Here is a 72,089-nt window from a genome sequence, read left to right as displayed (position 1 = left end):
CTGTGGACAGACTGAATGACAACACTCAACAGATTTGAATAGCCTGGTTTTGACTGAGGAAGTCAATAACTGACTTGTTCCTTTAATACCGGCAAATACGTCCAATCTAGGACACAATCTCTTGCATGAAATGATGTCGGACAACATAAAGGGTAAATCATATGCAATGGCCTACAACACAGATGAAGCACTTACACTTTCTGATGATTACAAAGGGATGAACAGAGACAATCTGTTCTTAGCAACCCTGACATGTTACAATCTGAGACTGAGTGTATAATGAAAACTACAGTATGTAATTAATCCGAGGGATCTTACCTGGATTACAAAGTAATATGTCCTACCATGGTGTCCCACTTCCTGTTTGATGTACTTTCGTTTTCATTGTCACCTGCGTTCACCTGCCCAAGTAACCTCGTCCTATTTATTGCTCGGTGCCGCCCCCGTACAGAGAGCTGGTGGGAATCCAAGAAAGGGAGGTATGTTTTTCGACGTTATTTAAAACAATAACAGGTATACAACAGTTTTCTTCAGGGCGTGGAACTCGGAGAATCGATTTTACATGGCACATATGATGAGTTGAAACCAGTTTTTCTGTGTTAAGCACCCAACTGCTTCTTCTTAGTACGCCGAGGGGCGGTGGGGTAGCCCTAGTGGTTAAAGCGTTGGCTCGTCACGCCGAAGACCCGGGTTCGAATCCCCACATAGGCACAATGTGTGAAGCCCATTTCTGGTGTCCCCGCCGTGATGTTGCTGGAATATTATTAAAGGCGGCGTAAAACCAAACTCAGTCAGTCAGTCTTAGTACGCCGAAGAAAAGAAGACATACAGTCAAATCCCGATGAATCGAATGCCGGTGTCTCGAATATTATGCATAACTCGAAGTACCTGTCGGTCCTGCCCATTCCCTGTTATAGTTGTCATCATTTGAATACCGGTTATACGAATTCGTCTCATAAATACACACGATGACTCGAGAAGAACATTTGGTCCCATGAGATTCAAACAACAGCAATCTTGTATACATATAAGCAGAGCCATAGATAACCTTTTGAGTCATTGAGTTATGTACTCGCTTGTGTTCATCTCAATTGGGTATCTTAATTTTTCCTTTGAGTTACCAAATATATTGTACCCACCTCATTCCAACTCAATTTGGTACTTTGTCATTTTCCATTAATTGTGAAAATATAATAAAGTTTAAATGTTGGTATACGTGTTTATTATTCATATTTGATCTGTAATATGAGAAACGATAAGAAAGATTGCAAGTTGCCAAGTTGAAATAGAACCTCACAATATACCTTAGTTATTTTATCTAACCACCGGTACGCAAGCTGAAATGTGACATTTATGTGTGTACGCATGTAAGATCAAACTTATTGAGTATTTACAAAACTTCAAGCGTACCAGTACGCAATAGACTTAAAAGGAATAGAGTTTTCATATAAATATTTGCGTAATTTACGCAGAAACGTAGCTTATCTGTACCTCTTCATAAGCCGAAGTCAGTCAATGAGAAGTTGATTAGTGTAGCAAACTGATCCAATTAACAAACCAGCGCGGCTTACACCTTTCCGCCTCTGACGGGTGAGTTCAAAGGCAGATTAGTGATTTTACGGAAATCACTGTCTGTGCTAATCAGACTGGAACTGATAAGGTGCCCCTATTAGTGATAGGGAAATCATTAGATAAACACATGCTTAGGTGGAGGAATTAGGACTGGATCATCTTTTTTCTGTATATATTGTAATTCCGATCGAGCCGAGCCATATTACAGATGAAGCAATCATAACTATCAACCAGATGCAGGCACCAGTCACATCCTGCAATATGATGCGATTTAGTATTTATTCCTGAATCGAACCCAGGGGACGCAACTCTGTACAGCGAAAGAGCACCTCGGTATTTTTGTATTTAAATTTCAAATCAGTTATGTCCTTATATATCATAAACCGATATAAATACATGGTTTGGAATTTTATCTTGCACCGTTACACATCACAAATAAAATGTTATATCATGGACTTGATCAGTTCGATGCATATACAAATATTTTAGGTATCATAAATTGCTACATGTTTATGAAAATATACATGATAGTAGGAGTAGTGTGCAACGTCTCCCTGGGGGATTTTCAAGATGGCGGCACATCCGGTCCCCATGGGCGCCGCCATCTTGATCAAGATGGCGACCCACGGGGACCGGATGTGCCGCCATCAGGGGAGATCACTCGGGTTCCGGTTGGTTCCGGTTCCGGTGGGTGCGCACGCATCGCGATGACGTCACGTCCGGTTCCGGTGGGTGCGCGCGCATGACGATGACGTCACCTCCGGGCCAAGATGGCGGACGCGTTTCAAGATGGCGTCCCATCCGGTGGGATCGCGTGAGATCTCGTGGGATCTCGTGGACTCTCGCGGGATCTCGCGAGCGTAGACGCGTTTCAAGATGGCGGAACGGACGAGCGGCGGACGGGACGGGACGGAGAGGGAAGGGAAGGAGAGGAAGGGAAGGAGAGAGAGAGGAGGGAGGGAGGGAGGAGAGTGGCGTGGACGATGGCGTGCGTGCGGTGACGATGATGTAGTCCTAAAGTGTGTTTATTGTGGTACCAGCCTCAAAGATACCTATATTTACCGGTTGACGCATGGATGCAAGTGTGTAGTGAAACGAATGCTGGGCATTCACCCATGTCAATGTATGTGCCAGCTGTGGTCCCCGTGAGTGAGGTACACACCACAAAACGGTCCTTTCAGGGCCACCCATCTCTCTCAAAAGAATGGTACATTCAATGCAAACAACAATAATAACAACGATAGACTGGCATTTTTTTCAAACGTTTATTTCCCCCGCTAACAAGAACACTTTGACAAAAGAGGCAGGATTAGGGGCGTCCCTGATCGTTTGTTTACAAACGGTATGAACTGTAACATCATAATTGTAACATGTCACAATATATTCACCTAATGATCTTAGCAACGTTGTGATTTCATTGTATCTCCTATTAAATGGTTCAAGTGGCTGTTAAGTTTGCAACACAATGCCCAGTAACGGTACGTACTCACACATGTTGTTTTCATTCAATGGGCTTCCCTGTCCACCATACTCTTGATCCATTTGTTTTGGGGAATTGTTTGCACTCTTTCGTAACCCCGTGTCACGATCGTGACTATCACTAAGGCGATCCCGAGATTTAACTGTGAAGAGTGAGCATAAGACCATTCTTTGAAAGTGACGGTCCCATGGCAAATGGCTACCGCTGTTGTGTTTACGTTAGACATTGCATAACTGTGACGTCATCGATGACTTCACAGCTCATGTGGAATTCCTAGAACTGGGTATTTTCCGAGAACGGCTCATTCTCATTTCTTTAACGTAGGAGCCCTGCGTTGCCATTCTGGGCGATAGCATTAAAGTCATCTATGTTTTTCCAGTTTCATCTGTAATACCATCCTGGACACTGGATATATGTCCGTTTGGCTGCCTCCACATAACTTAGTCACGTTTTCAAAAAGGCTCGGTAGGATAGGTTCCCATAGAGGGAGTAATTTCCAAATGATTGTTTTCCACAGGCACACACACCTCTCGTAAGAGGGAATGCATCATGTCGTTCACCGTGAACACGGCGAGTGCGCCATTGTATTCTTGATTTTGAGGCAGATGCGGAGCTAACACTGACTAAAATTTATGTAAGCACTGACAGGGTTAGCAATGTTAAATTGGAGGGGATCCGTGACGTAAGATAGCGCAGGTCTTCCTGTCTACGCCAATGGTACAACAGACTATCATGCCACATTTCAGTGTATCTATTGTGCTACATTATTGAAGGACACTCACACCAGGCGTTTGAGTGAGTGGGTGAGTGAGTTTAGTTTTACACCACGCTCAGCAATATACCAGCTATATGGTGGCAGTCTGTAAATAATCGAGTCTGGACCAGACAATCCAGTGATCAACAGCATGAGCATCCATCTACATAACTGGGATACGATGGAATGTGTCCATCAATTCAGCGAGTCTGATCACACGATCCCGTGAGTCGCCTCTTACGACAAGCATGGGTTGCTGAAGACCAATACTAACTCGGATCTTCATGGGAATTGGCCGTTTGGAAGCAAGTGCCTTGTGAAAACAAAGATGACCATCTATGCCTGTCAGTGTTTAACACACCTGTGGTCAACAGCATGAGCATCCATCTACATAACTGGGATACGATGGAATGTGTCCATCAATTCAGCGAGTCTGATCACACGATCCCGTGAGTCGCCTCTTACGACAAGCATGGGTTGCTGAAGACCAATACTAACTCGGATCTTCATGGGAATTGGCCGTTTGGAAGCAAGTGCCTTGTGAAAACAAAGATGACCATCTATGCCTGTCAGTGTTTAACACACCTGTGGTCACTCCCACTGTGAGTTAATTTCACCCAGCGGTCCTTTTCAGGACCACGCATCTCTCAAAAGAATCTTTTTATATAATTCGACAAAAAATGCAGGAAGTAACACAGATATCGATGTAGGCATTCACAGGGTTAGCAATGTTAAATTGGAAGGGACCCGCGACCGAAGGGGGTGCCAGAGGACTGTAATGAATCCACTGACCTTCTTGAGCCAAAGTCATCTCAGGAGAGACAGGAAAGAGATCCTATTGTGCCTTGGAACAATTCGCAGGCATCATGGCGCATCATCTTGACAACTGATCTGGACCACAGGTCTGCACAACAGGTCTGCACAACAGGTCTTGACCGTTCGGTGTCTGGTGTTCAACTGAACCCCTCTTCCATTGGGACGGCCCTTTATGCTGCCTGATCAGGGACATCTCGACCCCAACAACTACAGGTGGTTGGTGGTGTTGTACCGTGTTCAAAGCACGTTGCTCTTCTCTTGCATTCTTCTTCTCCTTTGGCCACCAGTTGTCTGTAGTTGTCATTGATTTCTTCCTCAGGACAAAACAGGCACAAGTATTCACAAGGGACTTTGGCATGCTTCAGGTGTTCTCGCCAGGGTTGGTCTGTGGCTTCCCATCGATGAATTTTCAGGCCGCAACAATAACAGATCACACTATCACCTCGTCCATGATAGAAATAGCCAGCCATGGCCAAGTCATAAGGCGACTGGGCCATCTGTACAGGCCATGTTCGAAACGTCCTCGCACGTTGATAAAACTTGGCATACTCGGGGTGAGTAGGATTCTTCAAGCTGTATCCAGGTTGTGTCCACGAGGATGACAGAGGAGAAGGAATATCCTCTGAGGATGATGACAGAGGAGAAGAAGGAATATCCCCAGAGGGTCTCCATGGGGATATATCCACATACAACTTCTTGTGCCTGATCTTTTGAGACACCCATTCCGTATCGGGGACATCGAATGCACTCATGCTGATACGTCTGCACTGTCCAACGACTTGAAGCCAAATGACGCCTTCTCTCAAAACAATGCTTTATGTTTCTTGGTGAATCCCACGGCCTGTTTTCGTTTTCTTTCTGCGCTCATGATCCTGGTGGGTGTTGTCACAAGGTGACGAGTAAGACTTGTTTCCCTATGATGTTACGAACTGTTCCCTACACTTCGGTGTCCAGAACTGATATCTTGCACTAATCCCGGACACTGACGCCTGCTTTGAGAGCTGATTTTCCCACCATCTGCTGAACGTCCCATGTGGGTCTTGAAAAGCTTTGACGTCCTGCTGCTGCCTGGAGGCGCTACCCTCCATACCCGGTTGAGAGGTGTGGTGGGAGGAGGGGGTCTCGACTCTCTGCTGTTTTGTTCTTTTGACGTCTCTGATGACACTGTCGTTCATCACTTCTCTGCTCCCTTTATTAAAAGTGAATCCACTGACGAAGGTTGGATGTTCCAGAGGAAGGTTGGATGCGGGTGTCAAAACAAGTCAGCGGGTGGAGGGTGTGGACGCTTCACGGGGGTGTCAGGAGGCTGGGTGGATGACCCTTTGGTTTTCATCATCCAGGACCAACGTAGAGGGTTACCAATCAGTTCATGGGGTACGTTGCTGGAAGCGAGATACTGACCCAGAATATTCCAACCCCGTGGAGGGCCTAATTTGGTACGTTGTCGAACAAGATCATTGATGAGATCCACCATGTGCGTCCCAGGCATGGGTTCCCCTTCCACCACGAATTGACCCGCCTCATTCCAACCCAAGTCGGGATGAGCACGAATACGGGCCATCAACTGCCTGGCCTTGGTCTGTAGCGTTTTGGGAACCGTTTGCACGACTTCATTCAGAATGGCTTCGACATCATCGGGTTCTGAAACAAAAAGAACAAACAAACCATGAGCCACTGCTCTACGACCGGCTTCGCGGACTCCTTCTTAGGAAGGCGACCTCTACGCGGGACGAACAGATACACGACTCAGTAAGTCAACCGTACTTACGGTGAGGAGATCCAGTCCTGGGGGTGCCCGTCCTGGGGGTGCCCGTCCTGGGGGTGCCCGTGGCTTCTAAAGGTCGTGGTTTGACAGCGGCTTGGTCTTGAAACGCCAAGGTGTGTTGCAACAAGGTGTTATACTGCTGCTCTCGGTCCCTAAAAGGAACCGTGTCATCACGGACGAGGGTATCCATATCGTGAAGCGTGTGCACGCGTTTCTGTTCCAACAGGTTGGACTTGAGCAAATGTCGTTGACGTTTTTCTTCTTGCAGACTTTGCCATACCTCTTCTGGGACCATCACCATCTTCCGTGCATGCTTCATCTTGGTGGTAGGACGGTGCAGATGCAACTAACCCCAATCTAGGATGTGTCCTCTATTTATGATCTTCCTTGAGGATCTTCCTTGAGGATCTTCCTTGAGGATCATCTACCCAACAGGCCAGACACCAAGGGACCCACCACCGATGCCAAGGCAGACAAGAGACCTAATCCCCTTCCTTTCTGCTGTAAAAGTTGACGTTTCTGGACACAGACACCTTCTTTTCATCAACGTATGCATCAGTGACCCATGCTTTGTAAACGTTGACGTTGCTGTGCTGTCATAGGAATGTTGCCTCCATACAAATTCACCACGCATTCACAGATGGCTTGAATCAGTTCCGATGGGGCCTGTTTCAAAATAGCCTGTCGCATGGCTGGTGTCGCAGAAGGACTACACACATGACAGAGCGCTTCTTTGTGACGCTTCAAACGTGCCGACATGATGATGGTGTCGTCCCTGCAGCTGCTACCATTGAACTGACCAGGATGGGGGTGGGAGGCCTCTATTTATGGTAATGTCGCTGGAGGGAGTGGGGGTAATGCCGTTGTGGTCTTCTTCTTCTTTTGACTTCGTAACACCATCCGGGTCAAGGCTGCACCTGGGGCTGAGGGTGAAGTGACCCTTTTCTTCTTCTTCTTCTTGTTCTCTTGTCGGGTGGGTGACTTGCGACGCCCCTGGGGTTGCTTAGGGGCACGGCGGCGACGGCGAGGTGCTGAGGGCTTCTGCTGTTTTTCCTGTAGGTAGGACTGCCAGTTCAGCAAGATACGGGTCAACACACCAGCCAACGTACCACTTCCACTGCGTTTCATCAGGTAACTCAGGCGTTCATCCATAGGTAGTCGTGGATTCGCAATCTTGGTCAGCATGTCTTGGTGTCTCAACAGCCAGGTCTTGTGCTGCGTCTTCAAAGGAACACGTCCTGCTCGCAGATTTCTCACGGCAATGACAAACCATTGCAACAGTCGATGACGTCCTTTGACAGCCACGCCTTCGCCGAAGGGAGTCGTTTCTTCACGATGATGGGTTTGACTTTTCTGCGGGCGGGCATGCTTCTGTGGCTTCCTTTGCGTGGGGTGCCCGGCTAGCGTTTAGCACCCGTGCGTTTCTTTGCCGGTGCGTTTGGTGCTGGTGGTACGAGGTTGGGTCAAGGGTTGAAAGGGTTGGATCATGGTGGGAGAGAGGGAGACGATGGAAATGAAGGGGAGAGGCCGAAAAAAAGAAGAAGGGGAGAGAAGGCAGCAGGAGAGGCACGATACGTACTGACAGGGACAAACGTGTTCATGGTGGGTGCTGTGGGGTACAACTGCTTTAAGGAACGTCTTTGTTTGGAGGAGGAGGAAGCAGAGGGAGGAGGAGCACTTAGACTTTCGTACAGTCGTTGCACACCTGACCGATGTTGTTCGGTGGGATCACGACCCAAGGTGGTCAGGAGTGTTTTATGGATCGGTTTAAACAACCCTGTGGCAACAGCACGTTTGCGGGGCTGGGTCTGTTTCCGTCTGTCTCCCATGGCAGCTCTGGGTCAACTGACCGTAGGGTAGACGATCATCTCTATTTATCACGACTTGGGAATGTAAAGGGTGGTGGGGTTACGAAAGAGATGGGACCGTACACGGTGCTCTTTGGCCGTGGTCGGTTTCAAGTCCAGAAACAAATAGGAATAAGGAGCCAAAGTGGCATCCTCATAGGCTTCCCGAAGGAAGGCCGTCTGTCCTGGAAAGATTTGTCTGGCCAAGTGATCCATTTGCGAGGCGTCCCTCGGGTTTTTAAACAGCACCATGTAGTGGGCATTTAAACTAATGGTGCGATGATGAGGCGATGAAGCAAAGAGGTTTTGCGTCAAGTACAACACGGACGTGTTGCGATGATGACTTTTCTTGGTAAACCATCGCAGGAACTTCGGCTTCTTCCTCTTTGGTATTGTCGCCCAGCAAATCATCAATGATCAACCAATGGGGCGTAGGCAAACCCTTCTCGGTCTTAGCCCCAGACCCTGCAGGTAACTGCGTGTTGGCTTCCCCCATCGTTTGCACAAACGTCAGGGGTATCCCTAACCTCGAAGTCAGAACTTCCAAGTCCTCATGCATGGGTTGCCATTCACTGTACACCCACACGATGCCCTGAGGTGGAAGATCAAGGATCCCCGGTTGAAACACATGTTCCATGAAGGCTTTGACAAACGATGTTTTACCTGACCCTGTAGGGCCTGCAATTAACATGGTAAAGGGATGACGTAACGTGAGTGGGGTGACCATGGCCTCCACCAGGTCTGAGTCTAACACTGTCCCTGATAGTGTCCCTGACATACTGACACACGTCTTACCACCCTGCGGGTTGCACGGAAATGACCTCTAAGAGCTAAGATCCCTGAAGATATAGAAGACACAACCCTTTGAAAATGGAATTCACATTTTATTGAGGAACAACATCAACATGGCAAACAGATCAACAATAATGATGCATTAACAGATCAACAACAACAGGTCATCCACAGATCACCACCAGTTCAGGTGATCATTGGGATTGCAAGTCGAACACCGTAAAAAGTCCATTTGACCGGGATGAAAATGGTTTTCATCGTTAAACATGGGAATGTCGGCAAAAGTCTCTGGCTCCTCCTCTGGAGCCGTCACTGAAGTCATCACCAGATCCGTCTCTGGAGCCGTCACTGAAGTCGTCTCTGGAGCCCTCTCTGGAGTTGTCTGCTCTGCTTCCATGGTGATAGCCATCGGGAGTAGATCATACAAGTCTTGCAGATCTGGAGGTAACTCTGCCTGGGGATCTCTTGGGGGCTAGCAGGACTGATCCCTTGACCCTTCTCGCTCTCCCACAAGTCAGTCATCTCCAACTGTTTCTTCGGAGTCTGGGGTGCTTTGAGACTCTTAGGCTTGGGGGGTGCCTTCTTGGTGAGTGTCTTGGGAGGGGACGTCTTCTTGGTGACTGTCTTGGTGGGGGCCTCCTCCTTCTTCTTCTGTTTCTTTGGAGAAGTCGTGGCCAGGGTCCCCTGGGGAGGTGACGTCATCTTGGTGGGTGCCTTGGGAAGGGGCGGGGTGGAGACCTTCTTCTTCTTCTTCTTTGGAGAAGTCTTGGCAGGCGTGGTCTTGGGAGGTATTCTTTTTCGAGGCACGGGCTTGGGCGTCATGTCGGTGACCTCTGGATCATTGGAGAACAAAGGTAGAGTGCAGGTGGCATATCGAAGACTATAGCTGGGTGGGTGAGGCCAGAGTTTCACCTGGAGTTTGGCCAGCAGCTTGCTGTACAGCACACCATGGTCATAGGTCATAGGACGCCCATTCCTCAACTTGAACACGATGTGGAACAGCTTGTTGAGGAAGGTCTCCCCTGCATTTTCCTTGGCATAAGCATCGTTGATACCGATGAGGATCAAGCGAGGACACGATCTGTTGGCGCTGTCGGAGAGGATACGCAAGTGGTCTTGGTGATACGCCATCCAGTAATAGTCTTCCTCAGTCAACTCACAGAAGCGACCCATCATGCCATACAGTGTTTCTCTTTTCGGCTGAATATCTGCCAGCTTGCGGATGATCGACGGCAACTTTTGTTCCATCACACGCAGCCGGTCCTGGAGATCCATGTAGTTGGTCTTGTATAACTGGCTTTGAGTCATCATGGTGTTGTGGAGATGGGCCATGTCAGAAGCGAGGTCCTTTGCCTGCGAAGCCAAGTTGACGAAGGAAGAAGGGAGGTTGCCTGGAGATGCCATCTTCAACGACTGAGCTGATGCAACTGATGACCCGCTCGATCGATCCTGCGTTTTTATAGGCAACACCAGCAGCGCGAGCTATGACGTCACTTCAAATGACGTCACTTCAAATGACGTCACGATCGTGTTGTTTCTGGATGGCCTCTTGCACTGCTTTTCTGAACTGTTCTATAAAGTGTCTCTCTTCTAGATAGGTGGCAAGCACAAAGAGCAGCGTGAACAGCATGATGACGAATCACGATGGGGTCAGAGTCTTTTTATAGAGATACACAGGATGACGTCACGTGGCGCGTGCATGGATGACGTCACGTGGCTCGTGCATGGATGGAGTTGGCCCATGGATGACGTCACTCACAACAACAACAGCGTGTCACGAAGATGCATGAGCGCTTTTCCCAACTTGTTTTTCCCCGACCATGTCCAGGGTTTGTCAATATTCGGATGAGATACACCCATTCCTATTCCCCATCGTTGATCGTAGGGGCTAGCTTCAGCTAACGACTTTGGGTAGGATTGAATCAATCTCTGTTTCAAGTCCTTGTTCTGGGAAAATTTAGCCGTGATCGCCTTGGTCATCACCTCAAGACTGACCGTGTCCCACACTGTTTGAGTGAAACCTTTCACACATCGCCCCAGACGTTTTTGCTTTGCTGGAACAGCCTCTTGCAGAATACGCGTCGCACTGTCGTAATCTCCAAAGTACATGGCTTTAGAGTACATGTAACACTGTTCAACACAATTAAATGTAACACCATCCAAGGTAAACACAGCTGGATGAAAGTTGCTGAACGGTGACTGGATTCCATAGAAGAATAGCCAGGGGAGTGTCACTTGTGACTGTGCCTTGTCCGTGGGAGTCTTGAGACCCAGCAAGGTCATGGCTTCTGTTTCTCCACATTCCTCCAAAGCTTTGCAGAAGAGGGAGTAAGCTTGGGGTCCACGTCGGGGAAGCATGTCTAACAATTCTCTGACACGGTCAAAGGAGGTCCGAGGTTTTTCGATAATCTCTGCCTTCATGAGGATGGTCAGGACTTTAAACGTCATCAGTTTGTCGACCACGGCTTCGACCTGCTTGATAGCGAGCACGAGACCACAACGATTCTCCCTAAGCCTATCGCAGTGAACGGATTCCATCCTTCTCTTTTCTTAGACAACAGAATCTGTAATGACTCTGACAGAAACGTCTCTTTATATATACACACAGGGTCGTGATGACGTCATAGGGTGTGTGACGTCAAACTAGAAAGAAAAAAATTGTCGTTAGCAGAGCGTGGTTTCGATCCACGGGCCTCTGGGTGATGAGCCCAGCACGCTTCCACTGCGCCACTCTGCTCTCCCTTCTCTTCCCTTTTTTGTGACAGTACCTATGACATGATAAACGTGACCATGGCCTCCACCAGGTCTGAGTCTAAGAACAGGGTACAACAGGGTTGAGGGTGACCATGGACTCCACCAGGTCTGACCCTGAAGAGAGAGAGAGACGACATAACACAAGAGTACAATACAATCACAATTTATTGAATGATAGAACAACAAATGAACAAGGCAATCACATTTTATGGGTTAAACATCAATACATCAGAGCATGTCTACATCAAAAGTCCATGGGAGGGATGGGTTCACTCTTTATAGCCATAGGGGAGAGTTTCCCTGGGGACGCCTTGGGGGTCGTACTGCACTCGGCGTTTGGTGTAGACCAAGCGATAGGTTTTGGTGGTGTCCTTGGACAGCAACACGTTGCCCTGACGAAGTCCTCCGCGAATGATGCGGTGTGGGTACGGGACCGTGATGTTGGCTTGATCCCTCTGACAGACGAGGTTCTTCATGCTGTCAAAGTGGACATGTTGGCTCGCCCTGTGATTTAAAGTAAATCCTCGGACCTTGCTGATGCCCACACTGCCGTCAGATTGAGGATGGCGCAGCTTGTAGCCATAATTCTTGGGTCCTGCCGAGACAAAGGTTTGAATGCTGTTGCCCCCTCCCAGTTCATCAGTCAGCTCCCCCAAGGTATCTCCCAGTGGCGGGTTGTAACTTCGTGGACGGTGAATGTAAATGATACTGTCCGTATCAAAATAGAGGACACGTCGATCCAACGGTTGCAAATAAGAATACAACTTGAGACGGGCTTGTGCTGTCACCCAGGCTGCAATGGCCACATTGTGGGCTGGATGAGGGTCGTGAAAGTCTGCCTGAGGTTCATGAGTGACACAGATGAGGTCTTCATTGATGATGTTAATGTCTTTCACCACACGGCGCTCATCCCGGAGGAGGGCAAAGTACCTCTCAGGGGAACTGATATATTCCGTCTTGGCAAACCCAACGCGTTGACCAAACTTGCCCCAGTGATTGTTCAGGCAGGCCTTGGCTAAGGCACGTAGTCCTGGGTTTTTGCGAATGCGAGCAGGATCCAAGGTGACTCCCTCTTTCTGCTGTATCTCGTGGATGTAGGCGCTTGGGTCTTGACAACCTTCTTGGGTAGCCACTGGCCTCTTGCTTGATCTTGAAGAAATTGTTGACATACTTGGCAAACAGTCCTCCCTCTTGGGTGTCAGGGTCGTAGGTGGCAAGCGTGTCAAAGTGCCAAGCCTCAAAGATGTGAAGCACTTGATAGCCGCACTTTTCAACAGCAAACTGAAGCTCTTTGCTGACGTAGGTACCGATCCATGCCCGGTCTTCATCCCCGTGGGGGCAGGGAGCATCCAACTGCTCTTCAGCACACGTACGGCACAGCGGAAAGAGCAGTTTGCCTTGACACTTGTAAGGAAGAACAGGATGATAGAGGTCGGTGGGTGGCAAGACTCGGCACTGGATCAGGCCGTGGAGCTCAAACAAGTCAGACACGGGAGGATGATCTTTGATCTCGGGGGTGTCCCACGGGAAAAGTCCCATACTTGCAGATGTAAGGGTACAGCGAGCAAACGTCCACATATTTGATTTCTTCATCTTCTTTGGCTTCGTAGTACAGTTTGGTGGCGTTGGTACGACCTCCAAAGAAAGCATCTCTAGGATTCAACGGGTCAGGCATGTAGGCATGGGGTCCTTGCAGGGTAGTCAGGAAGGCTCTCAGATCACCGTTGTCTTTCTGTTGTTTCAGAAAATCGCATTCCCAGAGGGTCACCACTTGGTCGATGTCGGGATGTTGGCGTAACACACCCAGTCGGTACATGGTATGATGGTATCGTTCCCAAGGGGTGGTACCCAAGCTAGTATGGCGTTCACATCGGTCCGTCTTGTAACAGCGAGTACATCCATGCCAGAAACAGCCCAAGTATTCGTACACGGTGCGTGTCTTGGCGTCGTAGCCATCTGCCATGTAACGACTTCCGTCAGCACAGTCAAAGCCTACTTCTCCACCATTCCGAGCATGTTGGATGTGGACCCCAGGGTGTTGATGCATGACCCAGTTGAGCCAGTGGAGACACTGAAGCGAGTAGCGACGCTGGGGACGATAACCTTGAGTAGGTAGGATGGCGATGGTGCGGGGTTCCAAAAACTGTTTTCGGAAGGTGAGCATGCAAGCCATGGGTAGAGTCACTGCTTCATAGAAAGGGTCCACGTTGTTCTGTTGGATGAATATGTTGCGGAATGCAGCACAGCCTCGACGCAAAATGTCCACATCACTCTGACAGTAAGTCAACAATTCTTCATCCAGATCAAAGACAGTCCCTTCAGCCACCCGTGCATCGTACCAGGCCAAGAAAGCTTTGCGTTCGGCAGAAAACATGCTGTCAGGATCGTAAGTAGACACGGGAGGATAAGGACCCACATAGCCTTGGTGAGCTTCGGTGTTGAAGAAGTGAGGGAAGTAGCCTTTCTTGAGTTCCGTCAAGGCAAACGTTTTTGGAAACTGCTTCAGAGCCATCGTGAGGAAGTTGAGGGAATCCTTGAAAACAAGACGTCCCACGGTCATTTGCAAGATGTGATTCCCTCGAAGTGTGACCTGGGGTGCTTTCACGAGATGTTGATGGAAGTACTGTTGGAGCAAGTGTCCATCATACCCTCGGTAGTTGTGAGCAATGACCAACACGTCGTCATCATCAAGGGTAGGGGAAATGTCATCTTCGTCGTCTTGTTCTTTGTCGTCGTTGTCTTGTTGTTCTACATCATCATCATCATCGGGTTCTGGTGATACCAGTTTGGGTTGTTTCGAGGCACGGCCTGACGACTGCTGCTGGGATGCCTTACGTTTCTTCTTCTGCTTCTCTTTTTTCCGCCAGATGCATCAGCCAGTCGCCCATGTCCTTCAAGGTCGTCGATCCCGAAACACTTTGATGCGGCTAGGCCCCCTTCTCCTTCCTTACGCCAGGGACACTTGTCACACAACTGATCCGAAGCCTCGGAAATACATTTTCCACATCCTAGATGCACCACACACAAGTTGGGAACATGAGTTCCTTGATCTTGAGTACATTCAAAGTCGTAGAAGATGAACTGACGCTGTTGCCGTTCTTTGTCTTCATCCATTTTTTCACCGTCTTCATTTAGTTTCGGTGGTTCGATGACGGACATGTAACACTGGTGGTTGGGTTTCAAGGGTTCTTTGCAGATCTTGCAGTCCCAATTCGTGCCACACTGGTGGTTGACCATGCCCTGGATTTTTCTCACGTTGACTTTGGCATAGCAACGATGACAGGTGTGGATGGTGGAGCAGGTGCTGGGATGCTTGGCGGAGGCCGTCCGATGGCGTTGAAAGCAGTATGAGTTTCGGAACCATCCGCCACATTGGAGACAGGAGAGTCCTCCCCTGACCACGTCGCCACAGTATCCAAGACATTGGCACCAGTAACATCGAAAGTCTCGGGTGCAACGATGATCTTCAGCGTGGGGCATAGCCTTGGTCACACGTTTCACAATAGTAGGGATACCCTGTGAAAGCAGGCATGGAGGTAATGACATCGTAATGGTGATGGTGATGATACAAGTGAAGGATCTTGGTGGGTTGAGGCACTTCACTCTTGTACAGGAGGCGATTCATCACCTCTTGGGAGTAGACTTTGAGCTGATAGTAAGGGGCCAAACGTTGACTGAACAGTTCCCACGTGTCATGTCCTGTACAAGGACCTTCGGGGATCTTGAGTTGGCGACACAAGCCCTTGGCAGCCTTCAGTTGAACGGGGCTGCGACTATCACAAAGCCGTTTCCATTCCTTGGTCCATTCCTTGGTCACAGGTTCGGGTTGGTGTGCGTGGTGACTGGCCACGACCAGGGCACGGGCAAAGCAGAGCTGATCCTCATTCTTGATTTGAACGATGCATTGTTTCTTTTCCAGGAAAGCGTTTAAGCCAACGAGGTGTGTTGCCCGGCCGTGCCCCTCACCGATACGATCAGGATCCTCTACATGCAGTAAGAAAATGTCCATGGTGTCATCGATATGTAAGTCGTGGTTGCTTTGTTGTACTTTTTCCACTTCGCCCATGATGTGTTCCCCCCTGGAGGTCACCCATCCGCCGAAACGTGATTCGAATGTCTGTATCCAGGGCGGGGTGTTCCAGGGCCAATCCCACGCGATCACCATCCTGGCCACCCACATCGTCTCTCAAATCTGCTAACACGGCATCAAACTGTTCTCTGAGAACGACGGGAAGGTCTTCAGGCTGTTGACGCTGCAGCCAAACAGGGTTGAACTTCAGGTGGTAGCGCTGGGTACCAGTCCGGAATTTCTTGGTGGTTTTTTGGCTCGTCCGCTCCAACTGGTAGGGCACAGGCGCCTCTTCAAGTTCATCTTCGTTCATTCGTGGTGACGACATGGTGAGAACTGGTCAGAGCCACGCTGAGCCTGGTTTATATACATCACGTCACCCTATGACGTCACAATAGATCGTGCCAGTGCGCACCATGAGCTCATGTGTTATTTATAGGAATGATGTCATACCCCATGACGTCACACTAGCCTGTTGAGTCAGGAGGAGAGTGGTGCGAACCGGATGCAGCCGGTGCGAACCGGATGCGTCAAAGTGACGTCATCAACCCACAGCTATATAAATTCGAGGTTTTCCAGCTCTCCTCATCAGTTGCTCACTGAAACTGGAAGCATGCAGTCGTCTCCCGCCTCCGCCTCCGCCTCCTTCCGTTGCCGCCTGTGCGAAACAGATGACCACAGTTATCTACACTGTCCCAAGGTGACCTGTGCCGAGTGTGGTGCTCAAGGTCATCGCTATTACGTATGTCCCAAGAAGACCAAGGACAACAACAAGCACGATAACAACACCTGCTACAACTGTGGAAAAAACGAAGGTCATCTCAGTTACGCCTGTCCACATCCCTGTCGTCACTGTGGTGAAGAGGACCATAAGAGTATGAACTGCTCTAACAAGGGCCAGAAACGTCCGGCATCCGCCCACCAGCCAAGTGAACCGCCAAAGAAAGTGAGTAAACGTGAAAGCCATCATTTACTGGCTCTACTCCATGACAAGGTCCTCCTCGTTCAAGATCGCATAGACACCATGTACTCTCTACTTCAACGCATCTTGGAGTTTGTCGAACCCATGGACGATTCCAGTAGCAGTGCCTCCAGTGCACCACCATCACCACGATAGATACCACGGTGATCTCTCACCCACTCATACCAACGGCCCTTTTCAGGGCCACCCACCTGGCTCGAAAGAATGCTACATCCAATGTTGTTTTAACCCACACACACACACACACACACTAACACTTGTCTAGCCACGCCATCGTGTCCGCCTCACCCCTCTCCCTCCTTCCTCTCCCTTTCCCTCCTTCCCTTCCCTTCCCTCTCCGTCCCGTCCCGTCCGCCGCTCGTCCGTTCCGCCATCTTGAAAGGCGTCTACGCTCGCGAGATCCCGCGAGAATCCACGAGATCCCGCGAGATCTCACGCGATCCCACCGGATGGGGCGCCATCTTGAAACGCGTCCGCCATCTTGGCCCGGAGGTGACGTCATCGTCATGTGCGCGCACCCACCGGAACCGGTCGTGACGTCATCGCGATGCGTGCGCACCCACCGGAACCGGAAGCACCGGAACCGGAACACGAGTGATCTCCCCTGATGGCGGCACATCCGGTCCCCGTGGGTCGCCATCTTGATCCAAGATGGCGGCGCCGTTTTTTTAAGGAATTGAATTGTTTGAAATGTTTTGATTAATATATAAATAGCACAATCGCCAGCGGCTGAGTGATGGTGTAAATCCAGCTAGGGTCCATGAAGGTAGCAAAAGTACTGTAAGTCCCCATGATCCTTAGTATAGTGATCTACCTTCATGGGTTGTTGGCGATCTATCGCCTGATTTCGAATATTGTATCGTCTTCAATAGTTCAAAAGTTTTAGTCTTCAATAGTTAAAAGTTTTACATTTACATACTTTTACAACTCAATCACTCATGACGTAACCCTATCTGGTAGCGAGTCTGTTATTGTGGTGGTGGTGGTGGAATTGGGTTTAACGTCGTGCTTGAGAATATTTCGCTCATATGACGACGTGCATGCGTGTGTATGTGTATGTGCGGCTGCTTGTACTAGCCCAGACTGAAGCTGGTTTTATAGTGCTAGCCCACTGAGATACCATGCCGCAGTGAAGCATGAATACCCCACTCAGACACATTATACTGACTCCGAGCCGACCAGTCCTTGTTGTACCCATTAATGCCGAGCGCCAGGCAGGGACTAACAAGTACCATATTTTAACGTCTTTTGGTATGACGCGGTCGGGGATCGAACCCGCGACCTTCCGCACTCCGGGCGGACACTCTAACCACTACACCACGGAGGTGGTCCTGTTATTGTGAGAGAGGTAGTAGGCAATGAACTGCGAGATGTTGCAAAACAAGATTGAACTTCTGTGAACCAAGACTATTGTCACAAACATATCCCTGACAGTTCAGCTTCATGACTCACAAGAAAAGCAACCCATATATAACCCGATACGTTATGGACTTTGTCGGACGTTTAACAAATACACGTATTCGCATGAAAAGACACGATACCTGAGGTAGAGAATCAGGCTCAAATGTCAGTTAGCATAAGGCTGATACACACTTGTATTGTGGTTTAGAATACGATAGAAACTGGGTAGATAGTTAAAAGAAACGCGCATACGTTGTTGATTGAATGCTTTAGCACCCAGGTCAGTGAATGAAGAAAAATCTGAATGATTTCCACGGATAGAATGTTTGCATTTGTCATTGCATAAATGACTATATCACACAAAGAGATCATGCTTGAGCAAATACGGAACATGACGCATTATTATTACATGATTTGCAAAAAATTAGACACTGCATTAGTAATTCAAGCGTGATTGTTGATAAAGAAATGACATTAGCATATTATCGCATAGAGTCGCTATGACTGCGTCGTCGGCGTTTGTGCTACAATTTCGACACTATCCCTGGGAATTCTTGTTCCATCACGAGTATGTTTGTAACAAAACACATGCTGACATGAGGACAATTGAAAACGAAACAACGAAACGAAACAACGTTACCTACAGAAAGTCTGTGAAAATGAACGAAACTTGCGGCAATTTGTTTTTCAATATTTTTTTTCAAACAACACAACACGCCTGTATACGTTTCAAAATTTAATGCACCGACACGATGGCAAAGAGTACCTTGGAAAAAGGCCGTGATAATGCCAAATGAACTCATAATTGTGTTCCTCCAGTGAGTCAATCACTCAAACGCATGCTCCCTCCGTTGTCTCCAAACCATGCTCAGCATTTCATGTTACCCTCGTAAGAGGCGACTAACGGGATAGGGTGGTCAGGCTCGCTGACTTGGTTGATACACGTCATCGTATCCAATTACGTATATCGATGCTCATAATGTTGATCACTGGATTGTCTGGTACAGACTCAATTATATACACACCGACGCCATATAGCTGGGATATTGCTGTGTGTGGCGTAAAACTAAATACACTCACTCACTCTTAAATCAGACTGATTTTTTTAAAGCCATTTACAGACAAGTTAATTACAATTTGGAGAACTTTTAAATACGTTTCGTTTATCTCTTGTTATGCATTTGAAGTACTTATGTATCAGGGTCAAACGAGCAAAGTTCACGGACATAAAATATACTCATGGAAACAAATAAGGGAATATATGAAAGTACAAGTGTTCCTTTTTTCTTTTCCAAGTTTCTTCACAAGGTATATTTTGCACTGTGGGTGAAATTCTGGAAATAAATAAAGGAACACTTGTACTTTCATGTGTTCCCTTATTCGTTTCCATCAGTAAATTTACGCAAGACCTATGTTTATCATGTGACATTTGTCCTGAATTTCAAGAAATGAATTGGCGGACATTAAACCTCTACTATTCTTGGTATATCAAACACTGAGGTGAATGACTTTAAATTCGAGCACACGCCTGTTCTATCGAGTGTAAACACAAACTGAATCAATTCTATGAATAATGCGAATCATATGTTTAACCTGCAGCAGTGAAAGTAGGTCGAGCTCCGTCGTCAAACCAGGTCATGTATGTCGGTATCATCAAAAGGACATTGGCGAAATAATACTATGGTTTGTGCAGTGATGTCATAAAACATAAGATAATGCCGTTAATCTCATCTTTCTTAAATACTCAAATATCTGATTCAGTTCATAAAAAGGGGGCGGTGGGGTAGCCTAGTGGTTAAAGCGTTGGCTCGTCACGCCGAAGACCCGGGTTCGATTCCCCACATGGGTACAATGTGTGAAACCCATTTCTGGTGTTCCCCGCCGTGATATTGCTGGAATATTGCTAAAAACGGCGTTAAACCATACTCACTCACTCACTCATAAAAAGGCCACGGTGTGGGTTGAAAGTGCTATTCAGCATCCCATGCTTACCGTAGGAGGTGACTAACAGGCTTTGGTGGTCAGGCTCTCTGGCCGGTTGAGGCATGTTCTTGCCAAATGCATGATCAATGCTTGTAATATCGATCACTAGATTCTCCGATCCAGACTTGATTATTTACAGACCGACGTCACATAGATCACATGGTGTTCAGTACGGCGTAAAACAATAAACAAACAAACTGGCACAGAGCCCAGTAAATGAACATCGTAAGTGGATCAAGTGATCAATAACAGAATCGATTATTTTATTAACTTCGAGCCATCTTATACCTCGACGGTTGATCGGTGCTCATATTATTAACCACTTGTTTCGGGTTCTGGTTATTTACTGACCGATGTCATGCGGTGCCAAACAACGAACAAGCATAATTTTACAAAACATCAACGCTGGTGCCAAACCATAAAGAAATATGTTTAGACACCAAGTGTTCGCGTTTCGCGTATTCTTCTAGCAGTATCAGGCAATGTATTCTAGAGATGGGTTTCACATATTAAAGTAATATGGGGATCGAACCCGTGTCTTCTGTGTGACGAGTCAGCACTTCAGCCGTTACGATTCCCAACCGTCCTATTGAAGTAAATGCGGTATGACTATTCCACCTAAAAAAACATGGATATAGTGTACAAAACTTGCGATAGTCCAGACTTATACAAACAGCCACACGCTCATGTTTATGAACGTCACTATATAAGTGCAAACATATTCTTGATCGCAGCTTGACACCTACTTTCACCTCACCTATTCAGACATACCGCAGAGTATTGAAGGAAAGTACGACATAAGGATTTTACATGCGCTCGTAAAGGTTTGTCCCAGACAACAAGACGTTGTGTAGGCCAGTGGTTAAAGGGTTTGCTCCTCTCACCAAAACCGGGATTGATTCCTTATAAGGGTGAGTGAAGCCCATACCTGAGGTCCTAAGCCGTGGTATTACTAGAATAGAGCTCAGAGCAGTCTAAAACCACACTCATGGTCTCAAACGTATTGGCAGTCCTAAGGCTAAATCAGTAGCCTCGAGGCAACATTCACAGCAAAGACAAATGTGAGTGAGTGAGTTTAGTCTTACGCCGCAGTTAGCAATATTCCGGCTATATGGCGGCGGTCTGTAGGTAATCGAGTCTGGATCAGACAATCCAGTGATCAACAGCATGCGTATTGATCTACGCAATGGGGAACCGATGACATGTGTCAACCAAGTCAGCGAGCCTGACCACCCGATCCCGTTAGTCGCCTCTTACGGCAAGCAGGTTACTGAAGATCAGTTCTAACACGATCTTCACAGATAACAAAGCGGTGTGAAGGAGAAAAGTAAGAAGAAGAATGCGACGTTAAACCCAGTTTTATCACTATCTCAACTGCGCGATACCTAAAAGAATAGTATGTGTTGTGTAAATGTGTTGTACGCTACTGACCCTTTGAGAACATTTATTGGCTTGAAGACAGATTGAAGTATCAAAACGTATCCGAATAAGACTTACGTAATATCGTATGAGGCAAATCCCCCAACTCTGATAGAACAAATGTGGTGCGTGCGAGTTTCATGACCAAACGATATTGAGACGTGACTTATTTTTTCGTCCTATCATGTCCCTCTCCATCACCAGATGTGAATCCGATCGAACGCGTGAGTGAATTAAAATTCAACGTCTCATCGGCATTATTCTAGCCATGCAGCGACGAAAACAAGTTTACACATGTTTACTGAACGCTTATGGAAGGGACTGGGTCGATTGCGTCATCCTGAACGGCAATAACTGCAAGAGCTTGTAGATGCACTTCATGTAGGATGGGGAGACCATCAGTGATCACACTTCGTGAATGAGCAGAAGCGGCAGACAGCAGTTAACACTAACAGTAAACACAGAACCATTAAGTTCTCCTGATCTGAACCTGTTTGTTAAACAACTGTTATTTTTTTTTATTTTGCCATATTGTATACGTGTTCCACTAAGGTACAGGTTATAATAAATCACCATTGCTCAAATATTCAGTTTTATTCAGTTAAGTGTATACTGATTGTCTTCCCACTCCCAATATGTTAATAGATTTTTCTTCTTTGAGGGATGTATCGACATGTTTTTTTAAGAGCTGAAAAATTTAACTTAATTAACACAACGACAAACAACGGCCGATAACTCTTGACAAGGTTATCATAAATAAATGTTCAGAAATATCTTCAATTTCGAATTATACATTTTCTCAGGGCGAAGTCCTAGAGATTGCCTTGGGTTTGTAGTAGGCTGTGATGGGGTGGTCTCGATGTGACCCACAATGTTGCCAGAAGTAGTCAGCCCTGGCCAAGCACTCGCTGGAGTCATGATCTGGAATAAGAAATGTTTCCCAAATCACGTTGTTTAGTATTTATCAAAGTTGATAAAACGAAACAAGGTTTAAAGAATAGCGATTCAGATGTATGTGTCACATCAAAAACACTTCATAAGTTTGTTTAAAGGATGTAGTCTTCAAGTCATGGCCGGCGTCCATTAAATAATTGAAATAGATTCAGATAAACACGTGACTGACATTCACAGCATTGTCTCGAACCTAATGTTGACTCGCAGCCACCACTTCACTGATTTTGATCACCAGATCATGGTAAGGTGAAATGGGGTTTACGTCGTACTTAAGAATATTTCGCGCATATGATGACGTGCATGTGTATTTGTGGCTGCTTGTACTAGCCCAGACAAACTGGTGTTATAGTGCTAGCTCACTGAGATACCATGCCGCAGTTAAGCATGAATACTCCACTCAGACACATTATACTGACGCTGAGCCGACCAGTCCTTGTTGAAACCCATTAATGCCGAGCGCCAGGCAGATCAAGAGCTCACCAGATCAAGATATATGCTTAATTCGACAAATACGAATTGCTGCACATAGTAAGATGAAAATGTGCACATATATTCATCTTCTCATAATAAATATTCAGGGGCAATGGTGTACCTGAGGCCGTAGAATGGGGTCACCTTTACGTGTTGTGTCGAATCCGGGTCTTCACGGTTGCATTTAAGTAGTAAAAATGACCTGATGGAACAATAAATTCTCACTGCCTGACTGACTCACTCACTGACTGACTGCCTGACTGACTGACCGACTGACTCACTCTTTTACTTGTGTCAAGGTTGGTGACTCACTCACTCACCTGTTTCAAGATTGGTGACTCACCTGTGTCAAGGTTGATCACTCACTCATTCTTTTACCCGTGTCAAGGTTGGTGACTCACTCACAGTTTTACCTGTGTCAAGGTTGGTGACTCACTCACTCACCTGTGTCAAGGTAGGTGACTCACTCACTCACCTGTGTCAAGGTTGGTGGCTCCCCATGCGTCGTAGAAGAAGCCGGTCAGTTTGTTGTCTGAAGGACAGGTCGAGATCTTGATCCAGCATCCGCCTCCTACATGTCTCGTAGCACCTTCGAATAAAATGTCCGAACAGTAAACAGAAGCCTCTTAAAGGTCATTACATGATGATACGACCCGTGAAGATCCGGTATAGAATTGGTCTTCAGTAACCCATGCTTGTGATTAGAGGCGACTAACGGGATCGTATTGTCAGGCTCTTTGCGATAGCAATAGGCTATTTCGACTTACTACTGCAATACAATAAATAAAATACAATTGAATGAATTGTCTCAATTGCAGTGATTTCCCAAATGAATGTATAGATTATATGAAACAGAAATAGTTGAAGTAGTTTCATTCTCTTTTACTAACTGATAAGAAACTTGAAATCCAGATCAAGTAAACATTTAAAACGTAAACATATTGTTATTCACAATTTCATACTCAATGCATCGATAACTTGCGGTTTCTACGATCGATTAATTGATATCGGAGACTCAACAATTGCAATCCATCGATGGTTCGATGCATCGTTACAACACTAATATGTATGACCGTAGCTGTCATACCATAGCATAGCAAAATTGTCCTGTCGTTAAATGTTTCTGTTTATAGTTTACAGTTTGTCCGTAGTGGTTCCCTTGACCATTAGATCGAGTCATGAATAGAGGACAGCGAACTACACTGTACTGAGTTGTGTCCCTTAGGCTTGTCTTGCTCCTGTGATCAGTTCGAATTACAGGTTCATCTTGACTATGGTCCTTCAGTTGTCAACACAGTTACAATACTTCAAAGGGTTATCTATATATCTATGATCTTCGCTGTGTCTGGTGTCCCTCCTAAAACAACATTACCCCGTCATTATCTGTAATTCTACAAGCGTTTCCACACACAACTCAGTCGCTCATTCACGGCCTGTTCCAAAAGACTTACCTGTTGGGCCATAGATGCTTGTGTAGGGGTGGGCAGGGTCAGCCCCACACCACGTCCACTGGACATTAGCTCTGCCCAAACACTTCTCCTCGTCTGTGAGTCCTCCGTGAGCCTCCCCGTAGCCATCAACCTCCAGCCTCCCAGGGTGGGCGCCGCCATGTTTGACACACCCGTAGTCGGCGAAGTAGCAGTGTTTTCCAGCAATTGTCATGGCGCCTGGAATAAAATAATCATTTAAACCTCAATAGAGACCTACTTCAACGTTTTCACCAACAAATACCAAAACAAGGTCATTAAAATTGTCCAATCCAACAATAACCATTTTGATGCACCAGATGCTGTTGTACAAAGCGATCTTAGCGCTAAGGAAATCATAACTCTCATACCTTAACAGACCTACGACAGTCGCAGCGCGAAGATCGCTTTGTACAACAGCACCTTAGTGTCTCATTTCGTCACCAATAACACGCTTACCCCAGACACACTACAGAACACAAAATATGAACTGATGGATAATTTCAATGATCTTGTTTAGTAATTGTTTGTGGAAACACAGACTTACGACGACAGTCGTAGCACTAAGGGTGTTTTGTACAGCAGGACGCAGAGATGTAAATGTTAATAGCGTGAGTATGCATTGAGATGCTCTTATTGGTTGCCTGAATTTTGGTAGTGATCAAACCTGTTGGACCGAAGACTGCAGTCACAGTTTCCTTGTCAGGTGAGCCACAGTACCTCCACTCATTTGCTGCCCTCTTCAGACAGTTCTCCTCCTTTACCCCAGTCTGCTCATGCTGCTCCCCCCACACGTCCCGCTGTGTGCCGCTGACGGGGTGGAGGGGGCAGCCGGTGATGATCAGCCAGCAACCTGAAAAGATTCAACCCCCTTATTGGACCCTGGTCCAGACTCGATTATTTACAGGCCGCCTTCTTATAGCTGGAATATAGCCGAGTGCGGCGTGAAACAACAAACAATCCAACAACTAAACATGACACACGTTAGAGTATTTCGGGGGGGGGTTGCCTGTGGATTAGTCATCTTAGGACAACCTGCCACTTGATCAGAGGCAGAAGATACACCAGATAAACTAAGCAGACACGTGTTGCTGTGTTAAGTAACACTCGGCATTTTAACTAGTTGACGGCGGTCTGTAATTCGACAATCCAGTGATTGACACTATGAGCATCGATCTGACATGAACCACGTCAGCAAGCCTAACCACCCGATCCCGTTGTCGCATCTAACGACAATTATTACTTGCTGAGGATCAGTTGTGGCAGTGTTAGCAGGTGTGTGCCCTACAATTGCCACACAAAGAGTTGTAGTTAAATGATGTGACGAAGAAGCATCAATTTGGACGTAGAGACTTTAAGCAAGAAATGTTTCCAATAATCACCTTGTTTCTGGATATTTGGGTAGAGTGTATTTGGCCCGGAGCCGTCTGAGATGTATGGCGTCTGTGGTGTCTTCGTTGCTGGGGCGACGGTTCCGGCACATGCAGCAGGTTGGAGCTGGGGACTTGTGAGTCTGTCTGGCTGTAAAGAGTGCGTGAATAAATGCTGTTTGATATTATACCCGACATATCACCTTGACCCATAAGTAATATTTGGATCAGATAAACCAGATACACTAAAAGTGTGTAACGATTTCTACACCCTCTGTGCACGATTACAATCAACGACACGGATCTGAAACCGGATCCAATTCAAACGGGCTGTTCCACAGTATACGGGCCAGGTAATATAGTGAGTGAATATGGTTTTAAGCAGCTTTTAGCAATATTCCAGCAATATCAGGGCGGGGGACACCAGAAATGGGCTTCACACATTGTACCCATGTGGGGATACCGGGTCTTCGGCGTGGCGAGCGAATGTTTTGAGCACTAGGCGTCCCCACCAACCCAGGGATTATAACACAGCTTTGACCATTTTTGGTGTTTATATTCTGCTTCATTTAAAAATGAATGAATGATGATTTACGCCTCATCACCAGTTTTCATGCTTTTCGCGACTGACGTGTCATGCAAGTCAAAACATTGATTACACAACCGTCTCGTTTCCTGCAGACTGGGTTCCGTCCTATTGCGCAACTCAGAACAATAACCAGTCCAGAATTTTGAGACCAACTCTTTCAACTGGATACATAAATATTAATCAGTATCATTTAATACATCTAATCATTTTCATTTTAATCATTTTACGACCTCATCAAACAGGGACAGTCTGTGACGTCTTCGGTAACATCATGCTGCCTAAACTTCGGCATTAAATATAGAAATACGATTTTTCTAAAGCTGGAAATTTAAATATATTTGTAAATATCATTTTCTTACGAAACAAGGAATTGGAATTTCGTGTAACCATAATTGATTGTAGTGTCTCTTTTCACTTTCACACAAGAAAATTCGGATCGGCTGAAAAGTAGGTCATTGTCTGAATGGGTTCATGAGACTCATGTGTCGGTTTGGTAATTAGAAGAGGAGGTATAAGCACTTAATCACTTTAAAAACTCTCCGACATAGGCCAATATTCACAACAGAGTAAAAATGTTACATGGCAATAATCAATCAATGTCCACTGACCAATTTGGAAGTATACTCTCCCAAAAAGAAACGCATATAGGAATTTCAACTGTATTTTTATGTTTATTTTGAAACATCTTGTTTCAATGAAATATAGCGAAATTGCACACGGGAATGCAGGCGTATCCGTCTTTGGCACCAACTCGAGGAAAGTCAGTTTGAGTGTCACATGGAGACGTGTGGGGGCGCTGAAGTCAATACCTCGTGTGACCACCATGGGCATCCGGAACTGCACGGCATCGCCTCGGCATCGAACGAATAAGTCTCAGAATCTCGTGTTGCCCAATCGCAGCTCACTCTGCCTGTAGTGCCTGTGCGAGTTGCTTAGGTGTCTGGGGCTGAGGGTTACGGCGTCGCACCCGTCTGTCCAGGGCAACCCACAGATGTTCGATCGGGTTTAAGTCCGGTGATCTTGAGGGCGAGGGGAGCACATTGATGTTGTGGTTCTGGAGGAAGTCTCTAGTGTGACGTGCTGTGTGGGGCCTGGCATTGTCCTGTTGAAACAACTCCCTCTGGCGATCAATGATTGGAAGGAGGTGTGGGCGTAGGATTTCGTCACAGTACCGCTAAGCTGTCAGGTTGCCCTGGATCATCACAAATCACTTCTCCTACGGCAGGTGTTCGCTCCCCACATCATAACACTGTCCCGGCCGAATTTGTCAACCTGGGGAACGCAAGCGTCGGCGAAACGTTCACGTCGACGTCTGTACACCCGCATTCTTCCATCGCGTCGTTCCAATAGAAATCGTGATTCATCACTGAACCAGATTCTACGCCAATTCGGTAGGTTCCAGGCCTGAACGTTGGTGCACCATTGAACTCGATGTCGACAATGTTGTTGTCGAAGCACAGGGCAAAAATAAGGTCTTCTGGCACGTAAACCAGCCTCTCAACCTGTTCCTGACGGTCTGTGCAGAAAGCCTCCTCAATCCGGGTATTTGTCGAGCGGTACTGGTCGCCGTAGCTGTTCGATGACGCAGGTGATGTACCCGGATGTAGCGATCCTGCGCCGCAGTTGTCGCTCGATGTCGCCCACTACGAGGGACATCTGCTACCGCATTCTGCCGGCGATATGTCTCCCAGAGCCGTGAAATGGTGCTTTGGTGACCAGTCATGCGTCGGGCAACTGCACGTTGAGACTGGCCAGCTTCAAGCAAACCAATGGCGATATGATGGTTGGCTTCACTTTGACGTGGCATTTTGCGTTCGTCAACAATATTCCAAATCCAGTGAATAATCGACAGACAGCGACCAACGTTTTATACCCATCATTGAGACTATCTGATCCCCAACTTTCACGAGCATTGCATGTTGAATTGTGTATTTTGTGACCCTACACGCCGAAATTGAAAATCATGCTGTTAAATACGGGTATTTAACGGATGGTGCGTTTTGTTGTGATGTTTCAAAACATAAACACCATAGGATTCATGAACAGAGCAAAACCTTTTGTAAAATGAATCACGTTTTAATTCATTGCTACATGAAATTGCTATTTTCATGATGCGTTTCTTTTTTGGGAGAGTATAGTTATGACATTATCCGGCTAAACATAGATACTGGTTGACATTTAATATGGCAATCCAGTATTTTGTTGTTCAACGCCGCGCTTAGCAATATTCCAACTATATGACGGCTTTCTGTTAATAATCGAATCTGGACTAGAGAATCCAGTGATCAACAGCATGAACATCGATCTAAGCAGCTGGAATACGATGATATGTGTCAACCAAGTTAGCAAGACTGTCTACATGATTCCCGTTAGTCGCCTCTTACGACAAGCATGGTCTGCTGAAGACCAATTCTAACCCAGATAGTAGAGCAAAACTGACGTTGCTGCATGTGCAGGGGTCCTGTAGGGTAGCGTGGTCCCACGTGGTTTACATCGGGAGGCTGGGGGAAATTGATGGCATTGGCCCACTCTTGCGCCTGACATCTGACCCGGAAGTCGCCGTCATCACGAGACCAGAAGTCCGTTGGTGAAACAGACTGTGAAGTAAAAGAAAATGAGCATTTCCTGTTGAGATTGTTTTCCGCTCTATAAATTATTGTTCAGTTATACCTAAAACAGTAAAACACACGTCACCTAAAGCTTGGAAACTGTTTTGTATTAACTCAAGAAACACTTCAACATTGAATGCAGTGTAACAAAGTGACTCAGGAAGTCTTAACAGTAAAAGTGAGTTTTTGAAATGGCCAATTGGTGTGTTTTCAGCGACTTCGAAGAAAAGTGTAGCACCTTTTTGACACGGACAAAGCCAAAAATTGGGGAGGAGTTGGAAGACTATGACATGTCAGCGAGCCTGACCACCCGATCCCGTTAGTCGCCATACGACAAGCATGGGTTGCTGAAGACCAATTCTATAGGGGTATCATATTGCATTACTTAGTAAACGAACTGAATCTAAATCCAATGTTTTATTTCCCAATACACTACCATTACCTTGTGGTTATTCCTCACGTTGAAGTACTCTGGTTTTTCTATGCCTGTCTGAGAGTAGTATATGCTAGGGACACCACGTACGTTGTAAAATATGTTATTTGATATGTCGTTGCCTGAAACATAAAGGTGAATGCGATGATATGATAAGATTGTCTTTAAGGGTTATAAATATAATCCAAAATAAAATTAGTAATAGTTAATTGTCTTTCAAGGTATGGAACGAAGTGAGAACTTTTTTTTATAATTACACATATTTGCAACATCTGCCTACAAACAAAGGGGTATGAATTGAGAATTATGTAAGTTTTGTTGAAAGATAATTGTTTTTGAATTATTACATTTCGCCTGTAACCAGCAAGAAACACTCTATTTATGTTCTGATATTAAATCAACACTATTGTGTTGACATTTATGATGCCGCTATGTCTGTCCCCGATATATAAATGACACAAAACCATTACCATGATCATTAGAAAAGAAGAAAATAAACACAGAGACTACTGTACGATTCTTACTATATTATGAGCATATGTTTATGAACCAGTCATAGTGGAAAATTGAGCCTATCCTGCTACTCGTCAATTGTTTTCAGTACGTTTTCAGTTTACAAGATCATTTGTTATCCCTTAAGCTGTTAATAAAATTGCCAGAAGGTTATGAACTCATTTCCGGACCTGCTGGTTGAAGAGGGTTCGTTATGTTCGCCAGTTTAGGGTATCTGCTGGTCCACAGGGGGCTGGTGTAAGGCACAGCCTGGAATGTAATATGACCATTGGTTGTTAGAATATGCTTATACAGCGAATCTCACCCGAGTGTCTTTGGATATCAAATATATCACCACGTGAGGCTTGCCGAGGGGTTTTCTCACATTTTTCAACGAGTGGTGATACATTTGATATAAAAAAACACTTGGGCGAGATTCTATTTATCATCCAATACCATACTTAATTTGTCGTTCAAGAGAAACTAAGAACGAAACGTCACCTGTATTAAGATCATTTGAAGACTAGCGTATGAATACATTCAAGAGATCAAGAGTGATGGAAGAGGGAACGAGGGACATCATGGCGTCATATAAAACAAGCACACAAAAAAGTAGTGCTAACATTTGTTGCTTTAAATTCTGTAAAGCATAAGTTTTACCATTTCTTGGTGGCATTTTAAGTAAATTTTATACCGTTAGAACAAATCATGAACAAATATAACTCGATTTCCGGAGGCCATCTTTGTTTACAGCTAAGGAAGATGAAAGTAGTCCGAAATTATTGACCAATCAGCAATTAGATCAAAGCCTACCAAACGATATCTCCTCTGGATACCAGTATTGGAAGATAAAGTTTGTTTAATCCAACACCAGGTGAAAAACAGCTGTTTGTAACATATTACGAAAAAAATGTATTCATCCTTAATCAGGAAGTAAATACGCTATTACATTAGAGTGGATATTTTGCGATTTTGAGCTATCTATTTCCAGCGGTCCAGCCAGACGAAACATTGGATACTTCTTTCATACAAACAATATGGCACACGCCCGTGTCATAGTAACCGCTTTTTATCACCAAAACTGGCTTCCAGTGAAGATATTCCTTGAGTGAAGTCACGCCACATCTCCTAGGACATACTCGCTTTAATCTAATTGCGTCACAACGCTTAACAGTGACGTCACACTTTATCACTCTTTATCACCAATAAGTATGCTCCTGATGATTGTTGATAATTTTTTGACACTCAAGTCTCTGGTTATCAATGTTTACAAACTGAAACAATATGAAGAATAAGACAAAAATAGAATAATGATAATTATTTTTTCATCCTCATCGATATAACGTTTGATTCGCTTAGCAAATCGTTTGCGTGTTTTTATATCAAAAGACTTTAGATGTATGGCATAGACGCTTCTAAGATCAAAGATGAAATAGGTTGTTGGGAGAGTGAAAATTGGCATATTTGCATTCCTATAATTCAATTTTCTTTTATTTATAATATACCTGAAATCTGTTGGTTAACGTTAATTCTAATGTATTTTATTTCATCTGTACACTGAGGCGCGGATGGGGTAGACTAGTGCTTAGAGTGTTCGCTCGACTCAAAGATTCTGAAAATCCGGGTTCGATTCCCGTCATGGGTGGGTATATGTTAAGCCTATTTCTCACTCACTCTAAAAGCTGGATGGGTACCTGTTCCTTAGCATCTATCCTCCAGACTAATAAACCACAAACTAGTTTTAAAGGCCAAAATATGGTGTGTGACAAAACTGAGATTTGTGTTTACCTTGAGATGCTGCATCAGTTCAGCTTCGTTGGAATGGTGCAGTCCCCTGCCGTCAACTTGTATGGAATCGGCAGTGGCGTTGTAGAAGACATTGTAGCGGATGATGTTGTCACGGCCTCCGCCGATGTTGGTGTGAACCTCATTCTATGGAAATAACAGTAAATTGATGTAATATTCTTCCCTATGTATGATTAATTTCAGAGAACAGAAATATCGGAGTGTTCTTCATGCGAATGCCCAATGCTGACCCTTTTCTGGCCAAAATTATTTTGTTCTGCAAAATTCCACTCTGCTTCGATCTATTTTTTGTTACTTGGATTGTTTTCTCATTTCATCAAGTTGCTTTAAAAAAATAAGAAAAAAATAAACATATACACAATACTCAAATGAACGAGAAAATAATCGAAGCAAAGAGGAAATGCTCAAAATTTTAAATTTTTGAAAGAAACTTAAAGTAACGAGGAAATAGTAAAATAAAACCACAATAATAGAAGAAAATTTGAAATTTGGATTAGAAAAATATTTTATGTTACAAAAGTGTCAGCATTAGGTTTTCGTACTATAACTCTGTTACTATGTCACTTGGACTTACATCGTAGAAGACGTTGTGTTCTATGTTGACGCTGGAGTACTCGTCGTCCAGCATGATGCCTCGGACCTGGGCTCCGGGGACGTATCTCAGATTGTGGTGGATGTGGTTGTAGCGGATGACGTTGCCTCGCTGATAACGGAGTGAAGGTTGTCAGTTGTGGAGCAGTTTCAGATTAAACACTTTGGTCAGACATTTAGTCGGATATTGGCACTACCACCACCACAACTGACAATATTTTAATATTTTTGGGTTAGTGTATTCCATGTGCCACGTAATTGTTTTAAAGGCAGTCGTCGAGTTAGTGAGTGAGTGAGTGAGTTAAAATTTAAAGTCACATCGGCAATATTTCAGCCATAACAGGAGTTAGTGAGCTTAGGTTTACGCCGCTTTCAGCAATATTTGAGCAATATCACGGCGGGGACACACGAAATGGCTTTTACACATTGTACCAATTTGGAGAATCGAACCAGGGTGTTCCGCGTGACGAACGAACACCTTAACCACTAGGCTACTCCGCCGTCTCTGATGTTATTGGACCGAATTTGCATATTATCTTCTGAATAAATATACATCCCACACACCATGGTCCAGTCTCTCCCGGCGTGGATGGCCCCGCAGTCACTGGAGTTGACACACACGTGATGTACATGGTTGTATTCCATCACGTGATCATTGCCCTGCAATAGAACTAAAACGTGAACTAAAACTAAATGAGTGAGGTGGGTTTAACGCAAAATTCCAGCAATATCACGGCGGGGGACACCAGAAATGGGCTTCACACATTGTACCCATGTGGGAATCCAACCCGGGTCTTCAGCGAACGCCTTAACCACTAGGCTATCCCGCCCCCAGCTGAAACTGAAAGTCACATTAGCGTTATTGCAGCCATATATCGACGAGTCACGTATTTGATGACTTAAAACACACATCTCAATCGATTGTATTATCACCCGACACAGTAAACTAAGTAATGTAGCATGCGCTTATAACGGTGAGGTGAGGTGAAATTTGGTTTTACGTCGTGCTTGAGAATAGTTCGCTCATATGACGACGTGCATGCGTGTGTATGTGTATGTGCGGCTGCTTGTACTAGCCCAGACTGAAGCTGGTTTTATAGTGCTAGCCCACTGAGATACCATGCCGCAGTGAAGCATGAATACCCCACTCAGACACATTATACTGACTCCGAGCCGACCAGTCCTTGCTGTACCCATTAATGCCGAGCGCCAGGCAGGGACCAAGAAGTACCATATTTTAACGTCTTTTGGTATGACGCGGTCGGGGATCGAACCCGCGACCTTCCCCTCTCCGGGCGGACACTCTAACAACTACACCACGGAGGCGGTCGCGGTTATAACGAACAAGGATTTTTAAGGGATCCGGCAACATGCTGTGTATTTAGTCGAAAAACGTGTAACGTACTATGGTTATAACGAATAAAATAGTGGACCCTTCCAGTCCATTATAACCGTAGTCTAGAGTGTAATTGTTAATTCTGGTCGTCATGTTAAGGGCAGAAGGCCATCCATAACGAAAGATTATGGAAGGAACTAATTCTGAATCCATGCCTTCATAAAAATCGTGGAACCCATTTGTGGTATCCCCCGCCGTGCTACACCATACTGCTAAAACGGCGTAGAACCACACTCACTCCTCACTCACCCACTCATTCACAAGGACACGTTAATTGATATTTTAAGGTATTACTAGACTGATTATGTTCCTCATTCTGTAATATTTCTATTTTTGCATTACCATCTAAAATCGAATAAATCGATTGCATTGAAATATACGTGAACCAATATTGGTGTTACCGCCCATCTGATTCCCGTGTACTGGCCGTCGTGGATGTGGTTGTAGCGCATGGATATCCCAACTCCTCCGGGGCTGATGGCGTTGTAGCCGACGCCCCCGACACGTGCATACTGCCAGATATGGTTGTCCTGTATCAGATTGCCAGATGGAGATAGTGTCTTTCGATCACCACCTATTCCAAATAATATCATACATCGTGCATCAGTTTATGTGAATAACGGTTATATCATGGCGTGGGATGAAATGTGGTACAACGTCGCGTTCAGGATTTCTGCATTTAATTATGTATATAGATTATTTATTTGTTGGTTGTCTAATACTGCACTTAACACTTTCCCCGTTACATGACGACCGGCAATAAATAGTCGAGTCTGGACAACAAAGTGATTGATATAATGAGCATCATTCTTCAAACTGATACGACGACATGCACCAACCAAGTCAGCTACCCTCACAACCCGATCTCGTTATCCGTCTCTTGCGACAGGCATGGGTTGTCGAAGACCATTTCTAACTGGGATATATAGTGATAGCCACTAGTGAGATATCATAACCCAGTTTCATATACATGCCAAACAGTATACTGACTCGCTGTTAGTCAGTTTGTATTATGTATTTTATGCCGAGCGACAGGCATGGAAACAACAAGTACCACGTATTTTGGTGTAACGACGCCAGAGCCCGAACTACCAACTTTCTGCGCAACACTACGACGCCCCATCATCATACAAGGGAGGCGGTCAGGTTATTGAAATGGTTGGTTCTGGATTCTTAAGTTCTTTAGAATGTTATTTTAATAAAATAATAATAGTTATTTGACATTCCTTTTTGTAGTATTCCTATATTTTTGCTTAAATGGTGTACATCGAAATACAAAAAGTGGCATCAAGGACCGACAGGCCTCTTATATCAGTATCACTTACCTGTGATTGAAATTCCTCCACAGGTGTGATGTATCTCACACGAAGACACGGTCACGTACCGACAGTCTCCAGAACAATGGATTCCATAGCCACCTGAAAGAAGTATTGTCTTAGATCTACAGGTGTCTCATCACAAAATAACAAAGACGATATTTCAGTCTGCTGATTTATTTCCAGACTGCTATGGAATGGCTCACTTAGCGGTATCTTGGAACGTTTTAAGGTCTCAACAATGTATATGGAATTCCTGGCAGTGTGCAAAACAGTGGCAATTTTATCTAGACGGCGCTCGTGCTCTGGCACTTATCACATCAAGTATACTGAAAGGAGAAAGAAACGTCGTAATATTGGAGATGACATTTAAGAATCGAATGTCAGTTTGTGTGTTTGCATTGAAAAATGAACGACGTCAAAGCGGTGTTCAAACAGTGTGTTTTAATACCTGTAAAATGTTGTAATGCCATTCTATTCAAGAACGTATTGCAGCGATGTTTGTATACCAGGCGATTTTTTTACACATGTATCCCAACCCTTGAAGAAATAGTTCTCAAAGTATTCGATCTTTAAAATATAACAACAAATTCGTCATGAGGTTTGAAACTGCTTTAATAAGTATAACATCAATAACATTACCAAACAGAAACAAATAGCAATAGCAATAACAATATCATTTTACCAAACCTTTTCACTATGACGGATTCGTTTGACCGCGTAATAATACACTGACCGGCTTCGAAGTTGTGCGGCGTAGCGAATAGATCTTCTTGTATTCTATTTATTTGTGATTGTTTATTGTGAAATTTATTGAGTAGTTGTTAAATAGACCTCGGGGCAGAAAACCGCCAGATGAACCCGCAAACTGCGAGACATTAAACTCCTGTGAAAAGGAACAATGTTGGGCAATCCGTTTGGTAGTGACATTGCCAAACTTGGGATGAATTGAAACAGATTCGTTCGCGAAAATGGCATCACCAATTGCAGCAAGATTATTGGGGGTCCTTGAAACCTAAGCGAAAAACGTTCACACACGTATGAACGATGTTTACACAAGTATGAACGATTAGAAGGGTTCAAGAGTAATGAACCTTGAAATTTACATCACATGACCGCTCTCTCAACCAACCAACGTTCGGGAATCTGTGTAAACTTGAAAGTAAGAAATTATTAGGTATCAATGGAGTATTTGTACCTCAAACAATAGTTTATTGGGCCAATCAGGCTATCCGACCATGATTCATGGTTTCTTCAAACTACTTCCGGTGTACATTTAAAGAAAAATAGGTTCCAATACTTCACTGATACTTGAATGTCATTCCCACATATTACGTCGTTTCTTTTGCCTTTCAGTATATATATAAACTTCTGGTAAAAAAAGTACGCATCTATGTTTGATTATGGCTAAAATGAAACAAACAAGAAATTATCGAAGATGATGTTCGTAGTACGGGTGTCACAGTTGCTTTAGGACCTTCAGTTTACAGTCTTTTGGTGACTGTTTTAATACATTTTAATAGCATATGCTATATTTGGTGTTTCTCAGTAAAGTATAGATTCAAGTACTTTTTAGGCTTAGTCCCTTACGGGAATCGATCCCAGTCAGTCAGAGTCAGTCACCGAATCACCAGACACAAAGTCAGCGATTGAACCCACTCAACCACCGTGGCTACCAGTGGAACCTAAATAAGTAATACAATCTGTACTTCACTGAGAAAGTATAATCCGAAATACGACATATGTTAACGTATGTTATTTTTGAGTCAAATTAAATTTTCAAAGGTTTACTTTCTTTGGCCCGTGAGTATTTCCTTAAGCTGTAAATATAAAGTAGACATACCTGTATTCTTTATCTCCATTTTCATGAAGTCAATATTGTGACCATGGTTCAGATCAAATCCATACCGCCGACAAGCCTCCAAAGAGAAACCTTCGAAGTGGAGATTGTTTACCTCAAAATCTGTTCTGTAACACACACCATACCATAAACATTATCATTAACATACACGTTCCTCAGAACTACAACCGACCAACGTTCGGGAATCTGTGTTAACTTGAAAGTACGAAATTATTTAAGTATCAATGGAGTATTTGAACCCCAAACAATAGTTATTGGGTAAATCAGGCTACAGAACTACACTCCAAAGAACTGTGGAAGTCGCGGTGGCTGAGCGGATTAGGCGGCTGTGTTACGACGTAAATTGTAATAAAAACGCAAATTGTAATACTTGCAGCAAATTGTAATAAACTTGACGTAAATTGTAATAAAAACGTAAATTGTAATAAAAATTGACGTAAATTGTAATACGCAAATTGTAATAAAAATTGACGTAAATTGTAATAATTTTCGTTGCGGTAAAATGTAATAAATATTTACGTAAATTTGTAATAACAGTTTTAATCACTCGTAAATACGCGGGTGTTTGTTTTTCGTTGCATGTCATACATCAAATAAGCTTGTTAGGGCGATAACTCAAGAAAGAAATGATGGATTTTTGTTTAAATTTGGTACCAAGGTATATTGGCGAGATTCACCAACACAAGTGAAATGGAGTGACCTTGAGATAATTTTCAAGGTCACAGCAAAAATCTGAGGGTTTTGCCAATATAAGGATTGTTAGTGCGATAACCCAAGAATGAATTGACAAATCTTAGTTAAATGACGAAAATTATATTCGTCCTGATATATAATCGATATAAACTGTCCTCTGTATCATGTCTTTTCGCAAATATCTTTTTGAGGTTTTGATATGTATACATATAAAGTGGGGTGGGGTAGGGGTGGGTTTCTAACGGGTATATCTAACACACTTGCATGCATGTAGAGTCGGAGAGGTGGGTGGGTGTTCGGGTATAACTACGAGGGACGTTCAAATAGTAGTCAGCCTTACCTAGAATATGATACAAATGCGCTGTTTTTATGTTTTATTTTTCTATATATAATCTGTCAGCCTCAAGCAAATTGGTTTTGCTATGTTGCAGCCTCACGATCCCCATTTTGTGAGACTTTGTATCTTGGCTTGGTACTCCCCAAAAAGGTAAAATCTGCAATAAAATGCATCACAAACTTCAGGAAACAAAATATGCTATGTTTGAGATTGGTAGAAGTCGGCTAGAATCAAACATAGATATTAAACTTCACAAAACGCAATTTCAAAACTACAATCGCTTGTTCAAATGACTCCCCATTCTGTTTACTGAAAGAACTCGAGAAAGAAATGATGGATTTTGTTCACATTTGGTACCAAGGTTTATTGACTGGAGATTGAGATTTACCGACACCACTTGAATTTAGTGACCTTGAGGTCATTTTAAAGGTCACAGCGAAGGTGTAACAGTTTTGCACATGCCAAGCTTGGTAGCCGCGAACTCAGGAAAGTATTAATAGATTTTGATCCAGTTTTATATCAAGGTGTATTGGCGGGATTCCCCCAACACCAATTGATTGGGAAACTTGTGCTCATTTTAAGTTCACAGTGAAAAGTGTTTTGCACATGTCTAACTTTTAGTGCGAAAATACAAGACAGAATTAATATGTTTTGCTTAAAGGTAGTACCAAGATGCGTTGGGAGTATCGTCTAACGCCAGTCCAATTCAGTGACCTTCGGATTATTTTCAAGGTCACAGCGAGTATTCTTGCGATATCTCCAAACCTAATGGGTGGAATTTGTTCGCAATTTGTATCAAGGCATCAGATGACAGTTTCGGTAACGTTTACATAATTTTCAGGGTCAGACAGAGGATAATTGCGACATTCAGATATCGACATGTGGCGGGGGTAATAGCTATGTTTGTGACAAACGCTTTGTCATTACTAATTTTCAAATTTTTGTTAGCATATGGTTTCTATAATTTCATGTTAATTCTACCAGCTGTGAAATTATTCGTGACACGTCTTAAAAAAGCCAGAGATTATTTGTGTATGTTTAAAGTTAATTGTTTTTCATTATGGAGTTATTTTCGATGTTGACGCAAGGACATATTTTACGAGCAATAGCTTTCAATAATTTAATGTTATTTCTATTACATTTTGAAGTTCTTCATAGCTTATCCCAAAATAACAGGATATTGTTTGTTTACGCTTTGAAATGTACGTTTCTTTTTCCTCATTTTCGAATTATTTTCAATGTTGACGCAATGACATATTTGAAGTTAATTTAATGTTTTAATCATATGTGATTTATTATGATTTATGTTTCGATCATACATTCATATATTGCGTTGTCATAGTTTAACCTGGTTCGTATTATTTTCTTCATCATATTACTACATATTATTGTATTTTTATGAGAGGGAATTTTAAGTTACATTTGCTAAGGATATCATAAATCGCTGGCGCCTGGTTATTCCTTGTCACATAGCAGTCAATCTGTCTACTCATTTGTTGTATTTGATTGATGCATATAAAATAAAATGTAGAAATGATATTGAATTGCATCATTTGCTTCAAGGAATCGATCAGATGTGCTCGTTATCAAAGTAAAGTCAAAACTTCTTTCTGTAAGGTATACAGTGGAAGTTGACACCTTAATTGTTATGGGTAGACCAAAGAAATCATTTATTTAGTTTCACCGCTCAAAATACAACAAAGAATTCAACGGGTGGCATTAACCTCAAAGAATGATCATAACAATGCTTATAACATACGAGGGCAAACATATCGGGGATAATTTGTTTTCATGCGATATGCACCGGGTGAAATATCACTTTGTCATGGTGACATGACATCATGAACAATGTTATGACGTCACGTTGCTTCTAAGAAGCCGCCTTCTAAATACAACGATGACGGGGAGCCTGCCTTTGTTGGAAATTAGATTATCGCGTAATTTCCGCAATTAAAGACTTCGGTAATAAATAGAAAATTATATTCGTGACCATAATATGCTAGGTTAACGACCTAAATATCGGCATATTCCTTCTCTGGTTCCGAAAATACCAAGATTTAGGCAGTTGTGTTGTAAACTGATATTTATCTTCTATAAAGTCGGCTATATTCAAACCATGAGAAATGTCGTCAAATAATGTCTGATGACAGTTACCAACGTCCCAATAGTGTCCATATATTTTAGAAATCTATAACAATAAAGCACAACCTCACTACTTTTTTGATAAATGACAAAGGATTAATCAACCATATTAAAAGGTTTTCAGGCTTGAAGGACGAAGCTCATTAAAATCTATTGCCAGCTCCCTTTTAGAGACTGATAAAAGGTTCGAAAATGTGGGTCATAAATGCATGAAAGTTTTTATTGTTGTTCATACCCGTTAAGCCTCCCGCCTCTACATGTATTTGAGATATAACCGTTAGAACCACCACCACCCCCTCTATGTCTTAAAGTATGCTAGATATAACCGTTAGAACACACCACACCACTTTTCTGCCCATTGATTCAATTGGGCTAAATCATAGTTGAGAGTTGCTTCTTTGGATTTTACATATTTTCCCGCAACACCGATTGATGTGTCATCGGCCAACATTATTGTGATATTTTGTAAATTTCCAGGTAAATCATTGATATATACAAGGAACACAAATTAACCAAGGGCAGATCCTTGAGGAACCCCTGCAGTAACATTTAGTTTTTCATAAAGTTCCATTAACAGAGACACACTGTCGTCTAGTTAGTTAACCAACTAAGTACGTTTCCACGAACACCATCATTTTCTAATTTGTGCAATAAACCTTTATGCCCTGCCCTGTAAAAAGCTTTTGAAATATCACAAAACAGCATACAGTAAAGGTGGTGATTATCTAGGACTGAGCATATATTATGATAAATGTCTATGTTGAGATGTAGTAGAATGACTAGCAGTAAAACCTGACTGGAATTTACTTAAAATGTTATGTTCATGGAAATGGTCGTGCACATGCTTTACCATTATTCTTTCAAGGATTTTCCAAAGGATAGGTATTAAACTAATAGGTCTGTAATTAGTTGGGAGGGATGCATTTCCTTCTTTCAAAATAGGAGTAACATTACCCGTTTTCCACAATGTAGGAAATACAGTCACTCAGTGATATATTATACAACAAACAAAGAGGTTCAGCTATAGATGTACAAATTCGTTTTACCCCTCTCATGTTAATGCCATCAGGTCCACTAGATTTGTTTGCTGGTAAGGTAAGGCGTTATTACAGCAAAGGCTGAGCGGAAGGAGAAATAACATGATTTCGGCACTGTGAGACTATTAAGAAAGGTCACATGCAGCGCAATAATATTCCAATTATGTACTGCCAAAAACTATTTTACCGTAGTGAGCTGAATAGACTTAAGAATTACGAGTTGGTACGTGTGGCATATTTGGCTATGCTCTAAGAGAGACATCCTCGATAATCTCCAGGGTATACGTTACGATCACTCTCCACTATACCCTGGATGCATACACGGCTTAGGGCGATGATTTTATTACCTCCCTTGGCTGGCTCCGCATTCTCACAGTAGCCAATCAGCTAAGCCGCCGTTACAACCGAGCTTGCCAGTGTCAACAAGGAAAGCGGTCGCAGTCGCGAAGGTTTTTTCGCAGTGCCACTCAGATTTTTGGGGAAATAATAAAGACAAATTGACAGATCTGAAACTTTAAAAAATATATGACAGAACTCCTTCTACTTCTTTCAGAGTACCTCTGCATCAATTGTGTTGCCAAGTTTTAACTGTTAGATAATTTAAGAAGCGAAAGTGAGTTGTGATTGGTACGCTCAACTTCCCAGCGTAGGCACCTGATTGGATAAAAAGCCAGCCAATTGAGGTAATAAAATCATCGCCCTAAGCCGTGGATGCATCCAGGGTATAGTGGAGAGTGATCGTAACGTATACCCTGGAGATTATCGAGGATGTAAGAGAGATAAAGTGCTATTCTATTGGGACAGCTAGGGACACTTGAGAGGACAAAGAGGCACCTCATCGCCCTTTGTTCATAACTGAACCTTTTAATCCCTCGAAACAAGCACCTCACAAGATCTGCCAACACCGCAGACAAGACGTAACTGATACTGGTAGCAAGAGCGAGTGCAGCTTAATAAGGCGTGTTAGCTTGCGTAATACTGCTTTCTTTGTCAGGCTCTTTTGGTGATAAGAATAATGAGTTCACGTGGACGTGCAGCACATTGAATACTCGGATGATATACTCCAGTAGAAAAATCATATAACTATATAACTATATATATACTGAGTCAAAAAAGAAACTTCACATTCTTTCTTCAGGGCACTATAAAAGAACAAGAGATGGTAAGATGGTTAAATTGTTATTATTTCATTGCTGAGATCTGTGTGATGTACTCGATACACTGACAGTGCCATAATCAGTTTCATTAAGCTACACCGCCGTTCAAAAACTTGGGTATACAGAATGTCAAGTCACAAGAATAAAAATGCGAAATTTCTGAGTTCAATATCGTGTATGGCCGCCCCGCGCATTCACCACTGCCAAACACCGTCTCCTCATCGACTGCCTGATGCTTGTGAACACGTGGTTGGGGATTCTGCGCCATTGCTCTTGCAAGGCAGCGCCAAGTTCCTGCAAATTCTGAGGTTGGTTCCTAAGACCACGAAGCCTTCTCCCAAGTGCATCCCAAACGTGCTCTATTGGATTAAGGTCAGGGGACCTCGATGACCAGTCCATGACGTTGATTCCGGCGTTTTGAAGGAAATTTCGTGTCAACATCGCGGTATGCGGCCGAGCATTATCATGCTGGAACTGTAGACCTGGGCCATGAGCCGCCATGAAAGGAACGAGTTCAGGGGTGAGCACCTGGTCGCGGTAAGCAGCAGCTGTGAGGTTTCCACGGATGACCAGAAGTCGGGAACGGTTGTTCCCACAGAAAGCACCCCACACCATGCAACTTCCGCCCCCGAATCTGTCGACTTCCTGTACACAACATTGGGCATACCGTTCACGACGTCGTCTCCAGACTCTATGCCTGCCGTCCGCGAATCTGAGGGTAAACCTGGATTCATCGCTAAAGACGACTCGATTCCAGTCTCTGGGTCCATCGGAGGTGACGTTGGGCCCACAGCAGACGTTGACGTTGATGAAACGGCGTCAATATTGGCCCACGATATGGACGTCGAGAATGGAGATTGGCAGCCCGCAACCGATTTCGAATGGTCTGTGAGGACAGTCGACCTCTAAACATCTCAGCCCTGGTTCGTGTAGCCGGCAGAAATCTGTCACGTAGGTGACGTAGGACGATTTGACGGTCTTCTGCTCGTGACGTCACACGTGGACGACCCGACCTTGGGCGATCAGAAGTGGTGCCAGTTTGTTGTAGACGACCTCGCAAGTCATACACAGTACGACGGCTGCATCCCATTGCTCTTGCGACGTCAATAACCGATCTTCCTACTTGCAACATGCCAACGGCACGGCACGTTCACGTTGCACATTTGACAATCGTGGCATTTCAAGTACCGTTAGAACTGTGGTTTAAAAGTGTTTTTTCAATTCTTGAGGCCAATGCAAACACGTGCATATGAAGAAAACTTCGATGCGAAGATCACGTGATCGACTGCACGTGCAAAACCTGATTTGGCACTAACGTCATTTGCACGACGAATGGATGGGTTTGAGTGGGTTTTGCTAACGTTTTTCTAGAGTCGAAAGATAGGGATCCCATTTAGGATACATAGATGTATCATCAGAGAAAGATTATTCATTATTTTTCAAATTACATTTTGTGAAGTTTCTTTTTTTGACTCAGTATATATATATATGTAACTATATATCTATATCTATATATATATATAATATATATATAAAACTATATATATATATATGTCTGCGGATCTGAGTAGACCATATCAGATTAATGTCTATTAATATATCAGACAGACAGACAGACAGACAGACAGTTTTATTCAGTAAAAGGCCACTGGCCCATAATACAGTCAAATGCGTGATCACACATCACATGAATGGTACACAATGATTTATAAAATGTTCTGCTCTTCATTCTAATTTGTACATTATATAAGAATAAAGAAACATTCTTAATCATATCGACATTTGCAGATTGCATAATATGGATAAAGTTGTTTATCGTCGGCGGCTTACTTAAATATTTCCCAATATATTTCCCTCGAATATCAGAGAAACATTCACAAATATACAAAATATGCCACTCATCTTCAACAACATTAATACCTTTGGATTTACAAAATAAACAAAATCTTTCATTAGAAGCAATATTTTCATATCTCCCAGTCTCTATTGCTAGATTAAAGTTTCCGCATCTAAATTTTGAAAGGGCAGATCTCAAATTTAAATAAATATTACAATTTAAGTATTTTTCTACATCTAACAGAGTCTTATACTGACAATAATAAACAGTTTTATGTGAATTTTCAATGGAAGAATACCAGGATTGCTTTAAATTATCGGTCAGTCTTTGTTTAAAAAGAAACATAAAATACTTGACATTACCAATATCCTGACTGACCCATGCATAGCCAAAACCATAAGTAAATAAAATATGTTTAACATTAGTTACCCAAGTTACACGTCCAACATCATCTAATGATTTCAGCATTTTGTAACAGTGTTTTGGGAGTCTGTTTGGGGGTAAGTACAATAAATGACACCAATATTTGATAACCTTAGTCATATATACAATTTGTAAAAGGGAGTCTACCACATTCTCCAAATACCACATTATTACAAGTTGATTTACCAACTTTTAAGAAATACTTACAAAATTTAATTTGTACAGACTCTATGAGTTTACAATAACTGGTGCCCCAAACTTCAGCTGGAGAAAATATGCCTTACGTAGGAGATATTAAGTCCTACGTTGGAGATAGTGAGACCAAACATTTTTTTCACCGTGGCCCTACTACGCTTCCGTAGTACTAAACCCTAACTTGAAACTCTATATATTACTGTAAAAAGACAGTTATCATGAACATAGAACCGTTCATAGAGAACCGTTCTCTGTCAAGTTTGTACAGGAGGTGGTGCGCGTGTAAACGTATGAAGTAATATCCGTTACATGTTCAACACGAATGGCGTTATGAATTAGCTTCACAATATCATCTGCGACTGAATATCTTCGATATTCACTGCGCGATCAAAGGTAACAAGAGTTTTTTAAAACTCCCAGCGTTGTTGAGTGAGTGACTCAACATGGAGTTATGCATAAACACCATACAGGGCATTGATTAGATTCATGTTCCCAAAGGAAAGACCAGCACGAACAAAACACAGGCGTTCACTACACGCTCTCGCTTTATGAGATATACGACGACAGATGGTTGTTGTCACAACATGTACTCAGTGAGTGTTCAATAGCAAAAAACAGTCAGTAGTTTACAAACTAAATTAAAAAAGCAAGGTTTCTTTTTATCCACTATTATGTATCATTTAACATGTGTTAAGTTGTAGAAAAGCTACACTTCAAAGAGTAAATAAGCACAAGAACTTCCATTTGTTTTCCGTTGTCAGATCACATAATGCCAATGTCATCGCTGGGCGTGGGACGGGAAGTGACTGAAAAGCAAATCAGCTCGGAATACTTTCTGTGTTTCAAAGACAGCTATTTACATTAATGGCTGGTGTAAATCACATAATGCCAATGTCATCGCTGGGCGTGGGACGTGAAGTGACTGAAAAGCAAATCAGCTCGGAATAGAAGCTGTGTTTCAAAGACAGGTATTTAACATGAAAGACTAGTGTAAATTTTGCAGTAATGACTTTTTAATAACGATCGAAATTGGTTGACCAATATGAATAATCTCTCCATATATGCCTATGAGTATGAAGTCAGGTACATGTAATGCCTTGCAAATGGTATTATTGATAAATATAACTTGACAAACGTTCAGCCATTATTTGGGCTGTGGGGTAGCCAAGTGGTTAAAGCGTTCACTCGTCACGCCGAAGACCCGGGTTCGATTCCCCAAATGGTTACTATGTGTGAAGCCCATTTTAGGTGTCCCCCGCCGTGATATTGCCGGAATATTGCTAAAAGCGGGTAAAACTAAACTCACCCACTCACTTCATTATAACCGACACTGTCCATGTATTTCATGCAGCCCCGACTATTTTGCCGTCGCCCATGTCCGTGTATGAACCATGCAGAGACACATACAAATTGCATGTTACAATAATGTCAGTAAAAGCTGATATCATCTAAATGCGTTTTCATGCAAGATTAAAGAGTTACAATGCCTTTAAGGAGATATGCAAATAAACGATAAGAAGGAATCTCGTAGCATGCTGTTACTCTGTAATCAACGAGTGAGCGAGTGAGTGTGGTTTGCGCCGCTTTTTGTAATATTCCAGCAATATCTCGGGGGTGGCCTCACACATTATGCAAATATGGGAATGGAACCTGGATCCACGAGCGAACGCTTTAACCACTAGCCAAACAAACCGACCCTCCATGATCAACGAGGATTTCACGTGACCAGAACATAAGTTTTGTTAAACATCAAGCACATTCCTATGGTTGTTTTCATATATGGACACAGCAGATAATTTCATACACGACCCCCTTCAAGATCGGTACATCCGGGTCCATCACCTGCGTAATCGGCATGCCCTACCAACCGTGACTGCCACACAAATACCAGGTTTGAGGAGAGTGTCAGCTCAAACGATTAGGAACCGTCTGAAAGAAGCGGGTTTACGTGCCTGTAGACCAGTTGTTGGACCTGTACTACGCCCCCTACATCGACGCCGACGACTCAGGTGGTGCAACAACGTAAGGATACGGACTTTACAAAACTGGAGGCGAATCTGGTTTTCTGATGAATCACGTTTTCTTTTGCAACGTCACGACGGAAGACAGCGTCTGTATAGGAGACGTCATAAACGTTTTGCGCCCATCTGCGTCCGACAGGTGGACAGATTTGGCGGAGAAAGCGTCATGGTTTGGGGAACCATCTCATACAACCAGAAATCAGACTTGGTGATCGTTCCAGGGCACCTGACAGCCCAACGTTACATCAACCACGTGTTAGAGGTTCACCTTCTCCCGATTATTGACCAACAGACACATATTTTTCAACGGGACAACGCCCGGCCTCATACTGCACGTGCAACAATGAACTTTCTGCAGAATTCCAACGTCAATGTCTTGCCATGACCCTCTAAATCACCAGACCTCAACCCTATTGAACACCTGTGGATACTCTGGATCGACGCGTACGTCAACGTCAGCCGCCGCCACAGACGCTGCAACAGCTCGCCGTTGCACTGCAGGAGGAGTGGAGAGCCATTCCCCAGGAAAGAATCCGGCGTCTTATCCGTTCTTGTCCAAGGAGATGCCGTGCAGTGATTGCAGCGCGTGGTTCATACGAGATACTGAGAAAGACGCCCCCTGGTGACAAACTGGTGTCTGTGAGATGACTTTTGAATGACAATTTTAAACATGTGTTATTATTCTGCCAAATTTCAGACTTCTGTCTTAAATAAGAAAAATGCCGTGTCGTCCTAAAACTTCAGATCAAAAATCTCTAAAATACAGGGGTTGCGTTTCTTTTTTGACAGAGTTTATATGCTTTCATTCGGAAAGTGAAGTATGTGTATATATAAAATTTTATTTTCTAGCATTGCCATTGAAAAACATAGTTTTATTACTTCATTTTTAAAACTGTTTCTGAAGAGAGAATACAATGTAACCATTCTGAATAACACATATAGGATTCAGATTTAAGATTCACAAATCTTAATGGAGACTATATGAGGACCTTAGGAGAACGCATAACTTGTCAGTTGACACGATTTATCATCAATGAAGATCTTACCGGACCCAAGCAGGGCAAGGTCGAAGCGACCGCCAACTGGTCTTGTATAAGAAAGTTGAGGCGTCATGGGTGACCAGCGGGGTCATGCATCCTCATTAAGATGGGGGACGGGCCGGCGAGAAAGGTGGCCAACAGCACTTCGATGAAGTGTGCAAGTCTACTAAACTCAAGGTGGTGATTAGTCTGAGTCAAGACAAATGAATACTATTACAGTCATGAGATAACTTGTTTGAAATACCCATAATGCCCTTGCACGATCTCATGAACAGTTACTGTCGATAGTCATCATGACTCCATGCTTTACATATGTTAACATCAGTATAACTGTGCATAAAACTGTGTTGTTTACAGTAACATTGCGCTTTTGCAGAGATTCACATGTGATGTAAATCAACAATTTATATGATTTAGATAAATATGATAATATGTGCTCATGAAGTTGTCAATGCCTCCCTTCACGTCTTCAGTCAGTGACACGCACCGCCAGATGTTAACGGTGAACGCGCTGCGAATGTTGTGAAGCACGTGCACGTGAGTGTGTGGGATGCACGAGCAGTGTATCCGTGCTCTACATGCTATGTAACGGTTCTGTCTACTACAGACAGACAACACGTACTTATAATAGATCGTCCATACAAGTAAACTGTGAGCTTCCTCCGATGATAACGAATCCCAGTGTACCAACTTGATTTTTATGCATACTACGATTTTGCATGCTTGGTTCCTCATTTCATTAAAATGCACATACGAATACACATTTGTTTGCATCTCTAACCAGGTGTAATCTTGAATACGAGTGGACGTTGCTTAGCATAGCATTGACTACATGCATAATACGTTGTGTAGTATATGTGCAACATATACAGTATTGCAGTATGCATATTACAGTAAGGGCGGGACAGAAGGGCAAACAATATCGGTCTGTGACTGTGATACAGACTGGGACAAGGTATGGACAACCAACAATTTGGACAACAGACCATTGTTTGGGTCTTTTAATTGTAAATATGATTAAAATAGCTTAACCTAGATTTCGATATCCTCGAATGTACATTTAGTTGAAACTGGAAAATATACATTTAACCCGAGACAAGAACGAATGTTTACATATAATTCAAAAGTATGACAGCTCGAGTATCCATTTTGTCTTTTGTCTTCTACCCGTCCCTACTAGACGAACAACTGGTCTCTGAAATGAACATATTTTACAGAAAAAAAGTTCATAGTAAAAAAGAGAAATATAATAAAAAGGAGCCCTGAGACATTCTCCTGAAGCTGTGGAAATCTAGACTTGCCACATTTTCTAGACTTGCGTGGACTTGGATATATTTGCTTCAGGGTCTGTATGACAGACTACGTCCCTACATACGCTCAATCACAAGTGTCTCCAGGTCACGGAGAATCATTGGTGTAGGGGCTCGTATTGTAATTCTCGTGCGTTTGCATGTGTTGTTGACGCGGCATGGACACCTTGTAACATCACTATTTGATTATGATTCACAAACACATGCTCATGATATGGTCGGAATCATGCCACGGATTAGCAGATATTTATCATGAAAACAGGTTCTTATGTAGGTGGCTTGAAACTTGCTTTTACAAAGGCCAATAGATTCGATCACAATACTTTTCGTTTTACAACTTCTTTTCTCTTAACATGCTGACCTCAAAACTGATTTAAATTCTAATCGCTGATTAAAGAGTAAGACAATAAATAGTATGCCAAATTATCGTTACCATGACAACCCTGTGATATTTCACTTATGTAAGAGAGTAATAAATACGATGCTAGGTATGGCAGTACTACTGCAGCTGATAGTGTCTGTCGTAAATTTTAATAAGTTGCTTCAACGCTATCACTAATCACTGGGTATGTGTAGACAATTATATGTGTGATGGAGGAGATCTTGCGTCGCTAGTTTTCTCAATAATCTGAATACATGTATGTAGCGTGAAACCGGCGGATACCTATAGAAAAAAGTGTTTGCCCTACCTGTAACAACGATGTCCTTTGTATGTAGAAGGGATATAATATGGGGATGAATGGCATGTACTTTTATCTTGGCCCGTTTATGAAGATAAATACTGCGATCTTTCACAATAATCTCTCTGGCTATCAGATTGAGGGTACTTTTTAAACATAACTGGTATTTCAATTATTGTATTTATACAGTAACATTCTTCAAACGTTCTCCACATACGTCCGTCAGATACATCGCACACTACCCCTTTCTCTTTTGATCTCTCAAACGACTGTTACAAGTTCGGAGAATCCTGGTCAAAGTTGAAACGTCTTAAGACTATTCCCTACTATTCTGTAACATGCACATTGTACCTAAAATGGGTAGAGCTTCCGTTCGGGGGAATATCAGAAGGACAGCGATACACTTGTCTCCAATGGTGCAGAAGACACTCAACTTACTTAGGAAAACAATAACCAAATGAGATATTGCATTCATGTCGGATTCAATTTTTTCGGCCCCTATCAGATGTGAACTTGAACATGCAAGGTCTGCGTCTATGTCAGACTAAAGGTCTACGAGTTGTTTAGCAGCACTGGGGCGTAATAGTCATATAGGCCTGCTCCAAACAACGGAATATATATCTTTTGAGAAGGACTTCTCCGACGGGTAAAGGTACAGCAATGCAACATTACGAAAAAAAATGTTTTTCACTATTTTTCATTTCATGTCTCACAGAATATATAATTTGATGGGCGAGAGTTTTTAATATCGTTCTAACTTAGTCGAATTAAGTCAAAATGAGCTGAAATTTGTGTCATGATGCTTATAAACATACACTCATTCATTTACAACCTCCAAAACATGAATTCTGAGCGAAATTAAACATTCTCGCCCATGGGCCAACATATTTTTCGCCCATGGGCGAGATTTTTTAATATCACCCAAAGTTAGTCGAATTAAGTCAAAATGAGTTGAATTTTGTGTCATGATGCTTATAAACATACACTCATTCATTTACAACCTCCAGAACATGAATTCTGAGCAAACTTAAACATTCTCGCCCATGGGCCGGCCCATGGGCGAGCGAGTTTAAATCTAAAGTTTTCCCCAAAAAATTTTCATCCTTGGCATATATTCATAACAACTGGTTTAATTTGGTCAAATCACTTGTCAGAAAGTACCCACAGTGCGGAGAGTTTCTGGACTTTTGTGAGTCCAGAATTAAATTGTGACGTGTTAATGACATTTGTTATACTGTTAACACAGCGATGGCTAACAGGTGGCAAAGTCTTGCCGCCATCAGTAACATTTGAAACAGATACAAAATATTCATTTAATGTTTGAGCTTTATCCAAATCTGTAAAAACTGAAGGTATCCCAGAATCATCAGTGACAAGAAGGGGAGTGGGCCCCGATGAAGTACTAACCACCTGATTGAGTAGACTGAGGTGATAAATAGTTATCAAAATTGGAATAAAAGTTTCCCTTGGCTATTCTTTTCAGATTATTTACTTTATTCCTTTGCTTTTTGTATTTAAATAGCTCAGAAGTATTCAGAGATCGAAATGCTTTTTCCTTAGACGTTCTCATTTCTTTTAAGTATGTTACGAGGGGCGTTGAAAAAGTAGTCAAACTAACTATATTCTCGATGTCCAATGTTTGAAAAGAAGCTTCCATTTTATTTTGAAGGAATCATTAGCAAAGTCATATCCAAAATTTCATGTGGGTAATGTGGTTAACGAGATATTAGTCATCACAACATTGGGGTATTATGTTTCTTGCAAATTTGCAGAAAATGGAAAACGATCTCCCATTTGGTATCTAGTAATAGTAATAGTCCGCTTATATGGCGCTCACATCCAGGCACATTGCCTGCTCACGGCGCTACGTACATTACTATCCCCGATCATAGGACACTATCGTAGTTTCCGATACTTTTTCAACTCCCTGGGGACTGTACAGCCATGCTGCATGTTAGGCGCAATGAACTAAACACTCACATTGCCAGCACATACTCACGGGTACCCATTTTACAGCTGGGTGAACTGAGACAGTGTAGATCTAAGTATCATGTCCAAGGATACTACGCAAATGTGCCCATCTCGGGAACCGAACCTCGGTGCCTCCTCGAAACAGGGCCTTCAGCGTGATAGGCAGACGCCTTACAACTGCACTATTGCGCTATCTCTTGGATAATGGTATACCCTCAGATAGTATCATATAAAATATGTTCAGCATAGTACTGGATGACTTCCCGTCATCATCAACATTCAAATATTTGGATTGCTTGATTTACATTTAGACGGGGACTGTTTTTTTAGGACACCCTCATTTTAAATTTTCAAAAACATTGTGTCCAGATATACAACATATTGAGAGCTGACACTTGTGTGACCATTCAGTATTTAGTTTGAACCCTTGACACCATGTATGAATAAGTGAAAACTTTAGGATGAGTTATATCCTTATGATGACGTCAACTGAAAGGGGGTGGGTACTGTCTCCAAAACAAGCCCTTTCAGTAAACATGAAGGGGGAGTCACTTGAACAAGCGATTATAGTTTAAAATTGCCTTTTTGTGCAGTTTAATATCTATGTTTGACTTTTACCAACATACAACATGTTTTTTGCATATTTTGTTTCAATTGGTGTAGGGGGATTCCCGCCAATACACCTTGATATAAAATTGGATCAAAATCTATTAATACTTTCCTGAGTTCGCGGCTACCAAGCTTGGCATGTGCAAAACTGTTACACCTTCGCTGTGACCTTTAAAATGACCTCAAGGTCACTAAATTCAAGTGGTGTCGGTAAATCTCGTCAATAAACCTTGGTACCAAATTTGAACAAAATCCATCATTTCTTTCTCGAGTTCTTTCAGTAAACCGAAGGGGGAGTCATTTGAACAAGCGATTGTAGTTTCAAAATGCCTGTTTGTGAAGTTTAATATCTATGTTTGATTCTAGCCGACCTCTACCAATCTCAAACATACAAAAATGTTTCTTGCATATTTTGTTTCCTGAAGTTTAATTTGTGATGCATTCCATTGCTAGTCAGCTAGGCTATTCCATTTGTCCGAACCACAACATACGGAGACAGATCATTTAGCAGACCGGGTGCTGTACTCTGGAATTGATTACCTGAAAATGTCAGAAAACGGAAAATATCAACAGTTTCCGATCTTGTTGCAAAACCATCCTCTTCAAACGAGCATTCGACTAAGCGCACATGAGCAGGACTCTGGATATGTAGCGCTATACAAATGTCTAATTTGATTTGATTTGATTTGATATACCCGTTAGAAACCCACCCCAACCCCACCCCACTTTATATTTATACATATCAAAACCTTACAAGATATTTGCGAAAAGACATGATACAGAGGACAGTAAGAGATTTTATATCGATTATATATCAGGACGAATATCATTTCGTCATTTGGCTAAGATTTGTCAGTTCTTTCTTGGGTTATCGCGCTAACAATCTTTATATTGGCAAAACCCTCAGATTTTGCTGTGACCTTGAAAATTATCTCAAGGTCACTCCATTTCACTTGTGTCGGTGAATCTCGCCAATATACCTTGGTACCAAATTTGAACAAAATCCATCATTTCTTTCTTGAGTTATCGCCCTAACAAGCTTATTTGATGTATGAAATGCAACGAAAAACAAACACCCGCGTATTTACGAGTGATTAAAACTGTTATTACAATTTACGTAAATATTTATTACATTTTACCGCAACGAAAATTATTACAATTTACGTCAATTTTATTACAATTTGCGTATTACAATTTACGTCAATTTTATTACAATTTACGTTTTATTACAATTTACGTCAAGTTTATTACAATTTGCTGCAAGTATTACAATTTGCGTTTTATTACAATTTACGTCGTAACAGTTCAAAGGTTTCTAAAGACACAATGCACAAGTATAACTCACTTCACACAATCTGTGACCATGGAGGCGTAGATGACATCAGAGTCGGACAGGGTGCCATGGGCGGTGTTGGGCCACACGTACAGAATACCCGTAGACCGGTCTAGGTAGACTTCTCCCTGAAGCAGACACCAGGAAGGATTTGTATAGTCTGTGTCAGCATTATGTCCCCGTTTCTGCAATGCTAAAGTCCTAAATGAAGCAAGTCTAGATTTTCTCAGGTTCTCCCATCTTACTGGGGCTCGTTTTCATTTAAGGGCACCATTTGTTTCTATCAAAAGTATGTATATTCAGATACCATGCATGTGTCATACGTATTGCTGTGGGATTTTTTGGGGGCGTCAAATTTGGAAATTTATTCCACATGTCTACCAAGAAACCCTTTGAAAGCTTTACTCAGTCTCTGAACAGTCACTGTACATACCCGATATCAACATCCTACTGATTGATTCAACACTATCATTATATTGACGTTTATTTATTTTATTCATGTAACTTGTGTTAGTCTGAGCAAGCAGTATAACTTGTGGGGCTGCTTTCAAGATTATATAACATATGTAATATTTGGGATTACCCTTTCTTATTAAAGTACAAATTCTACTACTTTTGGGGTTGAGTCCCGTCCGGGATTCGAACCCACACCCTCTGCAGAGCCAGGCACCTAATCGCCAGCACACAAAGTCAGCCGCCAAACCCGCTCAGCCACCGCGACTTCCAACAGAAGATAGTGTAATCCCAAATATAACATATGTTACATTTGACCACTTTCTAAAATGGCATTGTGTAATCTCTTCAATTTTTTGTTGCCAAAACATCGGACTTACTTTGAGTGCACTCAGCAATATTTCAGCAGTCTGTAAATATTCGAGTCTGGACCAGACAATCCAGTGATCAACATCATGAGCATTGTTCTACACAATTGGGATACGATGACGTGTCAACCAAGTCAGCGAGCCTGACCACCCGATCCCGTTAGTCACCTCACGACAAGCACGGGTTGCTGAAGACCAATTCTAACCCGGATCTTCACGGGTCGACATACTTTGAAATATTATCTGATTAAACAGAATTACTGTATCTTCGGTATATTTCAATTACGAGATGTTTCTAATAAAAACAATTATTCCTGAAAAACCTTTGATGGAAGTACTTGAAGTCATACGCACATTCCAATTTATCTTTGCACATACAATTCTTATGAGCCTTCTTGTAGGGCAGGTATAGGGGTGAGTGGTGACGAATGAATGTAAACTCTCACCGGCTGATCTAGTTCCGACAACATGTTGAACACCCGGAAGTAGCCGCCTTGGCTGGAGAAACTTTGAAGTTTAGCATCATTGTAGTGGCCTGAAATTGTGGAACGGAGCCTAAATATCCCATATAAGCCAAACCGGCACAGTGTTTTTGCCAATTATATGAGGATTTCGGTTGGTATTTCTTTTATATACTAATGCCAATAATGGTTGTCACCCCTCTACCCGCCCCCACCCCAACCCCACACCCACCCCACACCCCTCTCCAACACAAAAAATTGAAGGGGGTGACAACCATTATTGGCATGAGTATATCTTATCATTCATCCATCTGCTTTTGAAGGCGGTTACGTTATGATGTTATGTTATGAGATAAAAAACCAGGAGGGAGTAAGTGAGTATGGTTTTACAGCGCTTTTAGCAATATTCCAGCAGTATCACGGTGGAGGACATCAGGAATGACCTTCACACATTTTACCCAAGTGGGGAATCGAACCCGGGCCTTCGGCGTGACCAGCGAACGATTTAACCAGTAGGCTGCCCCACCGGTCCAATGACCAGGAGAAATGGGGACTCCCATATCATTTAGAATAGAACTGCCGGATATGTTCTGTCTGTTTTTTAAAATATTGTTATTAATATGATATATTAATGATAGGAATGGTACTGATGTGATTGTTTCTCACTTAATCATGGACTCAGAAAAATACAGTTCGTGGGTCTGAACAAGACAATCCAGTGACTGACATCATGAGCATAGATCTAACCCGGATATCATGGGATATACTGATATGAAGACAGACAATTGTGAAATTATAACGCGCACCAATTCGCAGTCCATATCGGGTTTGGCTCGCCAGGGTGATCTGATGTTTCTGAGCGTCTATTTTAGATATTTTCACAGCGTCATCAGCCCAGCTCCAGTACCTGATATATGAAATCATCACATATAACGGTAAAGATGCATAATGTGAGAAGAAAGCTTCCAGTATTTTGTATAGATCATTTTTCAGTTTATACAACACGTCTGATAAACATTTAACATATTTGTTCAGAGAACCTCTGAAGTTGGACATCGTACATCCAATGTGTGAATTTGCCTATTTAAAAAAAATGTACAGCGTTTATATAAAATTCATTTTTGATTCAGAGATACATATAGTCATGGACTTCGATCAGGTCTGAGCCAAATCCATTGGGAGGAGATATAACACGCAGTAATTAAATATCTGTCTTGAGCACCAGCAAAGTCAAGAAGATTTTAATACTCGCTCATGTCATGAAATGAGCAATTGATCTGTTCATTTCATGAAATGGACAATTTCAAAGAATGGGTGTAACAAATATACAAATATTAGGCCAGGATAGACATTAGAGTAAAAAAAGGAACCCAATTAAACAGAAATAATAATATATTGCTTAACATGTGCTTGACTTTTGAAAGAAATGTCTTGAAAATTCATTATTTGATATATATTGTAAAATTCAACAGTAAAAATGAATGAATGTGGACATGACATGTACATAAATGTTTCTTCCTACCAGTATCCAAGAGCCCACGGTTCTTTCTCGTGTATCCATCGTGCGTCCTCCCTGGAGCCGTGTGTGAAGATGGTGCCGGTCTTGCTGCTGAACGCGGTGACGTCTATATACCCCTGCAAGTAACCATGTCAACTATGGCAGCATGACACATGTTGTTCGGTTAACACTAACGATCAATTATAATTATAGCATTGGACTTAAGTTCAAGTAACAGTAAATTGAAAGACGCCCTTGTACAAAAAGTTTCAACCCATCGTGATCGTATTTGCATCATGGATATGCTTTCAAAGAGCCCTCACACATGTTCATTACCATGACAACCGTTATGAGAAAACATCATTCCTTTTTAAGATTGCCTCTTCTTCCCATGCATCCATTTCAGCGACGTCTGTTGGTGGAAATAGTACAATCGTAGGGGAGAACTCATCATTCTTGTACAGAAGCTGTCCTTGTACAGAAAGTTTCAATCCATCGTAATCGTATGTTTAACATGGGCATGCTGGCATAGAACAGGGCCCGTAAGTAGCTAGTCACGGCACTTAGCGAGACCTTACGATGTTTTGTACTTCCGGTGACAAACAACGTTTCATACCTTTTGGAATGGTCTCATATATATAGTTGTCAGTTGACAGTAAGAAACCAATAATCCTTGCAGGAATAACACACTTCCGATGTAACCATCAACTACATAAGCCATCTATTACGACTGTCAACAGCTGTGACAGCCAAGCATGGTTGTACACTTGGTCCGGTCTAGTAAAGTCATATTTGGCGGTCGCGTAATTTGTCCCGAACAAGTTCTTGAAGATACGCTTGTCACCGGAAATCTGGTACCGGAAGTAATCTGGGCCCCGTCTTGCATATCGCAAGTTAGCGCGCGCAAAAGGAACCGGGAACCAGCTTAGTACCGGAAGTAGCGCCTCGCGAGACTTACAGGCCCTATCCTCAGACATTCACAGTACAATGATCACCATTATGTGAAAACATCGTTTTTAAGATGGCCTATTCATCCCAAACATCCGTTTTAGCGACGCTTCGGTTTCTCTATGTCGTCTGTAAGAGGGAAGAAGAACTCTTCATTGTTAATGGGAAGGCGTATGCTTCTTGGACAACGCACTTCGCTATCACGTTTTCCCCTTATGTGCAAACGCAGGATACGTCACGTTGAAGCTGGATTATTCCTGATAACAAGTTCTGCATATTGTAGCAGACTTTCTGGAACAGTATGATAAATCAGTACTGGTATGGCCGTTTGTTTCCCCAGGCTGTTCCATCAACAGTGAATTATGTGATGAAATAAAAGGACGCATGTCAGAGGCCTAGCCGGTATCGCTGTATCAGGTGGGCCAATCTTCAGTTGGCATTTGGAAAATGTGCATTCAGTGCACGCCTTCATCAACGCCAGTGGTGGTGGTAACTTACGATATTGAAGTCGTTGATGGAGTTGTGAATCACCCCCACATATCTCCTGGTACCACGTATGTGTTTTGTTAACGTGTGTGCTTTGTAATGATAAAACATTTATTAGAATGACCAAAACTGTTATATACAATGTTATTATCAATAACATAACATTGGCACCGCATTATATTAAGCACAGTTACGGTTTTGCCAACAACATTCCCACTCCTAAAACAACGCATTTGTCTTTAGGTTCAGTATTCAGGGAGTTTCGCAAAAGGCTTGTTGCTATCTGACAACACAAGGAGTTTATTAGGTTTGAATGATGAAGTCTTGACTGGCCTACCTCATTCGGGTATCTAGCCAGACGTGTTGGGTTCCCGTTGATAAACAATTCCAGCCAGGAAATCTTGGTCCTGTAGAAACCAAATTGGGTGATTTTGCCATAGTCGGATATTCCAGCGTCTGAGAGCTTGACCTGCAGAACCTGGGAAGTACATGGTGTCAGTTGTCAGTGTTCTCGTGTTGCCAATGGATTATAAGTTACCTACGAATTATATTTTCTGGAAAAGTGAAACAAACTTGGTCGATATTATTTGATAACTTATTACAAAGCTTTTAGGAATATGAATAACGTACGAACTCAAACAGTCATTTGAGAGTTTCTGAAAAAGTTAAACAAACTGGATTGATATTATTCATTAACTAAATATTGAACTTAAACACAATCCGTTCTGCATATATTCATGAAACGCTTTCCAGACTAGTAAAGTTATATTTTGGTACATTGTTAGGTGATAATATCATATTATGGTAAGTAAGGAACAAAGGGCGAGAAAATAATATATCCCGCAAACTCAGGACATAAGCTTCTTATTGTTATGTGGCATTGGTATTCATTGTGTAACAATGTTGCAAGTGTAATGTACTAGGTGTAATTAGTAAAGGATCAAATGATGTATAGCACATGTAAAGAAAACGTGTCTCAGAAATATAGAACTAAGAGTGTCATCATAATGTTTAATGTGTTAACAAACGTGACACATCGTGACATTCAGACAAAATGTTCAAACAGCACAAGCAAACATCAGTTGTATAGAACAACCCCCCAAAATGAAAATGACAAACATGCAGCAGTCGGTCATTCAACATCTTGTGTACCCTCCTCGTGAGTCCAGGACACATGTGCACCTTGATGCAAATCACTGACATTAAGTGGCAGGTGGATTTCAATACTGACAATCTGAATACAACATGTCCCATTTGTAACACTGACTGACTGAGTTTTGGTTTTACGCCGCTTTTAGCAATATTCCAGCAACATCACGGCGGGAGACACCAGAAATGGGCTTCACACATTGTACCCATGTGGGGATTCGAACCCGGGTCTTTGGCGTGACGAGCCAACGCTTTAACCACTAGGCTACCCCACCGCCCTCCATTTGTAACAGAATGTATCGGAAAGTTAAAGAACGCAATAATGACGGCCTGGTGTGTTTTTTTCATACTGTTAAGAACGTTTGTAAAACATTCAGTTTATATCTTTAAAAAAAAAACGTAGACTTTTACAACTTTTAAGAAATAGTATTACCAATAGCTTGACCTTTCATTAATGACGCCGAGTATATACGTTGAACATGTGATAGTTAGTAATGGGCAGTGAGGTTCTGGGAAGTACTACACGATGCTGATCCCAGGATCTACTGTTTCAGGGAGTACTGTAGACGTTTTAGACGTATTCTTGTGGGAGCTGACAGTTGCTTCTCATCTCACATGACCTCTCACGTTATCAGAATATCGGCATTGTGTGTAATGAGCATTATAGCCTCATATTTGCAAGTTGGATTACTGTTGTGAGAGGTAAATATAACCATCATGTCTTTATAACCACTGCTACAGTTTCAACTAGATTTTGACAGAAAGTTGCATTTGGATTACTGTTGCTGAGAGGTAAATATAACCATCATCGAATTGATTGGTATAATCGCTGGTCGTGTATTACCTTACCTTTAAATTTGTACTGCCACTCTAATTTGTACTGCGCATATGGAAAATGTTTAAATATTCAAAGTACCTTGCGGCGTTAAAAAAACAACCAATCAACCAACCTTGCCTCGGGCATTCTGCGGCAACATCTGAAGAACAGAGTTATACGTGACTTTGTTGAACAGAGACGCTTCAATCCGCTTCCCGCCCGTCTATGCCGCCAGAACATGAGAGAAAAGATTTGAAATATAATCTTACACACGGAGTTATATCAATTTAACAATGTATAGGTTATACTTCTTATTTAAGAAATAATTACTACAACGGGTAAAATACTGCAGGGATCTGTTAGTTTTTAAAAATGGTTGCGTAAAACGTCTGCCGGAAGGGAGAAGATTGTACTCTTTGTTGAGGTACTGAAAGCTCCCTAAGGCAGTTCTCTGTGCTTTCTTTGTTCCTCTTTCCTCGTGCTGTACACTTAGATTATCAAATTCAATATTGCATATTTTTCTCGCTGAAAGGAGAGTTGTGCTAAATTTGTTTTTGTTTACTATAGACAGGATTGCATACCAAGCATGAAAACAGAACGTTAAAACTCTTTGAATAAAGCAGTCAAAATAAGGATAAAATGTTGACACTGACATGGAAAGAACGAAGTTTTCCTGTAGACATAAAAGTCTTAGCTGACTTTAAGCATAAATGCACCTAGTGTTTATATTCCAGGTAAGTTTAGAGTCTATATTAAGTCTTTCGAGATATTTGTATTCATAAACATATTTACAGGTGCAATATCAATGTACACAGGCTGTATCATTGTTTTCGGGGATCTGTAACCTTCTCATTTGTATTCTTAACCTTCTTAATCTCAAGCCGACAATGTTTCTTTCGAGCTGGTATAGTCCCGTAACTGGGGAAGATCCAGTGGAGTCATGGGCACTGTCGTCGTTATATGAAATAAACAATATCGGTGATAAAACACAACCTTGGGGAGCTACTGTATTGGTATACCAGGTTATCCCTGACTCACCACGTGCAAATCGTCGTTGGTGTATAACGTGAACAATAACGGTGATAACACACAACCTTGGGGAGCTCCTGTATTGGTATTCCAAGTTACCCCTGACTCACCACGTGCACCTCCTGGTCATTGTAGGCCCTGAAGGTGACCGGTGCTGTGTATTTGTGTGTGAAGTGGAGACTGGACGGCAGATCATAGTATCCCTTCATCAGCTCAACATAGATGGCTGAAATCGATACAGATTATAAATATTAATAAAAGAATAAATGGGGTTATGTTTTGCATTTAGATGCATTTATATTTTTCACCCGATCTTGTACTTTATAAGGGACAAATTAACAAATTCGATGTTAGATAAAAATCTTAATTGATTATGTTGATTAGTTTTCCATGTGACAAAATCAACTTACTTTACTTGTCAATGTTATATCTAAAAAATAAACTAGGCAAACTCATACCATTCCATAGTCTGAATGTTTTAATAACATATACAATGCCTGAAAAGAATGCCAATATTCACTGGGGTGTGATTCATGGATTGCATTCTTGACGTTTTCCCATCCAAAGAGTGACCTTTTCTATACTGATTTGTCATTCCTCGTCTACACATTCCTGAATTTTCTTCATGTTACATGAAAACGTTTGGCTTAGTTCTGAAATACCTTCTTCATTCTCCATAGGAGTATGTTATTGAATATTTCAAAGAATTCAACGTTTTTAGAATCATGGTTGTTTTTGTATCCTATTTTTCAACCGGACATTAAACACATGACAATGCCATTTTATGTGAAATACAAAAACAAACAAACCGTAGTTGCAGATTCGGGAGTCTGAGGCGGCAAATCTTCATCTATGTCTAGTGAGTGATAATGATCATAGTTTAAAGAAATTCTTCTACATTTTAACGTTTAACTGTGTACTGAGTGACTACTTACTATTGCCACGGATGCCTGACTCATCAATTTTCGACTTGGCTTTGTCCAAAGTCTTCAGAGGGTGGCTAACGTCAAGTCTATTGAAAACAGCACCTCAATGACATTATGTAAGCAGTAGGACACAAGCACTGAAAACATCAATGACATTACACAAATTATCTCACGTTATCTAAACCAACACTATTAACACCTTTACATGGCGCACCATACTAACGACATGTCCCGACTGGAATATGGCAGGGGGTTGGCATATCGATGATCCCATATTGTTCAATAACCATAAATACCCATCCGGCGATTAACCCACCTGAACTAGACCTGAAGCAGACCAGGGAGATCGCCTCGTCTGTTTCATATTTAAACAATGATTCAGTGTTATAAAACACTGTATGACAAGAAGGATGTCTTCAACTATCCATTTCACATTTTTTCTTTACTATGGAACAATATTCCAACAGCTCCAGCAATTGGTGTTTACATTTCAGAACTTTTGAGGAACAGAGTTGATAGAGCGACATACGAATCCCATTCCCGTTGTTAGATAAAGGGTTCAACGTTCAAGGCCTCATTGAAGCTTTCAGAATCTCTTAATGTTAAAATGTGATGAAATTGGCGCATAAGGGACTTGTGATGCCCCATGCAAATAATATTTTGACTTGTACAATATATTCGTTTGTGTTCCAAGTGAGCACTTGACTTGCCTTGTGTGTGTCGATGCTAACAGTAGGTTTGGATACTCTCACCCAGTATCATCACTATTTGATATCAATTTATTCATTCGCATGATCGACTCAGATTCATACAGAGATTCGTGCTTATAGGAGTGAGTGAGTTTAGTTTTACGCCACACTCAGCAATATTCCAGCTATATGGCGGCGGTCTGTAAATAATCAAGTCTGAACCAGACAATCCAGTGATCAACAGTATGAACATCGATCTGCGCAATTGGGAACCGATGACATGTGTCAACCAAATCAGCGAGTCTGACCACCCGATCCCGTTAGTCGCCTCTTACGACAAGCATAGTCGCCTTTTGTGGTAAGCATGGGTTGCTGAAGGCCTATTCTATCCCGGATCTTCACGGGTTTGTGCTTATAGGATGGGGCTTATTGCTTTTAGTACTAAGGACGGTATTTATAGCCAGTCTTAGAACGCTGATAGGAAAAGAGAGGTACATTCTATTTGACACATCTGAATGAGGCAAGTGTTCATTATGGCCCGATCCATGTCAGTAAACGAAACTGTATAGTCATGTTGAGTATATCAGCATCAAAGTAGGAACATAAGATACAGAACATGAATGGCAACAAATTATTGATTTTCGTTGAATATCGCCTCAGAACGCTACAATTATATTAATAACAATGAACCAGTGTACACATAATAAAAAGACCTCGCAATACTCCGACAAAGAAGCTGGCTAGAAGGCACCACTGTGTCTCATTTTAAATGCAGAATGAAGTAATATGAAGGCTGATAAGCATACAACATACATGTCCTTTTGTTGCTTTGCATATGGAAATGTGTTTCCTATCCACCATTGTTTGTACGTTATACACGCCATCCCATCATACCATGCACCTACCCTGAGTTTGAATCCGAGCCACCCGGACTGACGTACACATGCACAGTATTGGCCCAAACAAACCCGAACATTAAACAAGGGAACAAGATCCTTTGAAACAACATGGCGCCACAAGATCAGATTTTTAACTGACTCAGATCTTATCTTTAGCTGATACTGTCAAGGTTTGTGGGAAATGTCACATGTCTCATCTAGTTCGTACTTCCTAACATAGACCCGTAAATCATTGTTCCCATGCGCCATTCATCATGAGCCGTATGTGCTTAAATAGACACCTGTCATAACTACTTGAAAGTGATTTCTGAACACGTTTATTGCATAGCCTGTGTCCCGATTCAGACAGCGTTTGTAGCGCTAAGACATTCGTTGGCCCATAGTAAACTATAAAGTAACGACATGTCGTAACGTTACGAACGCTTTGTGGATCGAGACATTCGTTAGCCAAACGTACACTATAAATTTACGACATGTCAAACGTTACAAACGCTTTGAGATGCAAGTTTATATTTTGATACAAGTTAAATGAAATGCCAGTTTTGCATGTGTCAGTTGTTTGCATGGCCCGTGACGACCCGGGTAAGAACACATCCTCAGGAACCCATGCTTGTAGTAAAACATGACTAACCTGATCGGGTGGTAAGGTTCACTGACTTGGCTGATGCATGTCGTCGTATCCCTATTGCGTAGATCGATGCTCATAATGTCTATCACTGGATTGCTTGGTACAGACTCGATTATTTACAGAAAGACGGAAAAATGCTGGAAAACTGAGTTGGTGGGGCTTTAAGGATCAAACAAACAACGAATTCAATTTTACAATAACTATACATTAACAGATATTACTTATACAGTAGAAGACATAATTTCAGGATCGATTGTAGCATTCATAAAGTAGTATGGTGGAGTAAAACAACCTGCCTTGTCAAGTGTCAAAAAGGTCTCATTTTAAGCTGCAAACAGGTAACTGAACAGTGAACGACAGTGAAAAAGCATTATTTGCATGTGTAGTGTCCTCCACTTTCCATGGATAGAGTGGCTTGCACGTGTAAATCATTGACATTAAGTACACTTGGTCTATGGTTCAAACACCTGTGTGGCTTGATTGTGTAGATGTGTGTGACCTTGTACTAACCTCATGACCCAGAGGCAGAACCTTCGGGAAGGTATAATCCGTTTTTTCTGATTTCCTGCTTGTTTATAAAAACCTAGATTTTAAGGATAGTGTATCAGTTCGACTCTAACTGTCATCATGAATACTTTCGTCAACATGGCCTCACAGTCAAGGACATTGCTCTGACGTTGGCAATCTCCACAACAACATGATGGCTCAAAGCGACTTATACAAGGCCAACTACATTGATCTTCAAGACAGGATCCGTGTGATGGAACGAAAGCTGCCATTGATCACACGCAAGTTCGCAGGTATTTGTCCTAAAAGAGAAACACTGTATGGGTTGATGGGCCGTTTCTGTGAGTTGACTTAGGAAGACTGTTACTAGATGTCTTATCACCAAGACCACTTACAACTCCTGTGTGCCAACGCTAATAACTCTGTTCGCTTGTTACGAAGAGGTGTCAACGATGTGTGTGCAGCAGAAAATACAGGGGAGGCATTCCTGAACAAGCTCCTTGTGAGCAATGATGTGTTGTACATCAAGCTGCTGGACAAACTGCAGGTGAAACTCTGGGATCACCCGCCCAGCTATGATCACCGATGTGCAACCTGCATGCTACCTTTGTTCTCCAAAGATCTAGAGGTCACAAATATGATGCCAAGGACCGTCCCTCGATAAAAGAATACCTCCCAAGGCACACTCTGCAACTACTGTTGTTTCATCTCAAAAGCAGCAGAAGAAGACGGCACCCACCAAGACATCGACCAAGAGTCCCAAAGCATTCAAGAAACAGTTAAAGATTGACGAGCTTGACTCAAAGATGTTTGGACCTCCAACGTTGTTCGACTTTGCTGATTTGTGGGAGAAGAAACAGCCCAAAATCCCAAGAGTCTCAAAGGGTCCACGAATCCCAAGAAACAGATGGAATTGCTGATTTGTGGGAGAACTATATATATATCAACCAGGTGTGCTATTAAAAAAAGCTGGAACTAACCCTGGCCAAGGAGCCAGTCCTGTTGAAGAGATACTCTATGAAGCCATACCTCAACAACAGAGGCCTCAGTTAGTGATGTCTGATATGCTACATGTATCTCTGTCTGCTGTGCCAGAGATGCCTACGTTTATAGACACAGAAGAGCAGAGGACTCCAAAATGACAGACGGCTCCCTATTGCCCAAATTTACTAACGTTAGGAAATATACGTTTCATCCGGCGGCCATATGAACAACGTTGGAAATCTACGTGTCATCTGGCTGTCAGATTTACACACGTTTAAAAGGGTGTTAAAAGTAACGAACACTCAACTCTGTATTTACATGTATTTCACAGGTGTGTAAATCTGGCCATTGTTTTCATGTGTTTTCTAGCATGTGTAACATATGTAAATGCTGTGATTGTAGGACATGCATTTTAATGCCTTTGAAATCTCGTATGACCAGGGTTAGGTTTGCCATATATTTAGTACACGCGTAAATGGTTTGTAATTGATAAATATAGTGTTACAAGAATAACACTACTTTAACATGTATTTCAATGGTTCTGTAATGTAACTTTCACATCGGGCTCGTTAGCGCGTCGGACCACGCCATAATGCACGGAGATCATTAGAAACACATGGCGAAGTGATACCCATGACTGAGCACCACTATTAACGTGCCTGCCTTTCTTGACATACACATGATGTCTGTTTAAAAGGTTCAAATATTGGGTCTATGGGCTGGAGCGATATGTATGTTAGGGAGTGTGTGCGTGTGCATGTGTGTGAGAGGGAGGGGTGTTTGATTGGGCAGGCCTAGGGTGGGATGATGGCGGTGGCGTACTGATAAGCCTTTCTGCAGCTGGTCAGTAGGTAATACCGTTTATACTTTTTGTAATGGAAATTACATTACAGTTTAAATAACTGATCTTAGGTACACTTCTTATATATAACATGCAAGGAGAGACTGCTTATTGCAATAAAACACAGACAGGTGTGTTCACACAGACATGAACCGGTAGGTCCCTAATTTTAGTGCACACTTGTATGAGTTATCAGACTGATCATAGCTGCACAAATCTTATTATCTATTCTTTCAAAAATGATGATTACAATGTATTAATAATTCCCAGTGTAAACTACTGTTTTAAATGTGTAAACATGCACATACGTACATGGTATAACCTCTTTTTTTATTCGGAATCTAGATATTATCCCATACGGACGTTTTCTAAAATGTCAGTTCCCCGACGGAATATACATAAGTGTACACCTATTTTGATTCCAGTTCTAGGGTAGATTATAGAAAATTCTTGTGATTACAATTAGTTCATAAGCTCAGGTTACTACGCAGTTTCGATAATTACTGGAAGTTTACCACCTGACAGCATTTGTTACTCAAAAAAATTGGGGGTTAAATACACTTTGAAAATTAGAAATGGTACATTTGTATGCCTGTAAAAAGTTTTTGGGTGTTAAACAAAACACTCCAAATATCATGATCTATGGAGAATGTGGCAGGTTTCCTTTACATATACACTCTTATTGTAAAGTAATTCGGTATTGGATAAGGTTAATACACATGCCAACATATCGCTTACCAAAGAAATGTTATAATATGATGCTTTTATATGATAGAAATGGACACAAAAACTGGATGACTGAGATAAAGCAATTATTATTTTCTACTGGATTTGGAGATATTTGGCATAACCAAGAAAATGGAATATATCCGGAATTCATCAAATCATTTACTCAAAGACTAAAAGATATGTATTTTCAAAACTGGCAAGAAAAATTATCTATGTCAAGCAAATGTGACACTTACCTAATGTTTAAAAACAATATCCATACCGAATTCTATCTATCATGTTTAAATGTAAAAAAGTATAGAGTAAGTTTAGCACGATTCCGATGCTCATCTCATGAACTTCTAATAGAGAAAGGTAGATATGTAAATATGGATAGAGAACATAGAACTTGTAAATTGTGCAATACAAATGCAATTGAAGACGAGTATCATTTTCTTCTTGTATGCCCTAACTACAGTAGTCTTCGAAGCAAATATATATAAGAGAAAAATATTATGTCCATCCAAACAGGCTTAAGTTTTCACTACTGCTGAACAGTTCAAATCCTAAAGAAATTGGAAAACCTGTCCATGTATATTTTCTACTCATTTGTACATAGAAAACATATTGTTCCTTGAACGTGTATAATGCAATGTATATGGTGTACTATAGGCCTGAGGCCTTTTCAGTACCGGAATAAATAAAGATACTCATGCGTTTTCATTTTTGCTTTTTGCTCTCTGATTTGTTATACATTACATAATTATGTTAATCATTTTGGCATCCCGATATCATGGAATAAATGTTTACTTATTAATCTATCAAAGTGCAAAGTGCCGAAACTTATTGTCTGTGTGCGTTACTGTTATTGAGTGAAACTGTTAAATGTACCTTCGTACAGAATTTCCAGGAAATAGAAACTGAAAATTGCTAAATAAATGGAAAACTAAATTTGGTACAGATTGCAGACAATTATTATTCATATACCAGTTTTAAAGTATCAGTGTGCAGATGTTCAATGGAAAAAAGACCAAGTAATTTGGAAGATTCACAGACTAACAGTATTTCTTTACAGTATTTTCTTACAGACATATATAGAAAATTATTTTTACGGGTATGGAACGAGTGGGGAAAAACATCTGCAAAGCATCTGAGTCAGCTGAGATTATCCTTTAAAAACATCATATGTACATTTAACAATTACTTATCATTAATTGCAATCAAAGCATTACATAAAGGCTATATTTCCAGACAGCATGACATCACCTTTGGCCGGAGTTCCAAATATTTGACACCGAAACCTGTCAGTTAACGCAAAGGAAATAACCCTTGTGTTTTACAATGATGCCTTAATCATCGTTCACAATGAAGTATAGGTTGCCATATTATTTCCAATATGACAATATGACTGAGTCAGTGAAATACTAATATTTACCAAATAAAATTGTAATGAAGCCTTTCTTCAAGCAGTGACTTAACGCCATACATAGCTAGACTTGCTTAGATCATTAAAAAGAAAACAAAACAAACAAAATCACACAAAAAAAACTAACAACTTCATGTAAGGCATCATAGATATTTCACAAACATGGTACAGGACCCTTCCCCTCATAAGCGTATTGCCTCACTACTTGCGAATTAAGCGTTGGCAGATGTAAGGCGTTAGCATTACAGTAAGGGCTGGGCGGAAGGGGAAATAATATAGTTCTGTGACTGTGAGACAGACTGGGAAAATATGTGGAAAACCAAAAATTTGGACAACAGACCATTGTTTGGGTATTTTAATTGTAAATATGATTCAAATATCTTAGCCTAAATTTCAATATCCTTACATATAATTCAAAAGTATAACAGCACGAGTATTCATTTTGTCTTTTGTCTTCTACCCGTCCCTACTAGACTAACAACTAGTCTCTGAAATGAGCATATTTTACAGAAAAAAGTTCATAGTAAAAGGAAAAATATAATAAAAAGGAGTCCTGAGACATTCTCCTGAAGCTGTGGAAATCTAGACTTGCCACATTTTCTAGACTTGCGTGGGCTTGGATATATTTGCTTCAGGGTCTGTACGACAGACTACGTCCCTACATACGCTCAATCACAAGTGTCTCCAGGTCACGGAGAATCATTGGTGCAGGGGCCCGTATTGCAATTCTCGTGCGTTTGCATGTGTTGTTGACGCTGCATGGACGCCTTGTAACATCACTATTTGATTATGATTCACAAACACATGCTCATGATATGGTCGGAATCATGCCACGGATTAGCAGATATTTATCATGAAAACAGGTTTTTATGTAGGTGGCTTGAAACTTGCTTTTACAAAGGCCAATAGATTCGATCACAATACTTTTCGTTTTACAGCTTCTTTTCTCTTAACATGCTGACCTCAAAACTGATTTAAATTCTAATCGCTGATTAAAGAGTAAGACAATAAATAGTATGTCAAATTATCGTTACCATGACAACCCTGTGATATTTTACCTTATGTCAGAGAGCTATAAATACGATGCTGGGTGTGGCAGTACTAATGCAGTTGATAGTGTCTGTCGTAAATTTTAATAAGTTGCTTCAACGCTATCACTAATCACTGGGTATCTATACAATTATATGTGTGATGGAGAAGAACTTGCGTCACTAGTTTTCTCAATAATCTGAATACATGTATGTAGCGTGAAACCGGCAGATACCTATAGAAGAAAGTGTTTGCCCTACCTGTAACAACCATGCCCCGTGTCTATAGAAGGGATATAATATGGGGATGAATGACATGTACCTTTATCCTGGCCCGTTTATGATGATACATACTGCGATCTTTCACAATAATCTCTCTGGCTATCAGATTGAGGGTACTTTTAAATCATAACCGGTATTTCAATTATTGTATTTATACAGTAACATTCTTCGAACGTTCTCCATATATACGTCCGTCAGATACATCGCACACTACCCCTTTCTCTTTTGATCTTCTGAAGCGACTGTTACAAGTTCGAAGAATCCTGGTCAAAGTTGAAAAGTCTTAAGACTATTCCCTACTATTCTGTAACATACACATTGTACCTAAAATGGGTAGAGCTTCCGTTCGAGGGAATATTAGAAGGACAGCGATACATTTATCTCCAATGTTGTAGAAGGCACTCCACTTACTTAGGAATAAAATAACTTAATGAGATATTGCATTCATGTCGGAATCAATATTTTCGGCCCCTATCAGATGTGAACTTGAACATGCGAGGTCTGCGTCTATGTCAGACTTAAGGTCTGCGAGTTGTTTAGCAGCACTGGGGCGTAATAGTCATAAAGGCCTGCTCCAAACAACGGAATATATATCTTTTGAGAAGGACTTCTCCGACGGGTAAAGGTACAGCAATGCAACATCACATTTACTTGTGTGACATTTGCTTTCGCAATCTGAGTTCATCGATCGTCAATTTAAACAGGACAATCAAGACGAATTTAAAAAGGCACGGAGGTCCAACATGCCTGTGGTATACTCAGAGAACGCCCCCGCCTGTACTATCGGGTCATAATCGCTACACGGAAAAAACTAGTTTTCATTTCATGTCTCACAGAATATATAATTTGATATGGCATTGTTTGTTGTCGCATACTTTTGCGCTAGTGAAACAAATGTGGACAACTTAAAGCTGATGTATGGCGTTATTACAGCAAACGCTGAGCGGAAGGAGAAATAACATGGTTCAGGCACTGTGAGATTATTAAGAAAGGTCACATGCAGTGCAATAATTTTCCAATTATGTACTGCCAAAAAGTATTTTAATTAAAGTAGTAAGCTGAATAGACTTAAGAAATTACGAGTTGGTACGTGTAGCATATTTGGCTGAGCTCTAAGAGAGATAAAGTGCTATTCTATTGGGACAGCTAGGGACACTTGAGAGGACAAAGAGGCACCTCATCGCCCTTTGTTCATAACTGAACCTTTTAATCCCTCGAAACAAGCACTTCACAAGATTTCCAACACCGCAGACAAGGCGTAACTGATACTGGTAGCAAGAGCTAGGATGCAGCTGAATAAGGCGTGTTAGCTTGCGTAATACTGCTTTCTTTGTCAGGCTGTTTGGTGATAAGAATAATGAGGTCACGTGCTATCATCTGCGACTGAATATCTTCGATATTCATTGCGCGATCAAAGGTAACAATAGTTTTTAAACTCCTAGCGTTGTTGAGTGAGTGACTCAACATGGATTTATGCATAAACACCATACAGGGCATTGATTAGATTCATGTTCCCGTCATGTTCACATATAACCACAAAGGAAAGACCAGCACGAACAAACACAGGCGTTCACAACACGCTCTCAAAGAGTAAATAAACACAAGAACTTCCATTTGTTTTCCGTTGTCAGATCACATAATGCCAATGTCAACGCTGGGCGTGGGACGGGAAGGGACTGAAAAGCAAATCAGCGCGGAATACATTCTGTGTTTCAAAGACAGCTATTTAACATGAAGGACTAGTGTAAATTTTACAGTAATGACTTTTTAATTACGATCGAAATGGGTCGACCAATATGAATAATATCTCAAATCTATTATATGCCTTTGAGTATGAAAGTCAAGTACATACATGCCTTGCAAATGGTATTATTGATAAACAGTCGTTACGTGACCGGTTAGGTGGCCGCTGTCATGTTTCTAGGCACGTAAGCCATGTTCTATTGAAGAGTTTGTCAAATTCATTATAATTCCGAGCGGCATGTTTGGACACTATTATATATGTGGTAATACATTAAAATTGGGGATTTTTATAGTTAATTCACCTTTCAAATTCTGTTTGTTTTGTCCCGATTTATAGGTTTCTAAGGGACACGTGATCGTGTGAAATTGTTTGATTGTTATCTGAAGTGTTTATTGCTTAGTGTTTATCACATACTGTCACATCTCGTCAATTTGGAAAGAATCCA

General features: G+C 42.2%; 2 protein-coding genes across 2 annotated transcripts in view; both read right to left on the bottom strand.

The window, feature by feature from the left end:
- LOC124273441 (caspase-3-like) overlaps positions 1-498 on the bottom strand; it is a 3,446-nt gene extending 2,948 nt beyond the window's left edge. Inside the window, exon 1 of the mRNA XM_046708708.1 lies at positions 319-498. The gene's annotated coding sequence lies outside the window, so the exon portion shown is untranslated. The remainder of the gene's footprint in view (positions 1-318) is intronic.
- A 21,711-nt stretch (positions 499-22,209) lies between these two features.
- LOC124273400 lies at positions 22,210-63,620 on the bottom strand. The gene is made up of 23 exons (XM_046708662.1): positions 63,503-63,620; positions 61,918-61,994; positions 61,093-61,208; positions 60,087-60,176; positions 58,325-58,465; positions 56,578-56,690; positions 55,862-55,962; positions 55,041-55,129; positions 53,786-53,901; positions 36,971-37,095; positions 35,137-35,229; positions 34,213-34,385; positions 32,980-33,075; positions 32,399-32,527; positions 31,807-31,950; positions 30,210-30,288; positions 29,536-29,648; positions 28,925-29,081; positions 25,908-26,046; positions 25,193-25,335; positions 24,511-24,726; positions 23,535-23,648; positions 22,210-22,555 (listed from the first exon to the last, which is right to left on the bottom strand). Exons 1-23 carry the CDS (start codon positions 63,604-63,606, stop codon positions 22,434-22,436), a joined length of 2,790 nt encoding a protein of 929 aa, XP_046564618.1. The 5' UTR covers positions 63,607-63,620; the 3' UTR covers positions 22,210-22,433.
- Between the last annotated feature and the right edge of the window lie 8,469 nt (positions 63,621-72,089).

This window comes from Haliotis rubra, unplaced genomic scaffold, assembly GCF_003918875.1.
Source record: "Haliotis rubra isolate DU_JTF1 unplaced genomic scaffold, ASM391887v1 Scf180, whole genome shotgun sequence".
NCBI lineage: Eukaryota > Metazoa > Mollusca > Gastropoda > Lepetellida > Haliotidae > Haliotis > Haliotis rubra.
This window is presented reverse-complemented; position numbering and strand designations above follow the sequence as displayed.

Coding starts and splice junctions, on each gene's coding strand:
- LOC124273400 (XM_046708662.1), bottom strand. CDS start 63,606: ATGTTGTTTCAAAGGATCTTGTTCCCTTGTTTAATGTTCGGGTTTGTT. Junction 34,386..35,136: donor TGGAGGAATTTCAATCACAG/GTAAGTGATACT, acceptor TATTTGGAATAG/GTGGTGATCGAAAGACACTA. Junction 29,082..29,535: donor ACGTGAGGAATAACCACAAG/GTAATGGTAGTG, acceptor TTTACTTCACAG/TCTGTTTCACCAACGGACTT.